Consider the following 72,089-nt stretch of genomic DNA (forward strand, 5'->3'; position numbering starts at 1 on the left):
TAATCGCTAACATCCCCCCTTCAGAAAGTGTGTGTCACAGTGTGTTTTGCGACACGACACTAACAGCTCTGATCATGCAAAATAGTTGTGGAAAGGGTAGAAGGAGAGGGATTCTGTATAGCACGTTTACCAGCAGAAGTAAAACAGGGATGACTTACGAAACATGGCCTATCTAAGCACATTCCAAACCGCAAAGCAGATAATAAAAAATGCACGGAGAGCTTCCCCTAGTTTCCAGTCGTGAGGATGACCACAGACCTTGTCACAGGTTAATCATCTAACCGCAATACGAACACAATACGTATCGCACCTGTACATACCCCAGTGGGAATCAGGCAGCCCAGAGACTTCAGTGTGCAGTGAGCTGTCAGCTTCCTTGAGTTATTTCCCCCACGTGCGCTATGGGTGAGCAGGGGTACACAAACACACACACACACACACACACACACACACACAAACACACACACAAGACACACACACAGTGAGTGTTCTGCCATCCTTCACCTCTAACCACCTGTGGCTTTGGGAGAGGCCCCCAAAGATGATGATTTGTAACAGAGAAGCCTGTCAGCCCCTGCGTGAACTGCTTGTATTTGAGAGGTGAACGACGCCACAGACAAACTGGATGACCCACCCAACAGACACAAGGCCAGGACACGGTGCTGCCCAGACAGGAACAGGATTCCAGAAATGGTTACAACTGGAAACAGCCACCGTATTTACCTTGTCCTTCTCTGGGTCCTTCTTGGGCACGGTGCCACCTTTGTCCCCTTGAGCGCCACAGGTTTCTGAATTGGACCGAGGCCCTAGAAGAGACAGAGGTGGATTCAGACGGGTGTTGGCCACGCAAGATTCAAGCCAAAGCTCTACACCTGCCCCAGCCTGTTCTACTCTCCCACTCTCAGGTCCCTTCCAGATGCAGAGCGTTTCTCACAGGTCTCCGCTGACCTCTGTGGACAAAGGAGAGACCAGTCCCTCACCCTTGGGGATATGACCACTCCGCACAGTAGAGATGATTTCAGAACTAATCAATAACGCTGGACAACTGGGGCCTCCACACATGCAAGTGATGTAAAGACTGTGCTCCATTAAGCCCAGAGCCCAAAACATCATGTCTGTGCAGGGCACCTGGGCAATGCTTTTATGTCTGTCTATTGCACAATGTCACACTTCTTCTCAATGGCAGACCCCTGCTGCCCAGTTCTGTATGGTGAAACGAGACAGTCCACGAAATGGATGTCCACAGAAAGTTGAGGAATGTTCCTGTGTCCTCACTCAGGTTGATCCTTGCATTGCAAAGCCTCGTGGTACCTCCTCTACATCTTCTCCACCGACACATGTAGTCACACGATGAATACGCGCTACAACTCACATCATGCAATCCAGATCATCTTACCACATGGTGGCGGAACGAGGGGCAGGGGAGGCCCGCATGTCGACCAAGGTGGAGGAGGCTGAGGTGGCCCACAGCCAATGAAGCCTGGTAAAGTTTGGTCCATAGGGCAGGGCATGCAGGTGGGCCGAGGAAACCCTCTCACATCTGGACCCACCTGCAGACAGACAGGAAAATAGTTTGGTGAGACAGACAGAAGTTGTAACACCAAGAGATGAAACCCAAAGAAAGAGCTCTCAGCATCTGCCTCCTTCTCCAATACCACGTTCCAGCAGAGCCGCATCCGTGCTAGAGAACTTGACCCCTCCCCACTGCTGCCAACTATAACAAGGGGGGAGAGGGGAATGGATATTACAGGAATAACCTACTGTCACCAAACATCACTAACCATGTCTGCCAATGGTCACTAGCAAGAAGTAGCATCTTCAAAGATGAAAAAGGAGCATGGCAAACTAGTGAAGGCAGGACACTCCAGACACGGAGGCATCGGGATCCTGGACAACACTTCATCTTTCCTCCTCAACCACACAGAATATTTTGGTTTGTTAACAAGAGAGAGAATGTGATGAAACTGCCCTTTCTTCTCAGGAATCCGAGCCACTCGAGGTGAATCCTTTGCCTGCAAGCCCCTGACTGTCCCCACGCTGCCTCACTTCCTGACACAAGGGTCTTCTGCTCTCTGCAGTTTCTGGCCATGGCCACAAACACACTTGAGGAATTAGGGGCCTGTGATCTGACAGGGGAATTGGAAAAGTGTTTTCCAAAAGGAACGTGATACCAATAACCCTTCTATAACTCAGCAGCTGTGCTTATCTTAAAACACAGTCACTCGGACATTTCAGCACACTGAGTTCCAGAGTAATTTTGTCCAATAGGAAATTAAGATGGGAAGCATAAGTTAGGGAATCCACAAAACTGTATATGCTTTCCGATGGAAAACTCGAGAACGTGTGATGAGAGAAGAAACCTGCTCTCACTGTGACTTCGGACCAAACGACCTGCTCCTAGAAGCCCAACCGAAGGGCTTGTGGGGCACCGGTCATGCAGATAATCGCTAACATCCCCCCTTCAGAAAGTTAGTGTCACAGTGTGTTTTGCGACACGACACTAACAGCTCTGATCATGCAAAATAGTTGTGGAAAGGGTAGAAGGAGAGGGATTCTGTATAGCACGTTTACCAGCAGAAGTAAAACAGGGATGACTTACGAAACATGGCCTATCTAAGCACATTCCAAACCGCAAAGCAGATAATAAAAAATGCACGGAGAGCTTCCCCTAGTTTCCAGTCGTGAGGATGACCACAGACCTTGTCACAGGTTAATCATCTAACCGCAATACGAACACAATACGTATCGCACCTGTACATACCCCAGTGGGAATCAGGCAGCCCAGAGACTTCAGTGTGCAGTGAGCTGTCAGCTTCCTTGAGTTATTTCCCCCACGTGCGCTATGGGTGAGCAGGGGTACACAAACACACACACACACACACACACACACACACACAAACACACACACAAGACACACACACAGTGAGTGTTCTGCCATCCTTCACCTCTAACCACCTGTGGCTTTGGGAGAGGCCCCCAAAGATGATGATTTGTAACAGAGAAGCCTGTCAGCCCCTGCGTGAACTGCTTGTATTTGAGAGGTGAACGACGCCACAGACAAACTGGATGACCCACCCAACAGACACAAGGCCAGGACACGGTGCTGCCCAGACAGGAACAGGATTCCAGAAATGGTTACAACTGGAAACAGCCACCGTATTTACCTTGTCCTTCTCTGGGTCCTTCTTGGGCACGGTGCCACCTTTGTCCCCTTGAGCGCCACAGGTTTCTGAATTGGACCGAGGCCCTAGAAGAGACAGAGGTGGATTCAGACGGGTGTTGGCCACGCAAGATTCAAGCCAAAGCTCTACACCTGCCCCAGCCTGTTCTACTCTCCCACTCTCAGGTCCCTTCCAGATGCAGAGCGTTTCTCACAGGTCTCCGCTGACCTCTGTGGACAAAGGAGAGACCAGTCCCTCACCCTTGGGGATATGACCACTCCGCACAGTAGAGATGATTTCAGAACTAATCAATAACGCTGGACAACTGGGGCCTCCACACATGCAAGTGATGTAAAGACTGTGCTCCATTAAGCCCAGAGCCCAAAACATCATGTCTGTGCAGGGCACCTGGGCAATGCTTTTATGTCTGTCTATTGCACAATGTCACACTTCTTCTCAATGGCAGACCCCTGCTGCCCAGTTCTGTATGGTGAAACGAGACAGTCCACGAAATGGATGTCCACAGAAAGTTGAGGAATGTTCCTGTGTCCTCACTCAGGTTGATCCTTGCATTGCAAAGCCTCGTGGTACCTCCTCTACATCTTCTCCACCGACACATGTAGTCACACGATGAATACGCGCTACAACTCACATCATGCAATCCAGATCATCTTACCACATGGTGGCGGAACGAGGGGCAGGGGAGGCCCGCATGTCGACCAAGGTGGAGGAGGCTGAGGTGGCCCACAGCCAATGAAGCCTGGTAAAGTTTGGTCCATAGGGCAGGGCATGCAGGTGGGCCGAGGAAACCCTCTCACATCCGGACCCACCTGCAGACAGACAGGAAAATAGTTTGGTGAGACAGACAGAAGTTGTAACACCAAGAGATGAAACCCAAAGAAAGAGCTCTCAGCATCTGCCTCCTTCTCCAATACCACGTTCCAGCAGAGCCGCATCCGTGCTAGAGAACTTGACCCCTCCCCACTGCTGCCAACTATAACAAGGGGGGAGAGGGGAATGGATATTACAGGAATAACCTACTGTCACCAAACATCACTAACCATGTCTGCCAATGGTCACTAGCAAGAAGTAGCATCTTCAAAGATGAAAAAGGAGCATGGCAAACTAGTGAAGGCAGGACACTCCAGACACGGAGGCATCGGGATCCTGGACAACACTTCATCTTTCCTCCTCAACCACACAGAATATTTTGGTTTGTTAACAAGAGAGAGAATGTGATGAAACTGCCCTTTCTTCTCAGGAATCCGAGCCACTCGAGGTGAATCCTTTGCCTGCAAGCCCCTGACTGTCCCCACGCTGCCTCACTTCCTGACACAAGGGTCTTCTGCTCTCTGCAGTTTCTGGCCATGGCCACAAACACACTTGAGGAATTAGGGGCCTGTGATCTGACAGGGGAATTGGAAAAGTGTTTTCCAAAAGGAACGTGATACCAATAACCCTTCTATAACTCAGCAGCTGTGCTTATCTTAAAACACAGTCACTCGGACATTTCAGCACACTGAGTTCCAGAGTAATTTTGTCCAATAGGAAATTAAGATGGGAAGCATAAGTTAGGGAATCCACAAAACTGTATATGCTTTCCGATGGAAAACTCGAGAACGTGTGATGAGAGAAGAAACCTGCTCTCACTGTGACTTCGGACCAAACGACCTGCTCCTAGAAGCCCAACCGAAGGGCTTGTGGGGCACCGGTCATGCAGATAATCGCTAACATCCCCCCTTCAGAAAGTGTGTGTCACAGTGTGTTTTGCGACACGACACTAACAGCTCTGATCATGCAAAATAGTTGTGGAAAGGGTAGAAGGAGAGGGATTCTGTATAGCACGTTTACCAGCAGAAGTAAAACAGGGATGACTTACGAAACATGGCCTATCTAAGCACATTCCAAACCGCAAAGCAGATAATAAAAAATGCACGGAGAGCTTCCCCTAGTTTCCAGTCGTGAGGATGACCACAGACCTTGTCACAGGTTAATCATCTAACCGCAATACGAACACAATACGTATCGCACCTGTACATACCCCAGTGGGAATCAGGCAGCCCAGAGACTTCAGTGTGCAGTGAGCTGTCAGCTTCCTTGAGATATTTCCCCCATGTGCGCTATGGGTGAGCAGGGGTACACACACACACACACACACACACACACACACACACACACAAACACACACAACACACACACACAGTGAGTGTTCTGCCATCCTTCACCTCTAACCACCTGTGGCTTTGGGAGAGGCCCCCAAAGATGATGATTTGTAACGGAGAAGCCTGTCAGCCCCTGCGTGAACTGCTTGTATTTGAGAGGTGAACGACGCCACAGACAAACTGGATGACCCACCCAACAGACACAAGGCCAGGACACGGTGCTGCCCAGACAGGAACAGGATTCCAGAAATGGTTACAACTGGAAACAGCCACCGTATTTACCTTGTCCTTCTCTGGGTCCTTCTTGGGCACGGTGCCACCTTTGTCCCCTTGAGCGCCACAGGTTTCTGAATTGGACCGAGGCCCTAGAAGAGACAGAGGTGGATTCAGACGGGTGTTGGCCACGCAAGATTCAAGCCAAAGCTCTACACCTGCCCCAGCCTGTTCTACTCTCCCACTCTCAGGTCCCTTCCAGATGCAGAGCGTTTCTCACAGGTCTCCGCTGACCTCTGTGGACAAAGGAGAGACCAGTCCCTCACCCTTGGGGATATGACCACTCCGCACAGTAGAGATGATTTCAGAACTAATCAATAACGCTGGACAACTGGGGCCTCCAGACATGCAAGTGATGTAAAGACTGTGCTCCATTAAGCCCAGAGCCCAAAACATCATGTCTGTGCAGGGCACCTGGGCAATGCTTTTATGTCTGTCTATTGCACAATGTCACACTTCTTCTCAATGGCAGACCCCTGCTGCCCAGTTCTGTATGGTGAAACGAGACAGTCCACGAAATGGATGTCCACAGAAAGTTGAGGAATGTTCCTGTGTCCTCACTCAGGTTGATCCTTGCATTGCAAAGCCTCGTGGTACCTCCTCTACATCTTCTCCACCGACACATGTAGTCACACGATGAATACGCGCTGCAACTCACATCATGCAATCCAGATCATCTTACCACATGGTGGCGGAACGAGGGGCAGGGGAGGCCCGCATGTCGACCAAGGTGGAGGAGGCTGAGGTGGCCCACAGCCAATGAAGCCTGGTAAAGTTTGGTCCATAGGGCAGGGCATGCAGGTGGGCCGAGGAAACCCTCTCACATCCGGACCCACCTGCAGACAGACAGGAAAATAGTTTGGTGAGACAGACAGAAGTTGTAACACCAAGAGATGAAACCCAAAGAAAGAGCTCTCAGCATCTGCCTCCTTCTCCAATACCACGTTCCAGCAGAGCCGCATCCGTGCTAGAGCACTTGACCCCTCCCCACTGCTGCCAACTATAACAAGGGGGGAGAGGGGAATGGATATTACAGGAATAACCTACTGTCACCAAACATCACTAACCATGTCTGCCAATGGTCACTAGCAAGAAGTAGCATCTTCAAAGATGAAAAAGGAGCATGGCAAACTAGTGAAGGCAGGACACTCCAGACACGGAGGCATCGGGATCCTGGACAACACTTCATCTTTCCTCCTCAACCACACAGAATATTTTGGTTTGTTAACAAGAGAGAGAATGTGATGAAACTGCCCTTTCTTCTCAGGAATCCGAGCCACTCGAGGTGAATCCTTTGCCTGCAAGCCCCTGACTGTCCCCACGCTGCCTCACTTCCTGACACAAGGGTCTTCTGCTCTCTGCAGTTTCTGGCCATGGCCACAAACACACTTGAGGAATTAGGGGCCTGTGATCTGACAGGGGAATTGGAAAAGTGTTTTCCAAAAGGAACGTGATACCAATAACCCTTCTATAACTCAGCAGCTGTGCTTATCTTAAAACACAGTCACTCGGACATTTCAGCACACTGAGTTCCAGAGTAATTTTGTCCAATAGGAAATTAAGATGGGAAGCATAAGTTAGGGAATCCACAAAACTGTATATGCTTTCCGATGGAAAACTCGAGAACGTGTGATGAGAGAAGAAACCTGCTCTCACTGTGACTTCGGTCCAAACGACCTGCTCCTAGAAGCCCAACCGAAGGGCTTGTGGGGCACCGGTCATGCAGATAATCGCAAACATCCCCCCTTCAGAAAGTGTGTGTCACAGTGTGTTTTGCGACACGACACTAACAGCTCTGATCATGCAAAATAGTTGTGGAAAGGGTAGAAGGAGAGGGATTCTGTATAGCACGTTTACCAGCAGAAGTAAAACAGGGATGACTTACGAAACATGGCCTATCTAAGCACATTCCAAACCGCAAAGCAGATAATAAAAAATGCACGGAGAGCTTCCCCTAGTTTCCAGTCGTGAGGATGACCACAGACCTTGTCACAGGTTAATCATCTAACCGCAATACGAACACAATACGTATCGCACCTGTACATACCCCAGTGGGAATCAGGCAGCCCAGAGACTTCAGTGTGCAGTGAGCTGTCAGCTTCCTTGAGTTATTTCCCCCACGTGCGCTATGGGTGAGCAGGGGTACACACACACACACACACACACACACACACACACACACAAACACACACAAGACACACACACAGTGAGTGTTCTGCCATCCTTCACCTCTAACCACCTGTGGCTTTGGGAGAGGCCCCCAAAGATGATGATTTGTAACGGAGAAGCCTGTCAGCCCCTGCGTGAACTGCTTGTATTTGAGAGGTGAACGACGCCACAGACAAACTGGATGACCCACCCAACAGACACAAGGCCAGGACACGGTGCTGCCCAGACAGGAACAGGATTCCAGAAATGGTTACAACTGGAAACAGCCACCGTATTTACCTTGTCCTTCTCTGGGTCCTTCTTGGGCACGGTGCCACCTTTGTCCCCTTGAGCGCCACAGGTTTCTGAATTGGACCGAGGCCCTAGAAGAGACAGAGGTGGATTCAGACGGGTGTTGGCCACGCAAGATTCAAGCCAAAGCTCTACACCTGCCCCAGCCTGTTCTACTCTCCCACTCTCAGGTCCCTTCCAGATGCAGAGCATTTCTCACAGGTCTCCGCTGACCTCTGTGGACAAAGGAGAGACCAGTCCCTCACCCTTGGGGATATGACCACTCCGCACAGTAGAGATGATTTCAGAACTAATCAATAACGCTGGACAACTGGGGCCTCCACACATGCAAGTGATGTAAAGACTGTGCTCCATTAAGCCCAGAGCCCAAAACATCATGTCTGTGCAGGGCACCTGGGCAATGCTTTTATGTCTGTCTATTGCACAATGTCACACTTCTTCTCAATGGCAGACCCCTGCTGCCCAGTTCTGTATGGTGAAACGAGACAGTCCACGAAATGGATGTCCACAGAAAGTTGAGGAATGTTCCTGTGTCCTCACTCAGGTTGATCCTTGCATTGCAAAGCCTCGTGGTACCTCCTCTACATCTTCTCCACCGACACATGTAGTCACACGATGAATACGCGCTACAACTCACATCATGCAATCCAGATCATCTTACCACATGGTGGCGGAACGAGGGGCAGGGGAGGCCCGCATGTCGACCAAGGTGGAGGAGGCTGAGGTGGCCCACAGCCAATGAAGCCTGGTAAAGTTTGGTCCATAGGGCAGGGCATGCAGGTGGGCCGAGGAAACCCTCTCACATCCGGACCCACCTGCAGACAGACAGGAAAATAGTTTGGTGAGACAGACAGAAGTTGTAACACCAAGAGATGAAACCCAAAGAAAGAGCTCTCAGCATCTGCCTCCTTCTCCAATACCACGTTCCAGCAGAGCCGCATCCGTGCTAGAGAACTTGACCCCTCCCCACTGCTGCCAACTATAACAAGGGGGGAGAGGGGAATGGATATTACAGGAATAACCTACTGTCACCAAACATCACTAACCATGTCTGCCAATGGTCACTAGCAAGAAGTAGCATCTTCAAAGATGAAAAAGGAGCATGGCAAACTAGTGAAGGCAGGACACTCCAGACACGGAGGCATCGGGATCCTGGACAACACTTCATCTTTCCTCCTCAACCACACAGAATATTTTGGTTTGTTAACAAGAGAGAGAATGTGATGAAACTGCCCTTTCTTCTCAGGAATCCGAGCCACTCGAGGTGAATCCTTTGCCTGCAAGCCCCTGACTGTCCCCACGCTGCCTCACTTCCTGACACAAGGGTCTTCTGCTCTCTGCAGTTTCTGGCCATGGCCACAAACACACTTGAGGAATTAGGGGCCTGTGATCTGACAGGGGAATTGGAAAAGTGTTTTCCAAAAGGAACGTGATACCAATAACCCTTCTATAACTCAGCAGCTGTGCTTATCTTAAAACACAGTCACTCGGACATTTCAGCACACTGAGTTCCAGAGTAATTTTGTCCAATAGGAAATTAAGATGGGAAGCATAAGTTAGGGAATCCACAAAACTGTATATGCTTTCCGATGGAAAACTCGAGAACGTGTGATGAGAGAAGAAACCTGCTCTCACTGTGACTTCGGACCAAACGACCTGCTCCTAGAAGCCCAACCGAAGGGCTTGTGGGGCACCGGTCATGCAGATAATCGCTAACATCCCCCCTTCAGAAAGTGTGTGTCACAGTGTGTTTTGCGACACGACACTAACAGCTCTGATCATGCAAAATAGTTGTGGAAAGGGTAGAAGGAGAGGGATTCTGTATAGCACGTTTACCAGCAGAAGTAAAACAGGGATGACTTACGAAACATGGCCTATCTAAGCACATTCCAAACCGCAAAGCAGATAATAAAAAATGCACGGAGAGCTTCCCCTAGTTTCCAGTCGTGAGGATGACCACAGACCTTGTCACAGGTTAATCATCTAACCGCAATACGAACACAATACGTATCGCACCTGTACATACCCCAGTGGGAATCAGGCAGCCCAGAGACTTCAGTGTGCAGTGAGCTGTCAGCTTCCTTGAGATATTTCCCCCATGTGCGCTATGGGTGAGCAGGGGTACACACACACACACACACACACACACACACACACACACAAACACACACAACACACACACACAGTGAGTGTTCTGCCATCCTTCACCTCTAACCACCTGTGGCTTTGGGAGAGGCCCCCAAAGATGATGATTTGTAACGGAGAAGCCTGTCAGCCCCTGCGTGAACTGCTTGTATTTGAGAGGTGAACGACGCCACAGACAAACTGGATGACCCACCCAACAGACACAAGGCCAGGACACGGTGCTGCCCAGACAGGAACAGGATTCCAGAAATGGTTACAACTGGAAACAGCCACCGTATTTACCTTGTCCTTCTCTGGGTCCTTCTTGGGCACGGTGCCACCTTTGTCCCCTTGAGCGCCACAGGTTTCTGAATTGGACCGAGGCCCTAGAAGAGACAGAGGTGGATTCAGACGGGTGTTGGCCACGCAAGATTCAAGCCAAAGCTCTACACCTGCCCCAGCCTGTTCTACTCTCCCACTCTCAGGTCCCTTCCAGATGCAGAGCATTTCTCACAGGTCTCCGCTGACCTCTGTGGACAAAGGAGAGACCAGTCCCTCACCCTTGGGGATATGACCACTCCGCACAGTAGAGATGATTTCAGAACTAATCAATAACGCTGGACAACTGGGGCCTCCACACATGCAAGTGATGTAAAGACTGTGCTCCATTAAGCCCAGAGCCCAAAACATCATGTCTGTGCAGGGCACCTGGGCAATGCTTTTATGTCTGTCTATTGCACAATGTCACACTTCTTCTCAATGGCAGACCCCTGCTGCCCAGTTCTGTATGGTGAAACGAGACAGTCCACGAAATGGATGTCCACAGAAAGTTGAGGAATGTTCCTGTGTCCTCACTCAGGTTGATCCTTGCATTGCAAAGCCTCGTGGTACCTCCTCTACATCTTCTCCACCGACACATGTAGTCACACGATGAATACGCGCTACAACTCACATCATGCAATCCAGATCATCTTACCACATGGTGGCGGAACGAGGGGCAGGGGAGGCCCGCATGTCGACCAAGGTGGAGGAGGCTGAGGTGGCCCACAGCCAATGAAGCCTGGTAAAGTTTGGTCCATAGGGCAGGGCATGCAGGTGGGCCGAGGAAACCCTCTCACATCCGGACCCACCTGCAGACAGACAGGAAAATAGTTTGGTGAGACAGACAGAAGTTGTAACACCAAGAGATGAAACCCAAAGAAAGAGCTCTCAGCATCTGCCTCCTTCTCCAATACCACGTTCCAGCAGAGCCGCATCCGTGCTAGAGCACTTGACCCCTCCCCACTGCTGCCAACTATAACAAGGGGGGAGAGGGGAATGGATATTACAGGAATAACCTACTGTCACCAAACATCACTAACCATGTCTGCCAATGGTCACTAGCAAGAAGTAGCATCTTCAAAGATGAAAAAGGAGCATGGCAAACTAGTGAAGGCAGGACACTCCAGACACGGAGGCATCGGGATCCTGGACAACACTTCATCTTTCCTCCTCAACCACACAGAATATTTTGGTTTGTTAACAAGAGAGAGAATGTGATGAAACTGCCCTTTCTTCTCAGGAATCCGAGCCACTCGAGGTGAATCCTTTGCCTGCAAGCCCCTGACTGTCCCCACGCTGCCTCACTTCCTGACACAAGGGTCTTCTGCTCTCTGCAGTTTCTGGCCATGGCCACAAACACACTTGAGGAATTAGGGGCCTGTGATCTGACAGGGGAATTGGAAAAGTGTTTTCCAAAAGGAACGTGATACCAATAACCCTTCTATAACTCAGCAGCTGTGCTTATCTTAAAACACAGTCACTCGGACATTTCAGCACACTGAGTTCCAGAGTAATTTAGTCCAATAGGAAATTAAGATGGGAAGCATAAGTTAGAGAATCCACAAAACTGTATATGCTTTCCGATGGAAAACTCGAGAACGTGTGATGAGAGAAGAAACCTGCTCTCACTGTGACTTCGGACCAAACGACCTGCTCCCAGAAGCCCAACCGAAGGGCTTGTGGGGCACCGGTCATGCAGATAATCGCTAACATCCCCCCTTCAGAAAGTGTGTGTCACAGTGTGTTTTGCGACACGACACTAACAGCTCTGATCATGCAAAATAGTTGTGGAAAGGGTACAAGGAGAGGGATTCTGTATAGCACGTTTACCAGCAGAAGTAAAACAGGGATGACTTACGAAACATGGCCTATCTAAGCACATTCCAAACCGCAAAGCAGATAATAAAAAATGCACGGAGAGCTTCCCCTAGTTTCCAGTCGTGAGGATGACCACAGACTTGTCACAGGTTAATCATCTAACTGCAATACGAACACAATACATATCGCACCTGTACATACCCCAGTGGGAATCAGGCAGCCCAGAGACTTCAGTGTGCAGTGAGCTGTCAGCTTCCTTGAGTTATTTCCCCCACGTGCGCTATGGGTGAGCAGGGGTACACAAACACACACACACACACACACACACACACACAAACACACACAAGACACACACACAGTGAGTGTTCTGCCATCCTTCACCGCTAACCACCTGTGGCTTTGGGAGAGGCCCCCAAAGATGATGATTTGTAACGGAGAAGCCTGTCAGCCCCTGCGTGAACTGCTTGTATTTGAGAGGTGAACGACGCCACAGACAAACTGGATGACCCACCCAACAGACACAAGGCCAGGACACGGTGCTGCCCAGACAGCAACAGGATTCCAGAAATGGTTACAACTGGAAACAGCCACCGTATTTACCTTGTCCTTCTCTGGGTCCTTCTTGGGCACGGTGCCACCTTTGTCCCCTTGAGCGCCACAGGTTTCTGAATTGGACCGAGGCCCTAGAAGAGACAGAGGTGGATTCAGACGGGTGTTGGCCATGCAAGATTCAAGCCAAAGCTCTACACCTGCCCCAGCCTGTTCTACTCTCCCACTCTCAGGTCCCTTCCAGATGCAGAGCATTTCTCACAGGTCTCCGCTGACCTCTGTGGACAAAGGAGAGACCAGTCCCTCACCCTTGGGGATATGACCACTCCGCACAGTAGAGATGATTTCAGAACTAATCAATAACGCTGGACAACTGGGGCCTCCACACATGCAAGTGATGTAAAGACTGTGCTCCATTAAGCCCAGAGCCCAAAACATCATGTCTGTGCAGGGCACCTGGGCAATGCTTTTATGTCTGTCTATTGCACAATGTCACACTTCTTCTCAATGGCAGACCCCTGCTGCCCAGTTCTGTATGGTGAAACGAGACAGTCCACGAAATGGATGTCCACAGAAAGTTGAGGAATGTTCCTGTGTCCTCACTCAGGTTGATCCTTGCATTGCAAAGCCTCGTGGTACCTCCTCTACATCTTCTCCACCGACACATGTAGTCACACGATGAATACGCGCTACAACTCACATCATGCAATCCAGATCATCTTACCACATGGTGGCGGAACGAGGGGCAGGGGAGGCCCGCATGTCGACCAAGGTGGAGGAGGCTGAGGTGGCCCACAGCCAATGAAGCCTGGTAAAGTTTGGTCCATAGGGCAGGGCATGCAGGTGGGCTGAGGAAACCCTCTCACATCCGGACCCACCTGCAGACAGACAGGAAAATAGTTTGGTGAGACAGACAGAAGTTGTAACACCAAGAGATGAAACCCAAAGAAAGAGCTCTCAGCATCTGCCTCCTTCTCCGATACCACGTTCCAGCAGAGCCGCATCCGTGCTAGAGAACTTGACGCCTCCCCACTGCTGCCAACTATAACAAGGGGGGAGAGGGGAATGGATATTACAGGAATAACCTACTGTCACCAAACATCACTAACCATGTCTGCCAATGGTCACTAGCAAGAAGTAGCATCTTCAAAGATGAAAAAGGAGCATGGCAAACTAGTGAAGGCAGGACACTCCAGACACGGAGGCATCGGGATCCTGGACAACACTTCATCTTTCCTCCTCAACCACACAGAATATTTTGGTTTGTTAACAAGAGAGAGAATGTGATGAAACTGCCCTTTCTTCTCAGGAATCCGAGCCACTCGAGGTGAATCCTTTGCCTGCAAGCCCCTGACTGTCCCCACGCTGCCTCACTTCCTGACACAAGGGTCTTCTGCTCTCTGCAGTTTCTGGCCATGGCCACAAACACACTTGAGGAATTAGGGGCCTGTGATCTGACAGGGGAATTGGAAAAGTGTTTTCCAAAAGGAACGTGATACCAATAACCCTTCTATAACTCAGCAGCTGTGCTTATCTTAAAACACAGTCACTCGGACATTTCAGCACACTGAGTTCCAGAGTAATTTTGTCCAATAGGAAATTAAGATGGGAAGCATAAGTTAGAGAATCCACAAAACTGTATATGCTTTCCGATGGAAAACTCGAGAACGTGTGATGAGAGAAGAAACCTGCTCTCACTGTGACTTCGGACCAAACGACCTGCTCCTAGAAGCCCAACCGAAGGGCTTGTGGGGCACCGGTCATGCAGATAATCGCAAACATCCCCCCTTCAAAAGTGTGTGTCACAGTGTGTTTGGCGACACGACACTAACAGCTCTGATCATGCAAAATAGTTGTGGAAAGGGTACAAGGAGAGGGATTCTGTATAGCACGTTTACCAGCAGAAGTAAAACAGGGATGACTTACGAAACATGGCCTATCTAAGCACATTCCAAACCGCAAAGCAGATAATAAAAAATGCACGGAGAGCTTCCCCTAGTTTCCAGTCGTGAGGATGACCACAGACCTTGTCACAGGTTAATCATCTAACCGCAATACGAACACAATACGTATCGCACCTGTACATACCCCAGTGGGAATCAGGCAGCCCAGAGACTTCAGTGTGCAGTGAGCTGTCAGCTTCCTTGAGTTATTTCCCCCACGTGCGCTATGGGTGAGCAGGGGTACACAAACACACACACACACACACACACACACACAAGACACACACACAGTGAGTGTTCTGCCATCCTTCACCGCTAACCACCTGTGGCTTTGGGAGAGGCCCCCAAAGATGATGATTTGTAACGGAGAAGCCTGTCAGCCCCTGCGTGAACTGCTTGTATTTGAGAGGTGAACGACGCCACAGACAAACTGGATGACCCACCCAACAGACACAAGGCCAGGACACGGTGCTGCCCAGACAGGAACAGGATTCCAGAAATGGTTACAACTGGAAACAGCCACCGTATTTACCTTGTCCTTCTCTGGGTCCTTCTTGGGCACGGTGCCACCTTTGTCCCCTTGAGCGCCACAGGTTTCTGAATTGGACCGAGGCCCTAGAAGAGACAGAGGTGGATTCAGACGGGTGTTGGCCACGCAAGATTCAAGCCAAAGCTCTACACCTGCCCCAGCCTGTTCTACTCTCCCACTCTCAGGTCCCTTCCAGATGCAGAGCATTTCTCACAGGTCTCCGCTGACCTCTGTGGACAAAGGAGAGACCAGTCCCTCACCCTTGGGGATATGACCACTCCGCACAGTGGAGATGATTTCAGAACTAATCAATAACGCTGGACAACTGGGGCCTCCACACATGCAGGTGATGTAAAGACTGTGCTCCATTAAGCCCAGAGCCCAAAACATCATGTCTGTGCAGGGCACCTGGGCAATGCTTTTATGTCTGTCTATTGCACAATGTCACACTTCTTCTCAATGGCAGACCCCTGCTGCCCAGTTCTGTATGGTGAAACGAGACAGTCCACGAAATGGATGTCCACAGAAAGTTGAGGAATGTTCCTGTGTCCTCACTCAGGTTGATCCTTGCATTGCAAAGCCTCGTGGTACCTCCTCTACATCTTCTCCACCGACACATGTAGTCACACGATGAATACGCGCTACAACTCACATCATGCAATCCAGATCATCTTACCACATGGTGGCGGAACGAGGGGCAGGGGAGGCCCGCATGTCGACCAAGGTGGAGGAGGCTGAGGTGGCCCACAGCCAATGAAGCCTGGTAAAGTTTGGTCCATAGGGCAGGGCATGCAGGTGGGCTGAGGAAACCCTCTCACATCCGGACCCACCTGCAGACAGACAGGAAAATAGTTTGGTGAGACAGACAGAAGTTGTAACACCAAGAGATGAAACCCAAAGAAAGAGCTCTCAGCATCTGCCTCCTTCTCCGATACCACGTTCCAGCAGAGCCGCATCCGTGCTAGAGAACTTGACGCCTCCCCACTGCTGCCAACTATAACAAGGGGGGAGAGGGGAATGGATATTACAGGAATAACCTACTGTCACCAAACATCACTAACCATGTCTGCCAATGGTCACTAGCAAGAAGTAGCATCTTCAAAGATGAAAAAGGAGCATGGCAAACTAGTGAAGGCAGGACACTCCAGACACGGAGGCATCGGGATCCTGGACAACACTTCATCTTTCCTCCTCAACCACACAGAATATTTTGGTTTGTTAACAAGAGAGAGAATGTGATGAAACTGCCCTTTCTTCTCAGGAATCCGAGCCACTCGAGGTGAATCCTTTGCCTGCAAGCCCCTGACTGTCCCCACGCTGCCTCACTTCCTGACACAAGGGTCTTCTGCTCTCTGCAGTTTCTGGCCATGGCCACAAACACACTTGAGGAATTAGGGGCCTGTGATCTGACAGGGGAATTGGAAAAGTGTTTTCCAAAAGGAACGTGATACCAATAACCCTTCTATAACTCAGCAGCTGTGCTTATCTTAAAACACAGTCACTCGGACATTTCAGCACACTGAGTTCCAGAGTAATTTTGTCCAATAGGAAATTAAGATGGGAAGCATAAGTTAGAGAATCCACAAAACTGTATATGCTTTCCGATGGAAAACTCGAGAACGTGTGATGAGAGAAGAAACCTGCTCTCACTGTGACTTCGGACCAAACGACCTGCTCCTAGAAGCCCAACCGAAGGGCTTGTGGGGCACCGGTCATGCAGATAATCGCAAACATCCCCCCTTCAAAAGTGTGTGTCACAGTGTGTTTGGCGACACGACACTAACAGCTCTGATCATGCAAAATAGTTGTGGAAAGGGTACAAGGAGAGGGATTCTGTATAGCACGTTTACCAGCAGAAGTAAAACAGGGATGACTTACGAAACATGGCCTATCTAAGCACATTCCAAACCGCAAAGCAGATAATAAAAAATGCACGGAGAGCTTCCCCTAGTTTCCAGTCGTGAGGATGACCACAGACCTTGTCACAGGTTAATCATCTAACCGCAATACGAACACAATACGTATCGCACCTGTACATACCCCAGTGGGAATCAGGCAGCCCAGAGACTTCAGTGTGCAGTGAGCTGTCAGCTTCCTTGAGTTATTTCCCCCACGTGCGCTATGGGTGAGCAGGGGTACACAAACACACACACACAGACACACACACACACACAAACACACACAAGACACACACACAGTGAGTGTTCTGCCATCCTTCACCGCTAACCACCTGTGGCTTTGGGAGAGGCCCCCAAAGATGATGATTTGTAACGGAGAAGCCTGTCAGCCCCTGCGTGAACTGCTTGTATTTGAGAGGTGAACGACGCCACAGACAAACTGGATGACCCACCCAACAGACACAAGGCCAGGACACGGTGCTGCCCAGACAGGAACAGGATTCCAGAAATGGTTACAACTGGAAACAGCCACCGTATTTACCTTGTCCTTCTCTGGGTCCTTCTTGGGCACGGTGCCACCTTTGTCCCCTTGAGCGCCACAGGTTTCTGAATTGGACCGAGGCCCTAGAAGAGACAGAGGTGGATTCAGACGGGTGTTGGCCACGCAAGATTCAAGCCAAAGCTCTACACCTGCCCCAGCCTGTTCTACTCTCCCACTCTCAGGTCCCTTCCAGATGCAGAGCATTTCTCACAGGTCTCCGCTGACCTCTGTGGACAAAGGAGAGACCAGTCCCTCACCCTTGGGGATATGACCACTCCGCACAGTGGAGATGATTTCAGAACTAATCAATAACGCTGGACAACTGGGGCCTCCACACATGCAAGTGATGTAAAGACTGTGCTCCATTAAGCCCAGAGCCCAAAACATCATGTCTGTGCAGGGCACCTGGGCAATGCTTTTATGTCTGTCTATTGCACAATGTCACACTTCTTCTCAATGGCAGACCCCTGCTGCCCAGTTCTGTATGGTGAAACGAGACAGTCCACGAAATGGATGTCCACAGAAAGTTGAGGAATGTTCCTGTGTCCTCACTCAGGTTGATCCTTGCATTGCAAAGCCTCGTGGTACCTCCTCTACATCTTCTCCACCGACACATGTAGTCACACGATGAATACGCGCTACAACTCACATCATGCAATCCAGATCATCTTACCACATGGTGGCGGAACGAGGGGCAGGGGAGGCCCGCATGTCGACCAAGGTGGAGGAGGCTGAGGTGGCCCACAGCCAATGAAGCCTGGTAAAGTTTGGTCCATAGGGCAGGGCATGCAGGTGGGCCGAGGAAACCCTCTCACATCCGGACCCACCTGCAGACAGACAGGAAAATAGTTTGGTGAGACAGACAGAAGTTGTAACACCAAGAGATGAAACCCAGAGAAAGAGCTCTCAGCATCTGCCTCCTTCTCCAATACCACGTTCCAGCAGAGCCGCATCCGTGCTAGAGAACTTGACCCCTCCCCACTGCTGCCAACTATAACAAGGGGGGAGAGGGGAATGGATATTACAGGAATAACCTACTGTCACCAAACATCACTAACCATGTCTGCCAATGGTCACTAGCAAGAAGTAGCATCTTCAAAGATGAAAAAGGAGCATGGCAAACTAGTGAAGGCAGGACACTCCAGACACGGAGGCATCGGGATCCTGGACAACACTTCATCTTTCCTCCTCAACCACACAGAATATTTTGGTTTGTTAACAAGAGAGAGAATGTGATGAAACTGCCCTTTCTTCTCAGGAATCCGAGCCACTCGAGGTGAATCCTTTGCCTGCAAGCCCCTGACTGTCCCCACGCTGCCTCACTTCCTGACACAAGGGTCTTCTGCTCTCTGCAGTTTCTGGCCATGGCCACAAACACACTTGAGGAATTAGGGGCCTGTGATCTGACAGGGGAATTGGAAAAGTGTTTTCCAAAAGGAACGTGATACCAATAACCCTTCTATAACTCAGCAGCTGTGCTTATCTTAAAACACAGTTACTCGGACATTTCAGCACACTGAGTTCCAGAGTAATTTTGTCCAATAGGAAATTAAGATGGGAAGCATAAGTTAGGGAATCCACAAAACTGTATATGCTTTCCGATGGAAAACTCGAGAACGTGTGATGAGAGAAGAAACCTGCTCTCACTGTGACTTCGGACCAAACGACCTGCTCCTAGAAGCCCAACCGAAGGGCTTGTGGGGCACCGGTCATGCAGATAATCGCTAACATCCCCTCTTCAGAAAGTGTGTGTCACAGTGTGTTTTGCGACACGACACTAACAGCTCTGATCATGCAAAATAGTTGTGGAAAGGGTACAAGGAGAGGGATTCTGTATAGCACGTTTACCAGCAGAAGTAAAACAGGGATGACTTACGAAACATGGCCTATCTAAGCACATTCCAAACCGCAAAGCAGATAATAAAAAATGCACGGAGAGCTTCCCCTAGTTTCCAGTCGTGAGGATGACCACAGACCTTGTCACAGGTTAATCATCTAACCGCAATACGAACACAATACGTATCGCACCTGTACATACCCCAGTGGGAATCAGGCAGCCCAGAGACTTCAGTGTGCAGTGAGCTGTCAGCTTCCTTGAGTTATTTCCCCCACGTGCGCTATGGGTGAGCACGGGTACACAAACACACACACAGACACACACACACACACACGCACAAACACACACAAGACACACACACAGTGAGTGTTCTGCCATCCTTCACCTCTAACCACCTGTGGCTTTGGGAGAGGCCCCCAAAGATGATGATTTGTAACGGAGAAGCCTGTCAGCCCCTGCGTGAACTGCTTGTATTTGAGAGGTGAACGACGCCACAGACAAACTGGATGACCCACCCAACAGACACAAGGCCAGGACACGGTGCTGCCCAGACAGGAACAGGATTCCAGAAATGGTTACAACTGGAAACAGCCACCGTATTTACCTTGTCCTTCTCTGGGTCCTTCTTGGGCACGGTGCCACCTTTGTCCCCTTGAGCGCCACAGGTTTCTGAATTGGACCGAGGCCCTAGAAGAGACAGAGGTGGATTCAGACGGGTGTTGGCCACGCAAGATTCAAGCCAAAGCTCTACACCTGCCCCAGCCTGTTCTACTCTCCCACTCTCAGGTCCCTTCCAGATGCAGAGCGTTTCTCACAGGTCTCCGCTGACCTCTGTGGACAAAGGAGAGACCAGTCCCTCACCCTTGGGGATATGACCACTCCGCACAGTGGAGATGATTTCAGAACTAATCAATAACGCTGGACAACTGGGGCCTCCACACATGCAAGTGATGTAAAGACTGTGCTCCATTAAGCCCAGAGCCCAAAACATCATGTCTGTGCAGGGCACCTGGGCAATGCTTTTATGTCTGTCTATTGCACAATGTCACACTTCTTCTCAATGGCAGACCCCTGCTGCCCAGTTCTGTATGGTGAAACGAGACAGTCCACGAAATGGATGTCCACAGAAAGTTGAGGAATGTTCCTGTGTCCTCACTCAGGTTGATCCTTGCATTGCAAAGCCTCGTGGTACCTCCTCTACATCTTCTCCACCGACACATGTAGTCACACGATGAATACGCGCTACAACTCACATCATGCAATCCAGATCATCTTACCACATGGTGGCGGAACGAGGGGCAGGGGAGGCCCGCATGTCGACCAAGGTGGAGGAGGCTGAGGTGGCCCACAGCCAATGAAGCCTGGTAAAGTTTGGTCCATAGGGCAGGGCATGCAGGTGGGCTGAGGAAACCCTCTCACATCCGGACCCACCTGCAGACAGACAGGAAAATAGTTTGGTGAGACAGACAGAAGTTGTAACACCAAGAGATGAAACCCAGAGAAAGAGCTCTCAGCATCTGCCTCCTTCTCCAATACCACGTTCCAGCAGAGCCGCATGCGTGCTAGAGAACTTGACCCCTCCCCACTGCTGCCAACTATAACAAGGGGGGAGAGGGGAATGGATATTACAGGAATAACCTACTGTCACCAAACATCACTACCCATGTCTGCCAATGGTCACTAGCAAGAAGTAGCATCTTCAAAGATGAAAAAGGAGCATGGCAAACTAGTGAAGGCAGGACACTCCAGACACGGAGGCATCGGGATCCTGGACAACACTTCATCTTTCCTCCTCAACCACACAGAATATTTTGGTTTGTTAACAAGAGAGAGAATGTGATGAAACTGCCCTTTCTTCTCAGGAATCCGAGCCACTCGAGGTGAATCCTTTGCCTGCAAGCCCCTGACTGTCCCCACGCTGCCTCACTTCCTGACACAAGGGTCTTCTGCTCTCTGCAGTTTCTGGCCATGGCCACAAACACACTTGAGGAATTAGGGGCCTGTGATCTGACAGGGGAATTGGAAAAGTGTTTTCCAAAAGGAACGTGATACCAATAACCCTTCTATAACTCAGCAGCTGTGCTTATCTTAAAACACAGTCACTCGGACATTTCAGCACACTGAGTTCCAGAGTAATTTTGTCCAATAGGAAATTAAGATGGGAAGCATAAGTTAGGGAATCCACAAAACTGTATATGCTTTCCGATGGAAAACTCGAGAACGTGTGATGAGAGAAGAAACCTGCTCTCACTGTGACTTCGGACCAAACGACCTGCTCCTAGAAGCCCAACCGAAGGGCTTGTGGGGCACCGGTCATGCAGATAATCGCTAACATCCCCCCTTCAGAAAGTGTGTGTCACAGTGTGTTTTGCGACACGACACTAACAGCTCTGATCATGCAAAATAGTTGTGGAAAGGGTACAAGGAGAGGGATTCTGTATAGCACGTTTACCAGCAGAAGTAAAACAGGGATGACTTACGAAACATGGCCTATCTAAGCACATTCCAAACCGCAAAGCAGATAATAAAAAATGCACGGAGAGCTTCCCCTAGTTTCCAGTCGTGAGGATGACCACAGACCTTGTCACAGGTTAATCATCTAACCGCAATACGAACACAATACGTATCGCACCTGTACATACCCCAGTGGGAATCAGGCAGCCCAGAGACTTCAGTGTGCAGTGAGCTGTCAGCTTCCTTGAGTTATTTCCCCCACGTGCGCTATGGGTGAGCACGGGTACACAAACACACACACAGACACACACACACACACACGCACAAACACACACAAGACACACACACAGTGAGTGTTCTGCCATCCTTCACCTCTAACCACCTGTGGCTTTGGGAGAGGCCCCCAAAGATGATGATTTGTAACGGAGAAGCCTGTCAGCCCCTGCGTGAACTGCTTGTATTTGAGAGGTGAACGACGCCACAGACAAACTGGATGACCCACCCAACAGACACAAGGCCAGGACACGGTGCTGCCCAGACAGGAACAGGATTCCAGAAATGGTTACAACTGGAAACAGCCACCGTATTTACCTTGTCCTTCTCTGGGTCCTTCTTGGGCACGGTGCCACCTTTGTCCCCTTGAGCGCCACAGGTTTCTGAATTGGACCGAGGCCCTAGAAGAGACAGAGGTGGATTCAGACGGGTGTTGGCCACGCAAGATTCAAGCCAAAGCTCTACACCTGCCCCAGCCTGTTCTACTCTCCCACTCTCAGGTCCCTTCCAGATGCAGAGCGTTTCTCACAGGTCTCCGCTGACCTCTGTGGACAAAGGAGAGACCAGTCCCTCACCCTTGGGGATATGACCACTCCGCACAGTGGAGATGATTTCAGAACTAATCAATAACGCTGGACAACTGGGGCCTCCACACATGCAAGTGATGTAAAGACTGTGCTCCATTAAGCCCAGAGCCCAAAACATCATGTCTGTGCAGGGCACCTGGGCAATGCTTTTATGTCTGTCTATTGCACAATGTCACACTTCTTCTCAATGGCAGACCCCTGCTGCCCAGTTCTGTATGGTGAAACGAGACAGTCCACGAAATGGATGTCCACAGAAAGTTGAGGAATGTTCCTGTGTCCTCACTCAGGTTGATCCTTGCATTGCAAAGCCTCGTGGTACCTCCTCTACATCTTCTCCACCGACACATGTAGTCACACGATGAATACGCGCTACAACTCACATCATACAATCCAGATCATCTTACCACATGGTGGCGGAACGAGGGGCAGGGGAGGCCCGCATGTCGACCAAGGTGGAGGAGGCTGAGGTGGCCCACAGCCAATGAAGCCTGGTAAAGTTTGGTCCATAGGGCAGGGCATGCAGGTGGGCTGAGGAAACCCTCTCACATCCGGACCCACCTGCAGACAGACAGGAAAATAGTTTGGTGAGACAGACAGAAGTTGTAACACCAAGAGATGAAACCCAGAGAAAGAGCTCTCAGCATCTGCCTCCTTCTCCAATACCACGTTCCAGCAGAGCCGCATCCGTGCTAGAGAACTTGACCCCTCCCCACTGCTGCCAACTATAACAAGGGGGGAGAGGGGAATGGATATTACAGGAATAACCTACTGTCACCAAACATCACTAACCATGTCTGCCAATGGTCACTAGCAAGAAGTAGCATCTTCAAAGATGAAAAAGGAGCATGGCAAACTAGTGAAGGCAGGACACTCCAGACACGGAGGCATCGGGATCCTGGACAACACTTCATCTTTCCTCCTCAACCACACAGAATATTTTGGCTTGTTAACAAGAGAGAGAATGCCACTCGAGGTGAATCCTTTGCCTGCAAGCCCCTGACTGTCCCCACGCTGCCTCACTTCCTGACACAAGGGTCTTCTGCTCTCTGCAGTTTCTGGCCATGGCCACAAACACACTTGAGGAATTAGGGGCCTGTGATCTGACAGGGGAATTGGAAAAGTGTTTTCCAAAAGGAACGTGATACCAATAACCCTTCTATAACTCAGCAGCTGTGCTTATCTTAAAACACAGTCACTCGGACATTTCAGCACACTGAGTTCCAGAGTAATTTTGTCCAATAGGAAATTCAGATGGGAAGCATAAGTTAGAGAATCCACAAAACTGTATATGCTTTCCGGTGGAAAACTCGAGAACGTGTGATGAGAGAAGAAACCTGCTCTCACTGTGACTTCGGACCAAACGACCTGCTCCTAGAAGCCCAACCGAAGGGCTTGTGGGGCACCGGTCATGCAGATAATCGCAAACATCCCCCCTTCAAAAGTGTGTGTCACAGTGTGTTTGGCGACACGACACTAACAGCTCTGATCATGCAAAATAGTTGTGGAAAGGGTACAAGGAGAGGGATTCTGTATAGCACGTTTACCAGCAGAAGTAAAACAGGGATGACTTACGAAACATGGCCTATCTAAGCACATTCCAAACCGCAAAGCAGATAATAAAAAATGCACGGAGAGCTTCCCCTAGTTTCCAGTCGTGAGGATGACCACAGACTTGTCACAGGTTAATCATCTAACCGCAATACGAACACAATAGGTATCGCACTTGTACATACCCCAGTGGGAATCAGGCAGCCCAGAGACTTCAGTGTGCAGTGAGCTGTCAGCTTCCTTGAGTTATTTCCCCCACGTGCGCTATGGGTGAGCAGGGGTACACAAACAAACACACACACACACACACACACACACACACACAAACACACACAAGACACACACACAGTGAGTGTTCTGCCATCCTTCACCTCTAACCACCTGTGGCTTTGGGAGAGGCCCCCAAAGATGATGATTTGTAACGGAGAAGCCTGTCAGCCCCTGCGTGAACTGCTTGTATTTGAGAGGTGAACGACGCCACAGACAAACTGGATGACCCACCCAACAGACACAAGGCCAGGACACGGTGCTGCCCAGACAGGAACAGGATTCCAGAAATGGTTACAACTGGAAACAGCCACCATATTTACCTTGCCCTTCTCTGGGTCCTTCTTGGGCACGGTGCCACCTTTGTCCCCTTGAGCGCCACAGGTTTCTGAATTGGACCGAGGCCCTAGAAGAGACAGAGGTGGATTCAGACGGGTGTTGGCCACGCAAGATTCAAGCCAAAGCTCTACACCTGCCCCAGCCTGTTCTACTCTCCCACTCTCAGGTCCCTTCCAGATGCAGAGCGTTTCTCACAGGTCTCCGCTGACCTCTGTGGACAAAGGAGAGACCAGTCCCTCACCCTTGGGGATATGACCACTCCGCACAGTGGAGATGATTTCAGAACTAATCAATAACGCTGGACAACTGGGGCCTCCACACATGCAGGTGATGTAAAGACTGTGCTCCATTAAACCCAGAGCCCAAAACATCATGTCTGTGCAGGGCACCTGGGCAATGCTTTTATGTCTGTCTATTGCACAATGTCACACTTCTTCTCAATGGCAGACCCCTGCTGCCCAGTTCTGTATGGTGAAACGAGACAGTCCACGAAATGGATGTCCACAGAAAGTTGAGGAATGTTCCTGTGTCCTCACTCAGGTTGATCCTTGCATTGCAAAGCCTCGTGGTACCTCCTCTACATCTTCTCCACCGACACATGTAGTCACACGATGAATACGCGCTACAACTCACATCATGCAATCCAGATCATCTTACCACATGGTGGCGGAACGAGGGGCAGGGGAGGCCCGCATGTCGACCAAGGTGGAGGAGGCTGAGGTGGCCCACAGCCAATGAAGCCTGGTAAAGTTTGGTCCATAGGGCAGGGCATGCAGGTGGGCCGAGGAAACCCTCTCACATCCGGACCCACCTGCAGACAGACAGGAAAATAGTTTGGTGAGACAGACAGAAGTTGTAACACCAAGAGATGAAACCCAGAGAAAGAGCTCTCAGCATCTGCCTCCTTCTCCAATACCACGTTCCAGCAGAGCCGCATCCGTGCTAGAGAACTTGACCCCTCCCCACTGCTGCCAACTATAACAAGGGGGGAGAGGGGAATGGATATTACAGGAATAACCTACTGTCACCAAACATCACTAACCATGTCTGCCAATGGTCACTAGCAAGAAGTAGCATCTTCAAAGATGAAAAAGGAGCATGGCAAACTAGTGAAGGCAGGACACTCCAGACACGGAGGCATCGGGATCCTGGACAACACTTCATCTTTCCTCCTCAACCACACAGAATATTTTGGTTTGTTAACAAGAGAGAGAATGTGATGAAACTGCCCTTTCTTCTCAGGAATCCGAGCCACTCGAGGTGAATCCTTTGCCTGCAAGCCCCTGACTGTCCCCACGCTGCCTCACTTCCTGACACAAGGGTCTTCTGCTCTCTGCAGTTTCTGGCCATGGCCACAAACACACTTGAGGAATTAGGGGCCTGTGATCTGACAGGGGAATTGGAAAAGTGTTTTCCAAAAGGAACGTGATACCAATAACCCTTCTATAACTCAGCAGCTGTGCTTATCTTAAAACACAGTCACTCGGACATTTCAGCACACTGAGTTCCAGAGTAATTTTGTCCAATAGGAAATTAAGATGGGAAGCATAAGTTAGGGAATCCACAAAACTGTATATGCTTTCCGATGGAAAACTCGAGAACGTGTGATGAGAGAAGAAACCTGCTCTCACTGTGACTTCGGACCAAACGACCTGCTCCTAGAAGCCCAACCGAAGGGCTTGTGGGGCACCGGTCATGCAGATAATCGCTAACATCCCCCCTTCAGAAAGTGTGTGTCACAGTGTGTTTTGCGACACGACACTAACAGCTCTGATCATGCAAAATAGTTGTGGAAAGGGTACAAGGAGAGGGATTCTGTATAGCACGTTTACCAGCAGAAGTAAAACAGGGATGACTTACGAAACATGGCCTATCTAAGCACATTCCAAACCGCAAAGCAGATAATAAAAAATGCACGGAGAGCTTCCCCTAGTTTCCAGTCGTGAGGATGACCACAGACCTTGTCACAGGTTAATCATCTAACCGCAATACGAACACAATACGTATCGCACCTGTACATACCCCAGTGGGAATCAGGCAGCCCAGAGACTTCAGTGTGCAGTGAGCTGTCAGCTTCCTTGAGTTATTTCCCCCACGTGCGCTATGGGTGAGCACGGGTACACAAACACACACACAGACACACACACACACACACGCACAAACACACACAAGACACACACACAGTGAGTGTTCTGCCATCCTTCACCTCTAACCACCTGTGGCTTTGGGAGAGGCCCCCAAAGATGATGATTTGTAACGGAGAAGCCTGTCAGCCCCTGCGTGAACTGCTTGTATTTGAGAGGTGAACGACGCCACAGACAAACTGGATGACCCACCCAACAGACACAAGGCCAGGACACGGTGCTGCCCAGACAGGAACAGGATTCCAGAAATGGTTACAACTGGAAACAGCCACCGTATTTACCTTGTCCTTCTCTGGGTCCTTCTTGGGCACGGTGCCACCTTTGTCCCCTTGAGCGCCACAGGTTTCTGAATTGGACCGAGGCCCTAGAAGAGACAGAGGTGGATTCAGACGGGTGTTGGCCACGCAAGATTCAAGCCAAAGCTCTACACCTGCCCCAGCCTGTTCTACTCTCCCACTCTCAGGTCCCTTCCAGATGCAGAGCGTTTCTCACAGGTCTCCGCTGACCTCTGTGGACAAAGGAGAGACCAGTCCCTCACCCTTGGGGATATGACCACTCCGCACAGTGGAGATGATTTCAGAACTAATCAATAACGCTGGACAACTGGGGCCTCCACACATGCAAGTGATGTAAAGACTGTGCTCCATTAAGCCCAGAGCCCAAAACATCATGTCTGTGCAGGGCACCTGGGCAATGCTTTTATGTCTGTCTATTGCACAATGTCACACTTCTTCTCAATGGCAGACCCCTGCTGCCCAGTTCTGTATGGTGAAACGAGACAGTCCACGAAATGGATGTCCACAGAAAGTTGAGGAATGTTCCTGTGTCCTCACTCAGGTTGATCCTTGCATTGCAAAGCCTCGTGGTACCTCCTCTACATCTTCTCCACCGACACATGTAGTCACACGATGAATACGCGCTACAACTCACATCATGCAATCCAGATCATCTTACCACATGGTGGCGGAACGAGGGGCAGGGGAGGCCCGCATGTCGACCAAGGTGGAGGAGGCTGAGGTGGCCCACAGCCAGTGAAGCCTGGTAAAGTTTGGTCCATAGGGCAGGGCATGCAGGTGGGCCGAGGAAACCCTCTCACATCCGGACCCACCTGCAGACAGACAGGAAAATAGTTTGGTGAGACAGACAGAAGTTGTAACACCAAGAGATGAAACCCAAAGAAAGAGCTCTCAGCATCTGCCTCCTTCTCCAATACCACGTTCCAGCAGAGCCGCATGCGTGCTAGAGAACTTGACCCCTCCCCACTGCTGCCAACTATAACAAGGGGGGAGAGGGGAATGGATATTACAGGAATAACCTACTGTCACCAAACATCACTAACCATGTCTGCCAATGGTCACTAGCAAGAAGTAGCATCTTCAAAGATGAAAAAGGAGCATGGCAAACTAGTGAAGGCAGGACACTCCAGACACGGAGGCATCGGGATCCTGGACAACACTTCATCTTTCCTCCTCAACCACACAGAATATTTTGGTTTGTTAACAAGAGAGAGAATGTGATGAAACTGCCCTTTCTTCTCAGGAATCCGAGCCACTCGAGGTGAATCCTTTGCCTGCAAGCCCCTGACTGTCCCCACGCTGCCTCACTTCCTGACACAAGGGTCTTCTGCTCTCTGCAGTTTCTGGCCATGGCCACAAACACACTTGAGGAATTAGGGGCCTGTGATCTGACAGGGGAATTGGAAAAGTGTTTTCCAAAAGGAACGTGATACCAATAACCCTTCTATAACTCAGCAGCTGTGCTTATCTTAAAACACAGTCACTCGGACATTTCAGCACACTGAGTTCCAGAGTAATTTTGTCCAATAGGAAATTCAGATGGGAAGCATAAGTTAGAGAATCCACAAAACTGTATATGCTTTCCGGTGGAAAACTCGAGAACGTGTGATGAGAGAAGAAACCTGCTCTCACTGTGACTTCGGACCAAACGACCTGCTCCTAGAAGCCCAACCGAAGGGCTTGTGGGGCACCGGTCATGCAGATAATCGCAAACATCCCCCCTTCAAAAGTGTGTGTCACAGTGTGTTTGGCGACACGACACTAACAGCTCTGATCATGCAAAATAGTTGTGGAAAGGGTACAAGGAGAGGGATTCTGTATAGCACGTTTACCAGCAGAAGTAAAACAGGGATGACTTACGAAACATGGCCTATCTAAGCACATTCCAAACCGCAAAGCAGATAATAAAAAATGCACGGAGAGCTTCCCCTAGTTTCCAGTCGTGAGGATGACCACAGACTTGTCACAGGTTAATCATCTAACCGCAATACGAACACAATAGGTATCGCACCTGTACATACCCCAGTGGGAATCAGGCAGCCCAGAGACTTCAGTGTGCAGTGAGCTGTCAGCTTCCTTGAGTTATTTCCCCCACGTGCGCTATGGGTGAGCAGGGGTACACAAACAAACACACACACACACACACACACACACACAAACACACACAAGACACACACACAGTGAGTGTTCTGCCATCCTTCACCTCTAACCACCTGTGGCTTTGGGAGAGGCCCCCAAAGATGATGATTTGTAACGGAGAAGCCTGTCAGCCCCTGCGTGAACTGCTTGTATTTGAGAGGTGAACGACGCCACAGACAAACTGGATGACCCACCCAACAGACACAAGGCCAGGACACGGTGCTGCCCAGACAGGAACAGGATTCCAGAAATGGTTACAACTGGAAACAGCCACCATATTTACCTTGTCCTTCTCTGGGTCCTTCTTGGGCACGGTGCCACCTTTGTCCCCTTGAGCGCCACAGGTTTCTGAATTGGACCGAGGCCCTAGAAGAGACAGAGGTGGATTCAGACGGGTGTTGGCCACGCAAGATTCAAGCCAAAGCTCTACACCTGCCCCAGCCTGTTCTACTCTCCCACTCTCAGGTCCCTTCCAGATGCAGAGCGTTTCTCACAGGTCTCCGCTGACCTCTGTGGACAAAGGAGAGACCAGTCCCTCACCCTTGGGGATATGACCACTCCGCACAGTGGAGATGATTTCAGAACTAATCAATAACGCTGGACAACTGGGGCCTCCACACATGCAGGTGATGTAAAGACTGTGCTCCATTAAACCCAGAGCCCAAAACATCATGTCTGTGCAGGGCACCTGGGCAATGCTTTTATGTCTGTCTATTGCACAATGTCACACTTCTTCTCAATGGCAGACCCCTGCTGCCCAGTTCTGTATGGTGAAACGAGACAGTCCACGAAATGGATGTCCACAGAAAGTTGAGGAATGTTCCTGTGTCCTCACTCAGGTTGATCCTTGCATTGCAAAGCCTCGTGGTACCTCCTCTACATCTTCTCCACCGACACATGTAGTCACACGATGAATACGCGCTACAACTCACATCATGCAATCCAGATCATCTTACCACATGGTGGCGGAACGAGGGGCAGGGGAGGCCCGCATGTCGACCAAGGTGGAGGAGGCTGAGGTGGCCCACAGCCAATGAAGCCTGGTAAAGTTTGGTCCATAGGGCAGGGCATGCAGGTGGGCCGAGGAAACCCTCTCACATCCGGACCCACCTGCAGACAGACAGGAAAATAGTTTGGTGAGACAGACAGAAGTTGTAACACCAAGAGATGAAACCCAGAGAAAGAGCTCTCAGCATCTGCCTCCTTCTCCAATACCACGTTCCAGCAGAGCCGCATCCGTGCTAGAGAACTTGACCCCTCCCCACTCCTGCCAACTATAACAACGGGGGAGAGGGGAATGGATATTACAGGAATAACCTACTGTCACCAAACATCACTAACCATGTCTGCCAATGGTCACTAGCAAGAAGTAGCATCTTCAAAGATGAAAAAGGAGCATGGCAAACTAGTGAAGGCAGGACACTCCAGACACGGAGGAATCGGGATCCTGGACAACACTTCATCTTTCCTCCTCAACCACACAGAATATTTTGGTTTGTTAGCAAGAGAGAGAATGTGATGAAACTGCCCTTTCTTCTCAGGAATCCGAGCCACTCGAGGTGAATCCTTTGCCTGCAAGCCCCTGACTGTCCCCACGCTGCCTCACTTCCTGACACAAGGGTCTTCTGCTCTCTGCAGTTTCTGGCCATGGCCACAAACACACTTGAGGAATTAGGGGCCTGTGATCTGACAGGGGAATTGGAAAAGTGTTTTCCAAAAGGAACGTAATACCAATAACCCTTCTATAACTCAGCAGCTGTGCTTATCTTAAAACACAGTCACTCGGACATTTCAGCACACTGAGTTCCAGAGTAATTTTGTCCAATAGGAAATTCAGATGGGAAGCATAAGTTAGAGAATCCACAAAACTGTATATGCTTTCCGATGGAAAACTCGAGAACGTGTGATGAGAGAAGAAACCTGCTCTCACTGTGACTTCGGACCAAACGACCTGCTCCTAGAAGCCCAACCGAAGGGCTTGTGGGGCACCGGTCATGCAGATAATCGCAAACATCCCCCCTTCAAAAGTGTGTGTCACAGTGTGTTTGGCGACACGACACTAACAGCTCTGATCATGCAAAATAGTTGTGGAAAGGGTACAAGGAGAGGGATTCTGTATAGCACGTTTACCAGCAGAAGTAAAACAGGGATGACTTACGAAACATGGCCTATCTAAGCACATTCCAAACCGCAAAGCAGATAATAAAAAATGCACGGAGAGCTTCCCCTAGTTTCCAGTCGTGAGGATGACCACAGACCTTGTCACAGGTTAATCATCTAACCGCAATACGAACACAATAGGTATCGCACCTGTACATACCCCAGTGGGAATCAGGCAGCCCAGAGACTTCAGTGTGCAGTGAGCTGTCAGCTTCCTTGAGTTATTTCCCCACGTGCGCTATGGGTGAGCAGGGGTACACAAACACACACACACACACACACACACACACAAACACACACAAGACACACACACAGTGAGTGTTCTGCCATCCTTCACCTCTAACCACCTGTGGCTTTGGGAGAGGCCCCCAAAGATGATGATTTGTAACGGAGAAGCCTGTCAGCCCCTGCGTGAACTGCTTGTATTTGAGAGGTGAACGACGCCACAGACAAACTGGATGACCCACCCAACAGACACAAGGCCAGGACACGGTGCTGCCCAGACAGGAACAGGATTCCAGAAATGGTTACAACTGGAAACAGCCACCGTATTTACCTTGTCCTTCTCTGGGTCCTTCTTGGGCACGGTGCCACCTTTGTCCCCTTGAGCGCCACAGGTTTCTGAATTGGACCGAGGCCCTAGAAGAGACAGAGGTGGATTCAGACGGGTGTTGGCCACGCAAGATTCAAGCCAAAGCTCTACACCTGCCCCAGCCTGTTCTACTCTCCCACTCTCAGGTCCCTTCCAGATGCAGAGCGTTTCTCACAGGTCTCCGCTGACCTCTGTGGACAAAGGAGAGACCAGTCCCTCACCCTTGGGGATATGACCACTCCGCACAGTGGAGATGATTTCAGAACTAATCAATAACGCTGGACAACTGGGGCCTCCACACATGCAGGTGATGTAAAGACTGTGCTCCATTAAACCCAGAGCCCAAAACATCATGTCTGTGCAGGGCACCTGGGCAATGCTTTTATGTCTGTCTATTGCACAATGTCACACTTCTTCTCAATGGCAGACCCCTGCTGCCCAGTTCTGTATGGTGAAACGAGACAGTCCACGAAATGGATGTCCACAGAAAGTTGAGGAATGTTCCTGTGTCCTCACTCAGGTTGATCCTTGCATTGCAAAGCCTCGTGGTACCTCCTCTACATCTTCTCCACCGACACATGTAGTCACACGATGAATACGCGCTACAACTCACATCATGCAATCCAGATCATCTTACCACATGGTGGCGGAACGAGGGGCAGGGGAGGCCCGCATGTCGACCAAGGTGGAGGAGGCTGAGGTGGCCCACAGCCAATGAAGCCTGGTAAAGTTTGGTCCATAGGGCAGGGCATGCAGGTGGGCCGAGGAAACCCTCTCACATCCGGACCCACCTGCAGACAGACAGGAAAATAGTTTGGTGAGACAGACAGAAGTTGTAACACCAAGAGATGAAACCCAGAGAAAGAGCTCTCAGCATCTGCCTCCTTCTCCAATACCACGTTCCAGCAGAGCCGCATCCGTGCTAGAGAACTTGACCCCTCCCCACTGCTGCCAACTATAACAAGGGGGGAGAGGGGAATGGATATTACAGGAATAACCTACTGTCACCAAACATCACTAACCATGTCTGCCAATGGTCACTAGCAAGAAGTAGCATCTTCAAAGATGAAAAAGGAGCATGGCAAACTAGTGAAGGCAGGACACTCCAGACACGGAGGCATCGGGATCCTGGACAACACTTCATCTTTCCTCCTCAACCACACAGAATATTTTGGTTTGTTAGCAAGAGAGAGAATGTGATGAAACTGCCCTTTCTTCTCAGGAATCCGAGCCACTCGAGGTGAATCCTTTGCCTTCAAGCCCCTGACTGTCCCCACGCTGCCTCACTTCCTGACACAAGGGTCTTCTGCTCTCTGCAGTTTCTGGCCATGGCCACAAACACACTTGAGGAATTAGGGGCCTGTGATCTGACAGGGGAATTGGAAAAGTGTTTTCCAAAAGGAACGTAATACCAATAACCCTTCTATAACTCAGCAGCTGTGCTTATCTTAAAACACAGTCACTCGGACATTTCAGCACACTGAGTTCCAGAGTAATTTTGTCCAATAGGAAATTCAGATGGGAAGCATAAGTTAGAGAATCCACAAAACTGTATATGCTTTCCGATGGAAAACTCGAGAACGTGTGATGAGAGAAGAAACCTGCTCTCACTGTGACTTCGGACCAAACGACCTGCTCCTAGAAGCCCAACCGAAGGGCTTGTGGGGCACCGGTCATGCAGATAATCGCAAACATCCCCCCTTCAAAAGTGTGTGTCACAGTGTGTTTGGCGACACGACACTAACAGCTCTGATCATGCAAAATAGTTGTGGAAAGGGTAGAAGGAGAGGGATTCTGTATAGCACGTTTACCAGCAGAAGTAAAACAGGGATGACTTACGAAACATGGCCTATCTAAGCACATTCCAAACCGCAAAGCAGATAATAAAAAATGCACGGAGAGCTTCCCCTAGTTTCCAGTCGTGAGGATGACCACAGACCTTGTCACAGGTTAATCATCTAACCGCAATACGAACACAATAGGTATCGCACCTGTACATACCCCAGTGGGAATCAGGCAGCCCAGAGACTTCAGTGTGCAGTGAGCTGTCAGCTTCCTTGAGTTATTTCCCCCACGTGCGCTATGGGTGAGCAGGGGTACACAAACACACACACACACACACACACACACACAAACACACACAAGACACACACACAGTGAGTGTTCTGCCATCCTTCACCGCTAACCACCTGTGGCTTTGGGAGAGGCCCCCAAAGATGATGATTTGTAACGGAGAAGCCTGTCAGCCCCTGCGTGAACTGCTTGTATTTGAGAGGTGAACGACGCCACAGACAAACTGGATGACCCACCCAACAGACACAAGGCCAGGACACGGTGCTGCCCAGACAGGAACAGGATTCCAGAAATGGTTACAACTGGAAACAGCCACCGTATTTACCTTGTCCTTCTCTGGGTCCTTCTTGGGCACGGTGCCACCTTTGTCCCCTTGAGCGCCACAGGTTTCTGAATTGGACCGAGGCCCTAGAAGAGACAGAGGTGGATTCAGACGGGTGTTGGCCACGCAAGATTCAAGCCAAAGCTCTACACCTGCCCCAGCCTGTTCTACTCTCCCACTCTCAGGTCCCTTCCAGATGCAGAGCATTTCTCACAGGTCTCCGCTGACCTCTGTGGACAAAGGAGAGACCAGTCCCTCACCCTTGGGGATATGACCACTCCGCACAGTAGAGATGATTTCAGAACTAATCAATAACGCTGGACAACTGGGGCCTCCACACATGCAAGTGATGTAAAGACTGTGCTCCATTAAGCCCAGAGCCCAAAACATCATGTCTGTGCAGGGCACCTGGGCAATGCTTTTATGTCTGTCTATTGCACAATGTCACACTTCTTCTCAATGGCAGACCCCTGCTGCCCAGTTCTGTATGGTGAAACGAGACAGTCCACGAAATGGATGTCCACAGAAAGTTGAGGAATGTTCCTGTGTCCTCACTCAGGTTGATCCTTGCATTGCAAAGCCTCGTGGTACCTCCTCTACATCTTCTCCACCGACACATGTAGTCACACGATGAATACGCGCTACAACTCACATCATGCAATCCAGATCATCTTACCACATGGTGGCGGAACGAGGGGCAGGGGAGGCCCGCATGTCGACCAAGGTGGAGGAGGCTGAGGTGGCCCACAGCCAATGAAGCCTGGTAAAGTTTGGTCCATAGGGCAGGGCATGCAGGTGGGCCGAGGAAACCCTCTCACATCCGGACCCACCTGCAGACAGACAGGAAAATAGTTTGGTGAGACAGACAGAAGTTGTAACACCAAGAGATGAAACCCAGAGAAAGAGCTCTCAGCATCTGCCTCCTTCTCCAATACCACGTTCCAGCAGAGCCGCATCCGTGCTAGAGAACTTGACCCCTCCCCACTGCTGCCAACTATAACAAGGGGGGAGAGGGGAATGGATATTACAGGAATAACCTACTGTCACCAAACATCACTAACCATGTCTGCCAATGGTCACTAGCAAGAAGTAGCATCTTCAAAGATGAAAAAGGAGCATGGCAAACTAGTGAAGGCAGGACACTCCAGACACGGAGGCATCGGGATCCTGGACAACACTTCATCTTTCCTCCTCAACCACACAGAATATTTTGGTTTGTTAACAAGAGAGAGAATGTGATGAAACTGCCCTTTCTTCTCAGGAATCCGAGCCACTCGAGGTGAATCCTTTGCCTGCAAGCCCCTGACTGTCCCCACGCTGCCTCACTTCCTGACACAAGGGTCTTCTGCTCTCTGCAGTTTCTGGCCATGGCCACAAACACACTTGAGGAATTAGGGGCCTGTGATCTGACAGGGGAATTGGAAAAGTGTTTTCCAAAAGGAACGTGATACCAATAACCCTTCTATAACTCAGCAGCTGTGCTTATCTTAAAACACAGTCACTCGGACATTTCAGCACACTGAGTTCCAGAGTAATTTTGTCCAATAGGAAATTAAGATGGGAAGCATAAGTTAGGGAATCCACAAAACTGTATATGCTTTCCGATGGAAAACTCGAGAACGTGTGATGAGAGAAGAAACCTGCTCTCACTGTGACTTCGGACCAAACGACCTGCTCCTAGAAGCCCAACCGAAGGGCTTGTGGGGCACCGGTCATGCAGATAATCGCTAACATCCCCCCTTCAGAAAGTGTGTGTCACAGTGTGTTTTGCGACACGACACTAACAGCTCTGATCATGCAAAATAGTTGTGGAAAGGGTACAAGGAGAGGGATTCTGTATAGCACGTTTACCAGCAGAAGTAAAACAGGGATGACTTACGAAACATGGCCTATCTAAGCACATTCCAAACCGCAAAGCAGATAATAAAAAATGCACGGAGAGCTTCCCCTAGTTTCCAGTCGTGAGGATGACCACAGACCTTGTCACAGGTTAATCATCTAACCGCAATACGAACACAATAGGTATCGCACCTGTACATACCCCAGTGGGAATCAGGCAGCCCAGAGACTTCAGTGTGCAGTGAGCTGTCAGCTTCCTTGAGTTATTTCCCCCACGTGCGCTATGGGTGAGCACGGGTACACAAACACACACACAGACACACACACACACACACGCACAAACACACACAAGACACACACACAGTGAGTGTTCTGCCATCCTTCACCTCTAACCACCTGTGGCTTTGGGAGAGGCCCCCAAAGATGATGATTTGTAACGGAGAAGCCTGTCAGCCCCTGCGTGAACTGCTTGTATTTGAGAGGTGAACGACGCCACAGACAAACTGGATGACCCACCCAACAGACACAAGGCCAGGACACGGTGCTGCCCAGACAGGAACAGGATTCCAGAAATGGTTACAACTGGAAACAGCCACCGTATTTACCTTGTCCTTCTCTGGGTCCTTCTTGGGCACGGTGCCACCTTTGTCCCCTTGAGCGCCACAGGTTTCTGAATTGGACCGAGGCCCTAGAAGAGACAGAGGTGGATTCAGACGGGTGTTGGCCACGCAAGATTCAAGCCAAAGCTCTACACCTGCCCCAGCCTGTTCTACTCTCCCACTCTCAGGTCCCTTCCAGATGCAGAGCGTTTCTCACAGGTCTCCGCTGACCTCTGTGGACAAAGGAGAGACCAGTCCCTCACCCTTGGGGATATGACCACTCCGCACAGTGGAGATGATTTCAGAACTAATCAATAACGCTGGACAACTGGGGCCTCCCCACATGCAGGTGATGTAAAGACTGTGCTCCATTAAGCCCAGAGCCCAAAACATCATGTCTGTGCAGGGCGCCTGGGCAATGCTTTTATGTCTGTCTATTGCACAATGTCACACTTCTTCTCAATGGCAGACCCCTGCTGCCCAGTTCTGTATGGTGAAACGAGACAGTCCACGAAATGGATGTCCACAGAAAGTTGAGGAATGTTCCTGTGTCCTCACTCAGGTTGATCCTTGCATTGCAAAGCCCCGTGGTACCTCCTCTACATCTTCTCCGCCGACACATGTAGTCACACGATGAATACGCGCTACAACTCACATCATGCAATCCAGATCATCTTACCACATGGTGGCGGAACGAGGGGCAGGGGAGGCCCGCATGTCGACCAAGGTGGAGGAGGCTGAGGTGGCCCACAGCCAATAAAGCCTGGTAAAGTTTGGTCCATAGGGCAGGGCATGCAGGTGGGCCGAGGAAACCCTCTCACATCCGGACCCACCTGCAGACAGACAGGAAAATAGTTTGGTGAGACAGACAGAAGTTGTAACACCAAGAGATGAAACCCAGAGAAAGAGCTCTCAGCATCTGCCTCCTTCTCCAATACCACGTTCCAGCAGAGCCGCATCCGTGCTAGAGAACTTGACCCCTCCCCACTCCTGCCAACTATAACAACGGGGGAGAGGGGAATGGATATTACAGGAATAACCTACTGTCACCAAACATCACTAACCATGTCTGCCAATGGTCACTAGCAAGAAGTAGCATCTTCAAAGATGAAAAAGGAGCATGGCAAACTAGTGAAGGCAGGACACTCCAGACACGGAGGCATCGGGATCCTGGACAACACTTCATCTTTCCTCCTCAACCACACAGAATATTTTGGTTTGTTAACAAGAGAGGGAATGTGATGAAACTGCCCTTTCTTCTCAGGAATCCGAGCCACTCGGGGTGAATCCTTTGCCTGCAAGCCCCTGACTGTCCCCACGCTGCCTCACTTCCTGACACAAGGGTCTTCTGCTCTCTGCAGTTTCTGGCCATGGCCACAAACACACTTGAGGAATTAGGGGCCTGTGATCTGACAGGGGAATTGGAAAAGTGTTTTCCAAAAGGAACGTGATACCAATAACCCTTCTATAACTCAGCAGCTGTGCTTATCTTAAAACACAGTCACTCGGACATTTCAGCACACTGAGTTCCAGAGTAATTTTGTCCAATAGGAAATTCAGATGGGAAGCATAAGTTAGAGAATCCACAAAACTGTATATGCTTTCCGATGGAAAACTCGAGAACGTGTGATGAGAGAAGAAACCTGCTCTCACTGTGACTTCGGACCAAACGACCTGCTCCTAGAAGCCCAACCGAAGGGCTTGTGGGGCACCGGTCATGCAGATAATCGCAAACATCCCCCCTTCAAAAGTGTGTGTCACAGTGTGTTTGGCGACACGACACTAACAGCTCTGATCATGCAAAATAGTTGTGGAAAGGGTACAAGGAGAGGGATTCTGTATAGCACGTTTACCAGCAGAAGTAAAACAGGGATGACTTACGAAACATGGCCTATCTAAGCACATTCCAAACCGCAAAGCAGATAATAAAAAATGCACGGAGAGCTTCCCCTAGTTTCCAGTCGTGAGGATGACCACAGACCTTGTCACAGGTTAATCATCTAACCGCAATACGAACACAATAGGTATCGCACCTGTACATACCCCAGTGGGAATCAGGCAGCCCAGAGACTTCAGTGTGCAGTGAGCTGTCAGCTTCCTTGAGTTATTTCCCCCACGTGCGCTATGGGTGAGCAGGGGTACACAAACACACACACACACACACACACACACACACACACACAAGACACACACACAGTGAGTGTTCTGCCATCCTTCACCTCTAACCACCTGTGGCTTTGGGAGAGGCCCCCAAAGATGATGATTTGTAACGGAGAAGCCTGTCAGCCCCTGCGTGAACTGCTTGTATTTGAGAGGTGAACGACGCCACAGACAAACTGGATGACCCACCCAACAGACACAAGGCCAGGACACGGTGCTGCCCAGACAGGAACAGGATTCCAGAAATGGTTACAACTGGAAACAGCCACCGTATTTACCTTGTCCTTCTCTGGGTCCTTCTTGGGCACGGTGCCACCTTTGTCCCCTTGAGCGCCACAGGTTTCTGAATTGGACCGAGGCCCTAGAAGAGACAGAGGTGGATTCAGATGGGTGTTGGCCACGCAAGATTCAAGCCAAAGCTCTACACCTGCCCCAGCCTGTTCTACTCTCCCACTCTCAGGTCCCTTCCAGATGCAGAGCGTTTCTCACAGGTCTCCGCTGACCTCTGTGGACAAAGGAGAGACCAGTCCCTCACCCTTGGGGATATGACCACTCCACACAGTAGAGATGATTTCAGAACTAATCAATAACGCTGGACAACTGGGGCCTCCACACATGCAAGTGATGTAAAGACTGTGCTCCATTAAGCCCAGAGCCCAAAACATCATGTCTGTGCAGGGCACCTGGGCAATGCTTTTATGTCTGTCTATTGCACAATGTCACACTTCTTCTCAATGGCAGACCCCTGCTGCCCAGTTCTGTATGGTGAAACGAGACAGTCCACGAAATGGATGTCCACAGAAAGTTGAGGAATGTTCCTGTGTCCTCACTCAGGTTGATCCTTGCATTGCAAAGCCTCGTGGTACCTCCTCTACATCTTCTCCACCGACACATGTAGTCACACGATGAATACGCGCTACAACTCACATCATGCAATCCAGATCATCTTACCACATGGTGGCGGAACGAGGGGCAGGGGAGGCCCGCATGTCGACCAAGGTGGAGGAGGCTGAGGTGGCCCACAGCCAATGAAGCCTGGTAAAGTTTGGTCCATAGGGCAGGGCATGCAGGTGGGCCGAGGAAACCCTCTCACATCCGGACCCACCTGCAGACAGACAGGAAAATAGTTTGGTGAGACAGACAGAAGTTGTAACACCAAGAGATGAAACCCAGAGAAAGAGCTCTCAGCATCTGCCTCCTTCTCCAATACCACGTTCCAGCAGAGCCGCATCCGTGCTAGAGAACTTGACCCCTCCCCACTGCTGCCAACTATAACAAGGGGGGAGAGGGGAATGGATATTACAGGAATAACCTACTGTCACCAAACATCACTAACCATGTCTGCCAATGGTCACTAGCAAGAAGTAGCATCTTCAAAGATGAAAAAGGAGCATGGCAAACTAGTGAAGGCAGGACACTCCAGACACGGAGGCATCGGGATCCTGGACAACACTTCATCTTTCCTCCTCAACCACACAGAATATTTTGGCTTGTTAACAAGAGAGAGAATGTGATGAAACTGCCCTTTCTTCTCAGGAATCCGAGCCACTCGAGGTGAATCCTTTGCCTGCAAGCCCCTGACTGTCCCCACGCTGCCTCACTTCCTGACACAAGGGTCTTCTGCTCTCTGCAGTTTCTGGCCATGGCCACAAACACACTTGAGGAATTAGGGGCCTGTGATCTGACAGGGGAATTGGAAAAGTGTTTTCCAAAAGGAACGTGATACCAATAACCCTTCTATAACTCAGCAGCTGTGCTTATCTTAAAACACAGTCACTCGGACATTTCAGCACACTGAGTTCCAGAGTAATTTAGTCCAATAGGAAATTAAGATGGGAAGCATAAGTTAGAGAATCCACAAAACTGTATATGCTTTCCGGTGGAAAACTCGAGAACGTGTGATGAGAGAAGAAACCTGCTCTCACTGTGACTTCGGACCAAACGACCTGCTCCTAGAAGCCCAACCGAAGGGCTTGTGGGGCACCGGTCATGCAGATAATCGCAAACATCCCCCCTTCAAAAGTGTGTGTCACAGTGTGTTTGGCGACACGACACTAACAGCTCTGATCATGCAAAATAGTTGTGGAAAGGGTACAAGGAGAGGGATTCTGTATAGCACGTTTACCAGCAGAAGTAAAACAGGGATGACTTACGAAACATGGCCTATCTAAGCACATTCCAAACCGCAAAGCAGATAATAAAAAATGCACGGAGAGCTTCCCCTAGTTTCCAGTCGTGAGGATGACCACAGACCTTGTCACAGGTTAATCATCTAACCGCAATACGAACACAATAGGTATCGCACCTGTACATACCCCAGTGGGAATCAGGCAGCCCAGAGACTTCAGTGTGCAGTAAGCTGTCAGCTTCCTTGAGTTATTTCCCCCACGTGCGCTATGGGTGAGCAGGGGTACACAAACACACACACACACACACACACACAAACACACACAAGACACACACACAGTGAGTGTTCTGCCATCCTTCACCGCTAACCACCTGTGGCTTTGGGAGAGGCCCCCAAAGATGATGATTTGTAACGGAGAAGCCTGTCAGCCCCTGCGTGAACTGCTTGTATTTGAGAGGTGAACGACGCCACAGACAAACTGGATGACCCACCCAACAGACACAAGGCCAGGACACGGTGCTGCCCAGACAGGAACAGGATTCCAGAAATGGTTACAACTGGAAACAGCCACCGTATTTACCTTGTCCTTCTCTGGGTCCTTCTTGGGCACGGTGCCACCTTTGTCCCCTTGAGCGCCACAGGTTTCTGAATTGGACCGAGGCCCTAGAAGAGACAGAGGTGGATTCAGACGGGTGTTGGCCACGCAAGATTCAAGCCAAAGCTCTACACCTGCCCCAGCCTGTTCTACTCTCCCACTCTCAGGTCCCTTCCAGATGCAGAGCGTTTCTCACAGGTCTCCGCTGACCTCTGTGGACAAAGGAGAGACCAGTCCCTCACCCTTGGGGATATGACCACTCCGCACAGTGGAGATGATTTCAGAACTAATCAATAACGCTGGACAACTGGGGCCTCCACACATGCAGGTGATGTAAAGACTGTGCTCCATTAAACCCAGAGCCCAAAACATCATGTCTGTGCAGGGCACCTGGGCAATGCTTTTATGTCTGTCTATTGCACAATGTCACACTTCTTCTCAATGGCAGACCCCTGCTGCCCAGTTCTGTATGGTGAAACGAGACAGTCCACGAAATGGATGTCCACAGAAAGTTGAGGAATGCTCCTGTGTCCTCACTCAGGTTGATCCTTGCATTGCAAAGCCTCGTGGTACCTCCTCTACATCTTCTCCACCGACACATGTAGTCACACGATGAATACGCGCTACAACTCACATCATGCAATCCAGATCATCTTACCACATGGTGGCGGAACGAGGGGCAGGGGAGGCCCGCTTGTCGACCAAGGTGGAGGAGGCTGAGGTGGCCCACAGCCAATGAAGCCTGGTAAAGTTTGGTCCATAGGGCAGGGCATGCAGGTGGGCCGAGGAAACCCTCTCACATCCGGACCCACCTGCAGACAGACAGGAAAATAGTTTGGTGAGACAGACAGAAGTTGTAACACCAAGAGATGAAACCCAGAGAAAGAGCTCTCAGCATCTGCCTCCTTCTCCAATACCACGTTCCAGCAGAGCCGCATCCGTGCTAGAGAACTTGACCCCTCCCCACTGCTGCCAACTATAACAAGGGGGGAGAGGGGAATGGATATTACAGGAATAACCTACTGTCACCAAACATCACTAACCATGTCTGCCAATGGTCACTAGCAAGAAGTAGCATCTTCAAAGATGAAAAAGGAGCATGGCAAACTAGTGAAGGCAGGACACTCCAGACACGGAGGCATCGGGATCCTGGACAACACTTCATCTTTCCTCCTCAACCACACAGAATATTTTGGTTTGTTAACAAGAGAGAGAATGTGATGAAACTGCCCTTTCTTCTCAGGAATCCGAGCCACTCGAGGTGAATCCTTTGCCTGCAAGCCCCTGACTGTCCCCACGCTGCCTCACTTCCTGACACAAGGGTCTTCTGCTCTCTGCAGTTTCTGGCCATGGCCACAAACAAACTTGAGGAATTAGGGGCCTGTGATCTGACAGGGGAATTGGAAAAGTGTTTTCCAAAAGGAACGTAATACCAATAACCCTTCTATAACTCAGCAGCTGTGCTTATCTTAAAACACAGTCACTCGGACATTTCAGCACACTGAGTTCCAGAGTAATTTTGTCCAATAGGAAATTCAGATGGGAAGCATAAGTTAGAGAATCCACAAAACTGTATATGCTTTCCGATGGAAAACTCAAGAACGTGTGATGAGAGAAGAAACCTGCTCTCACTGTGACTTCGGAGCAAACGACCTGCTCCTAGAAGCCCAACCGAAGGGCTTGTGGGGCACCGGTCATGCAGATCATCGCAAACATCCCCCCTTCAAAAGTGTGTGTCACAGTGTGTTTGGCGACACGACACTAACAGCTCTGATCATGCAAAATAGTTGTGGAAAGGGTACAAGGAGAGGGATTCTGTATAGCACGTTTACCAGCAGAAGTAAAACAGGGATGACTTACGAAACATGGCCTATCTAAGCACATTCCAAACCGCAAAGCAGATAATAAAAAATGCACGGAGAGCTTCCCCTAGTTTCCAGTCGTGAGGATGACCACAGACCTTGTCACAGGTTAATCATCTAACCGCAATACGAACACAATAGGTATCGCACCTGTACATACCCCAGTGGGAATCAGGCAGCCCAGAGACTTCAGTGTGCAGTGAGCTGTCAGCTTCCTTGAGTTATTTCCCCCACGTGCGCTATGGGTGAGCAGGGGTACACAAACACACACACACACACACACACACAAACACACACAAGACACACACACAGTGAGTGTTCTGCCATCCTTCACCGCTAACCACCTGTGGCTTTGGGAGAGGCCCCCAAAGATGATGATTTGTAACGGAGAAGCCTGTCAGCCCCTGCGTGAACTGCTTGTATTTGAGAGGTGAACGACGCCACAGACAAACTGGATGACCCACCCAACAGACACAAGGCCAGGACACGGTGCTGCCCAGACAGGAACAGGATTCCAGAAATGGTTACAACTGGAAACAGCCACCGTATTTACCTTGTCCTTCTCTGGGTCCTTCTTGGGCACGGTGCCACCTTTGTCCCCTTGAGCGCCACAGGTTTCTGAATTGGACCGAGGCCCTAGAAGAGACAGAGGTGGATTCAGACGGGTGTTGGCCACGCAAGATTCAAGCCAAAGCTCTACACCTGCCCCAGCCTGTTCTACTCTCCCACTCTCAGGTCCCTTCCAGATGCAGAGCGTTTCTCACAGGTCTCCGCTGACCTCTGTGGACAAAGGAGAGACCAGTCCCTCACCCTTGGGGATATGACCACTCCGCACAGTGGAGATGATTTCAGAACTAATCAATAACGCTGGACAACTGGGGCCTCCACACATGCAGGTGATGTAAAGACTGTGCTCCATTAAGCCCAGAGCCCAAAACATCATGTCTGTGCAGGGCGCCTGGGCAATGCTTTTATGTCTGTCTATTGCACAATGTCACACTTCTTCTCAATGGCAGACCCCTGCTGCCCAGTTCTGTATGGTGAAACGAGACAGTCCACGAAATGGATGTCCACAGAAAGTTGAGGAATGTTCCTGTGTCCTCACTCAGGTTGATCCTTGCATTGCAAAGCCTCGTGGTACCTCCTCTACATCTTCTCCACCGACACATGTAGTCACACGATGAATACGCGCTACAACTCACATCATGCAATCCAGATCATCTTACCACATGGTGGCGGAACGAGGGGCAGGGGAGGCCCGCATGTCGACCAAGGTGGAGGAGGCTGAGGTGGCCCACAGCCAATGAAGCCTGGTAAAGTTTGGTCCATAGGGCAGGGCATGCAGGTGGGCCGAGGAAACCCTCTCACATCCGGACCCACCTGCAGACAGACAGGAAAATAGTTTGGTGAGACAGACAGAAGTTGTAACACCAAGAGATGAAACCCAGAGAAAGAGCTCTCAGCATCTGCCTCCTTCTCCAATACCACGTTCCAGCAGAGCCGCATCCGTGCTAGAGAACTTGACCCCTCCCCACTGCTGCCAACTATAACAAGGGGGGAGAGGGGAATGGATATTACAGGAATAACCTACTGTCACCAAACATCACTAACCATGTCTGCCAATGGTCACTAGCAAGAAGTAGCATCTTCAAAGATGAAAAAGGAGCATGGCAAACTAGTGAAGGCAGGACACTCCAGACACGGAGGCATCGGGATCCTAGACAACACTTCATCTTTCCTCCTCAACCACACAGAATATTTTGGTTTGTTAACAAGAGAGAGAATGTGATGAAACTGCCCTTTCTTCTCAGGAATCCGAGCCACTCGAGGTGAATCCTTTGCCTGCAAGCCCCTGACTGTCCCCACGCTGCCTCACTTCCTGACACAAGGGTCTTCTGCTCTCTGCAGTTTCTGGCCATGGCCACAAACACACTTGAGGAATTAGGGGCCTGTGATCTGACAGGGGAATTGGAAAAGTGTTTTCCAAAAGGAACGTGATACCAATAACCCTTCTATAACTCAGCAGCTGTGCTTATCTTAAAACACAGTCACTCGGACATTTCAGCACACTGAGTTCCAGAGTAATTTTGTCCAATAGGAAATTAAGATGGGAAGCATAAGTTAGAGAATCCACAAAACTGTATATGCTTTCCGATGGAAAACTCGAGAACGTGTGATGAGAGAAGAAACCTGCTCTCACTGTGACTTCGGACCAAACGACCTGCTCCTAGAAGCCCAACCGAAGGGCTTGTGGGGCACCGGTCATGCAGATAATCGCAAACATCCCCCCTTCAAAAGTGTGTGTCACAGTGTGTTTGGCGACACGACACTAACAGCTCTGATCATGCAAAATAGTTGTGGAAAGGGTACAAGGAGAGGGATTCTGTATAGCACGTTTACCAGCAGAAGTAAAACAGGGATGACTTACGAAACATGGCCTATCTAAGCACATTCCAAACCGCAAAGCAGATAATAAAAAATGCATGGAGAGCTTCCCCTAGTTTCCAGTCGTGAGGATGACCACAGACCTTGTCACAGGTTAATCATCTAACCGCAATACGAACACAATAGGTATCGCACCTGTACATACCCCAGTGGGAATCAGGCAGCCCAGAGACTTCAGTGTGCAGTGAGCTGTCAGCTTCCTTGAGTTATTTCCCCCACGTGCGCTATGGGTGAGCAGGGGTACACAAACACACACACACACACACACACACAAACACACACAAGACACACACACAGTGAGTGTTCTGCCATCCTTCACCGCTAGCCACCTGTGGCTTTGGGAGAGGCCCCCAAAGATGATGATTTGTAACGGAGAAGCCTGTCAGCCCCTGCGTGAACTGCTTGTATTTGAGAGGTGAACGACGCCACAGACAAACTGGATGACCCACCCAACAGACACAAGGCCAGGACACGGTGCTGCCCAGACAGGAACAGGATTCCAGAAATGGTTACAACTGGAAACAGCCACCGTATTTACCTTGTCCTTCTCTGGGTCCTTCTTGGGCACGGTGCCACCTTTGTCCCCTTGAGCGCCACAGGTTTCTGAATTGGACCGAGGCCCTAGAAGAGACAGAGGTGGATTCAGACGGGTGTTGGCCACGCAAGATTCAAGCCAAAGCTCTACACCTGCCCCAGCCTGTTCTACTCTCCCACTCTCAGGTCCCTTCCAGATGCAGAGCGTTTCTCACAGGTCTCCGCTGACCTCTGTGGACAAAGGAGAGACCAGTCCCTCACCCTTGGGGATATGACCACTCCGCACAGTGGAGATGATTTCAGAACTAATCAATAACGCTGGACAACTGGGGCCTCCACACATGCAGGTGATGTAAAGACTGTGCTCCATTAAGCCCAGAGCCCAAAACATCATGTCTGTGCAGGGCGCCTGGGCAATGCTTTTATGTCTGTCTATTGCACAATGTCACACTTCTTCTCAATGGCAGACCCCTGCTGCCCAGTTCTGTATGGTGAAACGAGACAGTCCACGAAATGGATGTCCACAGAAAGTTGAGGAATGTTCCTGTGTCCTCACTCAGGTTGATCCTTGCATTGCAAAGCCTCGTGGTACCTCCTCTACATCTTCTCCACCGACACATGTAGTCACACGATGAATACGCGCTACAACTCACATCATGCAATCCAGATCATCTTACCACATGGTGGCGGAACGAGGGGCAGGGGAGGCCCGCATGTCGACCAAGGTGGAGGAGGCTGAGGTGGCCCACAGCCAATGAAGCCTGGTAAAGTTTGGTCCATAGGGCAGGGCATGCAGGTGGGCCGAGGAAACCCTCTCACATCCGGACCCACCTGCAGACAGACAGGAAAATAGTTTGGTGAGACAGACAGAAGTTGTAACACCAAGAGATGAAACCCAGAGAAAGAGCTCTCAGCATCTGCCTCCTTCTCCAATACCACGTTCCAGCAGAGCCGCATCCGTGCTAGAGAACTTGACCCCTCCCCACTGCTGCCAACTATAACAAGGGGGGAGAGGGGAATGGATATTACAGGAATAACCTACTGTCACCAAACATCACTAACCATGTCTGCCAATGGTCACTAGCAAGAAGTAGCATCTTCAAAGATGAAAAAGGAGCATGGCAAACTAGTGAAGGCAGGACACTCCAGACACGGAGGCATCGGGATCCTGGACAACACTTCATCTTTCCTCCTCAACCACACAGAATATTTTGGCTTGTTAACAAGAGAGAGAATGTGATGAAACTGCCCTTTCTTCTCAGGAATCCGAGCCACTCGAGGTGAATCCTTTGCCTGCAAGCCCCTGACTGTCCCCACGCTGCCTCACTTCCTGACACAAGGGTCTTCTGCTCTCTGCAGTTTCTGGCCATGGCCACAAACACACTTGAGGAATTAGGGGCCTGTGATCTGACAGGGGAATTGGAAAAGTGTTTTCCAAAAGGAACGTGATACCAATAACCCTTCTATAACTCAGCAGCTGTGCTTATCTTAAAACACAGTCACTCGGACATTTCAGCACACTGAGTTCCAGAGTAATTTTGTCCAATAGGAAATTCAGATGGGAAGCATAAGTTAGAGAATCCACAAAACTGTATATGCTTTCCGGTGGAAAACTCGAGAACGTGTGATGAGAGAAGAAACCTGCTCTCACTGTGACTTCGGACCAAACGACCTGCTCCTAGAAGCCCAACCGAAGGGCTTGTGGGGCACCGGTCATGCAGATAATCGCAAACATCCCCCCTTCAAAAGTGTGTGTCACAGTGTGTTTGGCGACACGACACTAACAGCTCTGATCATGCAAAATAGTTGTGGAAAGGGTACAAGGAGAGGGATTCTGTATAGCACGTTTACCAGCAGAAGTAAAACAGGGATGACTTACGAAACATGGCCTATCTAAGCACATTCCAAACCGCAAAGCAGATAATAAAAAATGCACGGAGAGCTTCCCCTAGTCTCCAGTCGTGAGGATGACCACAGACCTTGTCACAGGTTAATCATCTAACCGCAATACGAACACAATAGGTATCGCACCTGTACATACCCCAGTGGGAATCAGGCAGCCCAGAGACTTCAGTGTGCAGTAAGCTGTCAGCTTCCTTGAGTTATTTCCCCCACGTGCGCTATGGGTGAGCAGGGGTACACAAACACACACACACACACACACACACAAACACACACAAGACACACACACAGTGAGTGTTCTGCCATCCTTCACCGCTAACCACCTGTGGCTTTGGGAGAGGCCCCCAAAGATGATGATTTGTAACGGAGAAGCCTGTCAGCCCCTGCGTGAACTGCTTGTATTTGAGAGGTGAACGACGCCACAGACAAACTGGATGACCCACCCAACAGACACAAGGCCAGGACACGGTGCTGCCCAGACAGGAACAGGATTCCAGAAATGGTTACAACTGGAAACAGCCACCGTATTTACCTTGTCCTTCTCTGGGTCCTTCTTGGGCACGGTGCCACCTTTGTCCCCTTGAGCGCCACAGGTTTCTGAATTGGACCGAGGCCCTAGAAGAGACAGAGGTGGATTCAGACGGGTGTTGGCCACGCAAGATTCAAGCCAAAGCTCTACACCTGCCCCAGCCTGTTCTACTCTCCCACTCTCAGGTCCCTTCCAGATGCAGAGCGTTTCTCACAGGTCTCCGCTGACCTCTGTGGACAAAGGAGAGACCAGTCCCTCACCCTTGGGGATATGACCACTCCGCACAGTGGAGATGATTTCAGAACTAATCAATAACGCTGGACAACTGGGGCCTCCACACATGCAGGTGATGTAAAGACTGTGCTCCATTAAACCCAGAGCCCAAAACATCATGTCTGTGCAGGGCACCTGGGCAATGCTTTTATGTCTGTCTATTGCACAATGTCACACTTCTTCTCAATGGCAGACCCCTGCTGCCCAGTTCTGTATGGTGAAACGAGACAGTCCACGAAATGGATGTCCACAGAAAGTTGAGGAATGCTCCTGTGTCCTCACTCAGGTTGATCCTTGCATTGCAAAGCCTCGTGGTACCTCCTCTACATCTTCTCCACCGACACATGTAGTCACACGATGAATACGCGCTACAACTCACATCATGCAATCCAGATCATCTTACCACATGGTGGCGGAACGAGGGGCAGGGGAGGCCCGCTTGTCGACCAAGGTGGAGGAGGCTGAGGTGGCCCACAGCCAATGAAGCCTGGTAAAGTTTGGTCCATAGGGCAGGGCATGCAGGTGGGCCGAGGAAACCCTCTCACATCCGGACCCACCTGCAGACAGACAGGAAAATAGTTTGGTGAGACAGACAGAAGTTGTAACACCAAGAGATGAAACCCAGAGAAAGAGCTCTCAGCATCTGCCTCCTTCTCCAATACCACGTTCCAGCAGAGCCGCATCCGTGCTAGAGAACTTGACCCCTCCCCACTGCTGCCAACTATAACAAGGGGGGAGAGGGGAATGGATATTACAGGAATAACCTACTGTCACCAAACATCACTAACCATGTCTGCCAATGGTCACTAGCAAGAAGTAGCATCTTCAAAGATGAAAAAGGAGCATGGCAAACTAGTGAAGGCAGGACACTCCAGACACGGAGGCATCGGGATCCTGGACAACACTTCATCTTTCCTCCTCAACCACACAGAATATTTTGGTTTGTTAACAAGAGAGAGAATGTGATGAAACTGCCCTTTCTTCTCAGGAATCCGAGCCACTCGAGGTGAATCCTTTGCCTGCAAGCCCCTGACTGTCCCCACGCTGCCTCACTTCCTGACACAAGGGTCTTCTGCTCTCTGCAGTTTCTGGCCATGGCCACAAACACACTTGAGGAATTAGGGGCCTGTGATCTGACAGGGGAATTGGAAAAGTGTTTTCCAAAAGGAACGTGATACCAATAACCCTTCTATAACTCAGCAGCTGTGCTTATCTTAAAACACAGTCACTCGGACATTTCAGCACACTGAGTTCCAGAGTAATTTTGTCCAATAGGAAATTCAGATGGGAAGCATAAGTTAGAGAATCCACAAAACTGTATATGCTTTCCGATGGAAAACTCGAGAACGTGTGATGAGAGAAGAAACCTGCTCTCACTGTGACTTCGGAGCAAACGACCTGCTCCTAGAAGCCCAACCGAAGGGCTTGTGGGGCACCGGTCATGCAGATCATCGCAAACATCCCCCCTTCAAAAGTGTGTGTCACAGTGTGTTTGGCGACACGACACTAACAGCTCTGATCATGCAAAATAGTTGTGGAAAGGGTACAAGGAGAGGGATTCTGTATAGCACGTTTACCAGCAGAAGTAAAACAGGGATGACTTACGAAACATGGCCTATCTAAGCACATTCCAAACCGCAAAGCAGATAATAAAAAATGCACGGAGAGCTTCCCCTAGTTTCCAGTCGTGAGGATGACCACAGACCTTGTCACAGGTTAATCATCTAACCGCAATACGAACACAATAGGTATCGCACCTGTACATACCCCAGTGGGAATCAGGCAGCCCAGAGACTTCAGTGTGCAGTGAGCTGTCAGCTTCCTTGAGTTATTTCCCCCACGTGCGCTATGGGTGAGCAGGGGTACACAAACACACACACACACACACACACACAAACACACACAAGACACACACACAGTGAGTGTTCTGCCATCCTTCACCGCTAACCACCTGTGGCTTTGGGAGAGGCCCCCAAAGATGATGATTTGTAACGGAGAAGCCTGTCAGCCCCTGCGTGAACTGCTTGTATTTGAGAGGTGAACGACGCCACAGACAAACTGGATGACCCACCCAACAGACACAAGGCCAGGACACGGTGCTGCCCAGACAGGAACAGGATTCCAGAAATGGTTACAACTGGAAACAGCCACCGTATTTACCTTGTCCTTCTCTGGGTCCTTCTTGGGCACGGTGCCACCTTTGTCCCCTTGAGCGCCACAGGTTTCTGAATTGGACCGAGGCCCTAGAAGAGACAGAGGTGGATTCAGACGGGTGTTGGCCACGCAAGATTCAAGCCAAAGCTCTACACCTGCCCCAGCCTGTTCTACTCTCCCACTCTCAGGTCCCTTCCAGATGCAGAGCGTTTCTCACAGGTCTCCGCTGACCTCTGTGGACAAAGGAGAGACCAGTCCCTCACCCTTGGGGATATGACCACTCCGCACAGTGGAGATGATTTCAGAACTAATCAATAACGCTGGACAACTGGGGCCTCCACACATGCAGGTGATGTAAAGACTGTGCTCCATTAAGCCCAGAGCCCAAAACATCATGTCTGTGCAGGGCGCCTGGGCAATGCTTTTATGTCTGTCTATTGCACAATGTCACACTTCTTCTCAATGGCAGACCCCTGCTGCCCAGTTCTGTATGGTGAAACGAGACAGTCCACGAAATGGATGTCCACAGAAAGTTGAGGAATGTTCCTGTGTCCTCACTCAGGTTGATCCTTGCATTGCAAAGCCTCGTGGTACCTCCTCTACATCTTCTCCACCGACACATGTAGTCACACGATGAATACGCGCTACAACTCACATCATGCAATCCAGATCATCTTACCACATGGTGGCGGAACGAGGGGCAGGGGAGGCCCGCATGTCGACCAAGGTGGAGGAGGCTGAGGTGGCCCACAGCCAATGAAGCCTGGTAAAGTTTGGTCCATAGGGCAGGGCATGCAGGTGGGCCGAGGAAACCCTCTCACATCCGGACCCACCTGCAGACAGACAGGAAAATAGTTTGGTGAGACAGACAGAAGTTGTAACACCAAGAGATGAAACCCAGAGAAAGAGCTCTCAGCATCTGCCTCCTTCTCCAATACCACGTTCCAGCAGAGCCGCATCCGTGCTAGAGAACTTGACCCCTCCCCACTGCTGCCAACTATAACAAGGGGGGAGAGGGGAATGGATATTACAGGAATAACCTACTGTCACCAAACATCACTAACCATGTCTGCCAATGGTCACTAGCAAGAAGTAGCATCTTCAAAGATGAAAAAGGAGCATGGCAAACTAGTGAAGGCAGGACACTCCAGACACGGAGGCATCGGGATCCTGGACAACACTTCATCTTTCCTCCTCAACCACACAGAATATTTTGGTTTGTTAACAAGAGAGAGAATGTGATGAAACTGCCCTTTCTTCTCAGGAATCCGAGCCACTCGAGGTGAATCCTTTGCCTGCAAGCCCCTGACTGTCCCCACGCTGCCTCACTTCCTGACACAAGGGTCTTCTGCTCTCTGCAGTTTCTGGCCATGGCCACAAACACACTTGAGGAATTAGGGGCCTGTGATCTGACAGGGGAATTGGAAAAGTGTTTTCCAAAAGGAACGTGATACCAATAACCCTTCTATAACTCAGCAGCTGTGCTTATCTTAAAACACAGTCACTCGGACATTTCAGCACACTGAGTTCCAGAGTAATTTTGTCCAATAGGAAATTCAGATGGGAAGCATAAGTTAGAGAATCCACAAAACTGTATATGCTTTCCGATGGAAAACTCGAGAACGTGTGATGAGAGAAGAAACCTGCTCTCACTGTGACTTCGGAGCAAACGACCTGCTCCTAGAAGCCCAACCGAAGGGCTTGTGGGGCACCGGTCATGCAGATCATCGCAAACATCCCCCCTTCAAAAGTGTGTGTCACAGTGTGTTTGGCGACACGACACTAACAGCTCTGATCATGCAAAATAGTTGTGGAAAGGGTACAAGGAGAGGGATTCTGTATAGCACGTTTACCAGCAGAAGTAAAACAGGGATGACTTACGAAACATGGCCTATCTAAGCACATTCCAAACCGCAAAGCAGATAATAAAAAATGCACGGAGAGCTTCCCCTAGTTTCCAGTCGTGAGGATGACCACAGACCTTGTCACAGGTTAATCATCTAACCGCAATACGAACACAATAGGTATCGCACCTGTACATACCCCAGTGGGAATCAGGCAGCCCAGAGACTTCAGTGTGCAGTGAGCTGTCAGCTTCCTTGAGTTATTTCCCCCACGTGCGCTATGGGTGAGCAGGGGTACACAAACACACACACACACACACACACACAAACACACACAAGACACACACACAGTGAGTGTTCTGCCATCCTTCACCGCTAACCACCTGTGGCTTTGGGAGAGGCCCCCAAAGATGATGATTTGTAACGGAGAAGCCTGTCAGCCCCTGCGTGAACTGCTTGTATTTGAGAGGTGAACGACGCCACAGACAAACTGGATGACCCACCCAACAGACACAAGGCCAGGACACGGTGCTGCCCAGACAGGAACAGGATTCCAGAAATGGTTACAACTGGAAACAGCCACCGTATTTACCTTGTCCTTCTCTGGGTCCTTCTTGGGCACGGTGCCACCTTTGTCCCCTTGAGCGCCACAGGTTTCTGAATTGGACCGAGGCCCTAGAAGAGACAGAGGTGGATTCAGACGGGTGTTGGCCACGCAAGATTCAAGCCAAAGCTCTACACCTGCCCCAGCCTGTTCTACTCTCCCACTCTCAGGTCCCTTCCAGATGCAGAGCGTTTCTCACAGGTCTCCGCTGACCTCTGTGGACAAAGGAGAGACCAGTCCCTCACCCTTGGGGATATGACCACTCCGCACAGTGGAGATGATTTCAGAACTAATCAATAACGCTGGACAACTGGGGCCTCCACACATGCAGGTGATGTAAAGACTGTGCTCCATTAAGCCCAGAGCCCAAAACATCATGTCTGTGCAGGGCGCCTGGGCAATGCTTTTATGTCTGTCTATTGCACAATGTCACACTTCTTCTCAATGGCAGACCCCTGCTGCCCAGTTCTGTATGGTGAAACGAGACAGTCCACGAAATGGATGTCCACAGAAAGTTGAGGAATGTTCCTGTGTCCTCACTCAGGTTGATCCTTGCATTGCAAAGCCTCGTGGTACCTCCTCTACATCTTCTCCACCGACACATGTAGTCACACGATGAATACGCGCTACAACTCACATCATGCAATCCAGATCATCTTACCACATGGTGGCGGAACGAGGGGCAGGGGAGGCCCGCATGTCGACCAAGGTGGAGGAGGCTGAGGTGGCCCACAGCCAATGAAGCCTGGTAAAGTTTGGTCCATAGGGCAGGGCATGCAGGTGGGCCGAGGAAACCCTCTCACATCCGGACCCACCTGCAGACAGACAGGAAAATAGTTTGGTGAGACAGACAGAAGTTGTAACACCAAGAGATGAAACCCAGAGAAAGAGCTCTCAGCATCTGCCTCCTTCTCCAATACCACGTTCCAGCAGAGCCGCATCCGTGCTAGAGAACTTGACCCCTCCCCACTGCTGCCAACTATAACAAGGGGGGAGAGGGGAATGGATATTACAGGAATAACCTACTGTCACCAAACATCACTAACCATGTCTGCCAATGGTCACTAGCAAGAAGTAGCATCTTCAAAGATGAAAAAGGAGCATGGCAAACTAGTGAAGGCAGGACACTCCAGACACGGAGGCATCGGGATCCTGGACAACACTTCATCTTTCCTCCTCAACCACACAGAATATTTTGGTTTGTTAACAAGAGAGAGAATGTGATGAAACTGCCCTTTCTTCTCAGGAATCCGAGCCACTCGAGGTGAATCCTTTGCCTGCAAGCCCCTGACTGTCCCCACGCTGCCTCACTTCCTGACACAAGGGTCTTCTGCTCTCTGCAGTTTCTGGCCATGGCCACAAACAAACTTGAGGAATTAGGGGCCTGTGATCTGACAGGGGAATTGGAAAAGTGTTTTCCAAAAGGAACGTAATACCAATAACCCTTCTATAACTCAGCAGCTGTGCTTATCTTAAAACACAGTCACTCGGACATTTCAGCACACTGAGTTCCAGAGTAATTTTGTCCAATAGGAAATTCAGATGGGAAGCATAAGTTAGAGAATCCACAAAACTGTATATGCTTTCCGATGGAAAACTCAAGAACGTGTGATGAGAGAAGAAACCTGCTCTCACTGTGACTTCGGAGCAAACGACCTGCTCCTAGAAGCCCAACCGAAGGGCTTGTGGGGCACCGGTCATGCAGATCATCGCAAACATCCCCCCTTCAAAAGTGTGTGTCACAGTGTGTTTGGCGACACGACACTAACAGCTCTGATCATGCAAAATAGTTGTGGAAAGGGTACAAGGAGAGGGATTCTGTATAGCACGTTTACCAGCAGAAGTAAAACAGGGATGACTTACGAAACATGGCCTATCTAAGCACATTCCAAACCGCAAAGCAGATAATAAAAAATGCACGGAGAGCTTCCCCTAGTTTCCAGTCGTGAGGATGACCACAGACCTTGTCACAGGTTAATCATCTAACCGCAATACGAACACAATAGGTATCGCACCTGTACATACCCCAGTGGGAATCAGGCAGCCCAGAGACTTCAGTGTGCAGTGAGCTGTCAGCTTCCTTGAGTTATTTCCCCCACGTGCGCTATGGGTGAGCAGGGGTACACAAACACACACACACACACACACACACAAACACACACAAGACACACACACAGTGAGTGTTCTGCCATCCTTCACCGCTAACCACCTGTGGCTTTGGGAGAGGCCCCCAAAGATGATGATTTGTAACGGAGAAGCCTGTCAGCCCCTGCGTGAACTGCTTGTATTTGAGAGGTGAACGACGCCACAGACAAACTGGATGACCCACCCAACAGACACAAGGCCAGGACACGGTGCTGCCCAGACAGGAACAGGATTCCAGAAATGGTTACAACTGGAAACAGCCACCGTATTTACCTTGTCCTTCTCTGGGTCCTTCTTGGGCACGGTGCCACCTTTGTCCCCTTGAGCGCCACAGGTTTCTGAATTGGACCGAGGCCCTAGAAGAGACAGAGGTGGATTCAGACGGGTGTTGGCCACGCAAGATTCAAGCCAAAGCTCTACACCTGCCCCAGCCTGTTCTACTCTCCCACTCTCAGGTCCCTTCCAGATGCAGAGCGTTTCTCACAGGTCTCCGCTGACCTCTGTGGACAAAGGAGAGACCAGTCCCTCACCCTTGGGGATATGACCACTCCGCACAGTGGAGATGATTTCAGAACTAATCAATAACGCTGGACAACTGGGGCCTCCACACATGCAGGTGATGTAAAGACTGTGCTCCATTAAGCCCAGAGCCCAAAACATCATGTCTGTGCAGGGCGCCTGGGCAATGCTTTTATGTCTGTCTATTGCACAATGTCACACTTCTTCTCAATGGCAGACCCCTGCTGCCCAGTTCTGTATGGTGAAACGAGACAGTCCACGAAATGGATGTCCACAGAAAGTTGAGGAATGTTCCTGTGTCCTCACTCAGGTTGATCCTTGCATTGCAAAGCCTCGTGGTACCTCCTCTACATCTTCTCCACCGACACATGTAGTCACACGATGAATACGCGCTACAACTCACATCATGCAATCCAGATCATCTTACCACATGGTGGCGGAACGAGGGGCAGGGGAGGCCCGCATGTCGACCAAGGTGGAGGAGGCTGAGGTGGCCCACAGCCAATGAAGCCTGGTAAAGTTTGGTCCATAGGGCAGGGCATGCAGGTGGGCCGAGGAAACCCTCTCACATCCGGACCCACCTGCAGACAGACAGGAAAATAGTTTGGTGAGACAGACAGAAGTTGTAACACCAAGAGATGAAACCCAGAGAAAGAGCTCTCAGCATCTGCCTCCTTCTCCAATACCACGTTCCAGCAGAGCCGCATCCGTGCTAGAGAACTTGACCCCTCCCCACTGCTGCCAACTATAACAAGGGGGGAGAGGGGAATGGATATTACAGGAATAACCTACTGTCACCAAACATCACTAACCATGTCTGCCAATGGTCACTAGCAAGAAGTAGCATCTTCAAAGATGAAAAAGGAGCATGGCAAACTAGTGAAGGCAGGACACTCCAGACACGGAGGCATCGGGATCCTGGACAACACTTCATCTTTCCTCCTCAACCACACAGAATATTTTGGTTTGTTAACAAGAGAGAGAATGTGATGAAACTGCCCTTTCTTCTCAGGAATCCGAGCCACTCGAGGTGAATCCTTTGCCTGCAAGCCCCTGACTGTCCCCACGCTGCCTCACTTCCTGACACAAGGGTCTTCTGCTCTCTGCAGTTTCTGGCCATGGCCACAAACACACTTGAGGAATTAGGGGCCTGTGATCTGACAGGGGAATTGGAAAAGTGTTTTCCAAAAGGAACGTGATACCAATAACCCTTCTATAACTCAGCAGCTGTGCTTATCTTAAAACACAGTCACTCGGACATTTCAGCACACTGAGTTCCAGAGTAATTTTGTCCAATAGGAAATTAAGATGGGAAGCATAAGTTAGAGAATCCACAAAACTGTATATGCTTTCCGATGGAAAACTCGAGAACGTGTGATGAGAGAAGAAACCTGCTCTCACTGTGACTTCGGACCAAACGACCTGCTCCTAGAAGCCCAACCGAAGGGCTTGTGGGGCACCGGTCATGCAGATAATCGCAAACATCCCCCCTTCAAAAGTGTGTGTCACAGTGTGTTTGGCGACACGACACTAACAGCTCTGATCATGCAAAATAGTTGTGGAAAGGGTACAAGGAGAGGGATTCTGTATAGCACGTTTACCAGCAGAAGTAAAACAGGGATGACTTACGAAACATGGCCTATCTAAGCACATTCCAAACCGCAAAGCAGATAATAAAAAATGCATGGAGAGCTTCCCCTAGTTTCCAGTCGTGAGGATGACCACAGACCTTGTCACAGGTTAATCATCTAACCGCAATACGAACACAATAGGTATCGCACCTGTACATACCCCAGTGGGAATCAGGCAGCCCAGAGACTTCAGTGTGCAGTGAGCTGTCAGCTTCCTTGAGTTATTTCCCCCACGTGCGCTATGGGTGAGCAGGGGTACACAAACACACACACACACACACACACACAAACACACACAAGACACACACACAGTGAGTGTTCTGCCATCCTTCACCGCTAACCACCTGTGGCTTTGGGAGAGGCCCCCAAAGATGATGATTTGTAACGGAGAAGCCTGTCAGCCCCTGCGTGAACTGCTTGTATTTGAGAGGTGAACGACGCCACAGACAAACTGGATGACCCACCCAACAGACACAAGGCCAGGACACGGTGCTGCCCAGACAGGAACAGGATTCCAGAAATGGTTACAACTGGAAACAGCCACCGTATTTACCTTGTCCTTCTCTGGGTCCTTCTTGGGCACGGTGCCACCTTTGTCCCCTTGAGCGCCACAGGTTTCTGAATTGGACCGAGGCCCTAGAAGAGACAGAGGTGGATTCAGACGGGTGTTGGCCACGCAAGATTCAAGCCAAAGCTCTACACCTGCCCCAGCCTGTTCTACTCTCCCACTCTCAGGTCCCTTCCAGATGCAGAGCGTTTCTCACAGGTCTCCGCTGACCTCTGTGGACAAAGGAGAGACCAGTCCCTCACCCTTGGGGATATGACCACTCCGCACAGTGGAGATGATTTCAGAACTAATCAATAACGCTGGACAACTGGGGCCTCCACACATGCAGGTGATGTAAAGACTGTGCTCCATTAAGCCCAGAGCCCAAAACATCATGTCTGTGCAGGGCGCCTGGGCAATGCTTTTATGTCTGTCTATTGCACAATGTCACACTTCTTCTCAATGGCAGACCCCTGCTGCCCAGTTCTGTATGGTGAAACGAGACAGTCCACGAAATGGATGTCCACAGAAAGTTGAGGAATGTTCCTGTGTCCTCACTCAGGTTGATCCTTGCATTGCAAAGCCTCGTGGTACCTCCTCTACATCTTCTCCACCGACACATGTAGTCACACGATGAATACGCGCTACAACTCACATCATGCAATCCAGATCATCTTACCACATGGTGGCGGAACGAGGGGCAGGGGAGGCCCGCATGTCGACCAAGGTGGAGGAGGCTGAGGTGGCCCACAGCCAATGAAGCCTGGTAAAGTTTGGTCCATAGGGCAGGGCATGCAGGTGGGCCGAGGAAACCCTCTCACATCCGGACCCACCTGCAGACAGACAGGAAAATAGTTTGGTGAGACAGACAGAAGTTGTAACACCAAGAGATGAAACCCAGAGAAAGAGCTCTCAGCATCTGCCTCCTTCTCCAATACCACGTTCCAGCAGAGCCGCATCCGTGCTAGAGAACTTGACCCCTCCCCACTGCTGCCAACTATAACAAGGGGGGAGAGGGGAATGGATATTACAGGAATAACCTACTGTCACCAAACATCACTAACCATGTCTGCCAATGGTCACTAGCAAGAAGTAGCATCTTCAAAGATGAAAAAGGAGCATGGCAAACTAGTGAAGGCAGGACACTCCAGACACGGAGGCATCGGGATCCTGGACAACACTTCATCTTTCCTCCTCAACCACACAGAATATTTTGGCTTGTTAACAAGAGAGAGAATGTGATGAAACTGCCCTTTCTTCTCAGGAATCCGAGCCACTCGAGGTGAATCCTTTGCCTGCAAGCCCCTGACTGTCCCCACGCTGCCTCACTTCCTGACACAAGGGTCTTCTGCTCTCTGCAGTTTCTGGCCATGGCCACAAACACACTTGAGGAATTAGGGGCCTGTGATCTGACAGGGGAATTGGAAAAGTGTTTTCCAAAAGGAACGTGATACCAATAACCCTTCTATAACTCAGCAGCTGTGCTTATCTTAAAACACAGTCACTCGGACATTTCAGCACACTGAGTTCCAGAGTAATTTTGTCCAATAGGAAATTCAGATGGGAAGCATAAGTTAGAGAATCCACAAAACTGTATATGCTTTCCGGTGGAAAACTCGAGAACGTGTGATGAGAGAAGAAACCTGCTCTCACTGTGACTTCGGACCAAACGACCTGCTCCTAGAAGCCCAACCGAAGGGCTTGTGGGGCACCGGTCATGCAGATAATCGCAAACATCCCCCCTTCAAAAGTGTGTGTCACAGTGTGTTTGGCGACACGACACTAACAGCTCTGATCATGCAAAATAGTTGTGGAAAGGGTACAAGGAGAGGGATTCTGTATAGCACGTTTACCAGCAGAAGTAAAACAGGGATGACTTACGAAACATGGCCTATCAAAGCACATTCCAAACCGCAAAGCAGATAATAAAAAATGCACGGAGAGCTTCCCCTAGTTTCCAGTCATGAGGATGACCACAGACCTTGTCACAGGTTAATCATCTAACCGCAATACGAACACAATAGGTATCGCACCTGTACATACCCCAGTGGGAATCAGGCAGCCCAGAGACTTCAGTGTGCAGTGAGCTGTCAGCTTCCTTGAGTTATTTCCCCCACGTGCGCTATGGGTGAGCACGGGTACACAAACACACACACACACACACACACACACACAAACACACACAAGACACACACACAGTGAGTGTTCTGCCATCCTTCACCGCTAACCACCTGTGGCTTTGGGAGAGGCCCCCAAAGATGATGATTTGTAACGGAGAAGCCTGTCAGCCCCTGCGTGAACTGCTTGTATTTGAGAGGTGAACGACGCCACAGACAAACTGGATGACCCACCCAACAGACACAAGGCCAGGACACGGTGCTGCCCAGACAGCAACAGGATTCCAGAAATGGTTACAACTGGAAACAGCCACCGTATTTACCTTGTCCTTCTCTGGGTCCTTCTTGGGCACGGTGCCACCTTTGTCCCCTTGAGCGCCACAGGTTTCTGAATTGGACCGAGGCCCTAGAAGAGACAGAGGTGGATTCAGACGGGTGTTGGCCACGCAAGATTCAAGCCAAAGCTCTACACCTGCCCCAGCCTGTTCTACTCTCCCACTCTCAGGTCCCTTCCAGATGCAGAGCGTTTCTCACAGGTCTCCGCTGACCTCTGTGGACAAAGGAGAGACCAGTCCCTCACCCTTGGGGATATGACCACTCCGCACAGTGGAGATGATTTCAGAACTAATCAATAACGCTGGACAACTGGGGCCTCCACACATGCAGGTGATGTAAAGACTGTGCTCCATTAAACCCAGAGCCCAAAACATCATGTCTGTGCAGGGCACCTGGGCAATGCTTTTATGTCTGTCTATTGCACAATGTCACACTTCTTCTCAATGGCAGACCCCTGCTGCCCAGTTCTGTATGGTGAAACGAGACAGTCCACGAAATGGATGTCCACAGAAAGTTGAGGAATGTTCCTGTGTCCTCACTCAGGTTGATCCTTGCATTGCAAAGCCTCGTGGTACCTCCTCTACATCTTCTCCACCGACACATGTAGTCACACGATGAATACGCGCTACAACTCACATCATGCAATCCAGATCATCTTACCACATGGTGGCGGAACGAGGGGCAGGGGAGGCCCGCATGTCGACCAAGGTGGAGGAGGCTGAGGTGGCCCACAGCCAATGAAGCCTGGTAAAGTTTGGTCCATAGGGCAGGGCATGCAGGTGGGCCGAGGAAACCCTCTCACATCCGGACCCACCTGCAGACAGACAGGAAAATAGTTTGGTGAGACAGACAGAAGTTGTAACACCAAGAGATGAAACCCAGAGAAAGAGCTCTCAGCATCTGCCTCCTTCTCCAATACCACGTTCCAGCAGAGCCGCATCCGTGCTAGAGAACTTGACCCCTCCCCACTGCTGCCAACTATAACAAGGGGGGAGAGGGGAATGGATATTACAGGAATAACCTACTGTCACCAAACATCACTAACCATGTCTGCCAATGGTCACTAGCAAGAAGTAGCATCTTCAAAGATGAAAAAGGAGCATGGCAAACTAGTGAAGGCAGGACACTCCAGACACGGAGGAATCGGGATCCTGGACAACACTTCATCTTTCCTCCTCAACCACACAGAATATTTTGGCTTGTTAACAAGAGAGAGAATGTGATGAAACTGCCCTTTCTTCTCAGGAATCCGAGCCACTCGAGGTGAATCCTTTGCCTGCAAGCCCCTGACTGTCCCCACGCTGCCTCACTTCCTGACACAAGGGTCTTCTGCTCTCTGCAGTTTCTGGCCATGGCCACAAACACACTTGAGGAATTAGGGGCCTGTGATCTGACAGGGGAATTGGAAAAGTGTTTTCCAAAAGGAACGTGATACCAATAACCCTTCTATAACTCAGCAGCTGTGCTTATCTTAAAACACAGTCACTCGGACATTTCAGCACACTGAGTTCCAGAGTAATTTTGTCCAATAGGAAATTCAGATGGGAAGCATAAGTTAGAGAATCCACAAAACTGTATATGCTTTCCGGTGGAAAACTCGAGAACGTGTGATGAGAGAAGAAACCTGCTCTCACTGTGACTTCGGACCAAACGACCTGCTCCTAGAAGCCCAACCGAAGGGCTTGTGGGGCACCGGTCATGCAGATAATCGCAAACATCCCCCCTTCAAAAGTGTGTGTCACAGTGTGTTTGGCGACACGACACTAACAGCTCTGATCATGCAAAATAGTTGTGGAAAGGGTACAAGGAGAGGAATTCTGTATAGCACGTTTACCAGCAGAAGTAAAACAGGGATGACTTACGAAACATGGCCTATCTAAGCACATTCCAAACCGCAAAGCAGATAATAAAAAATGCACGGAGAGCTTCCCCTAGTTTCCAGTCGTGAGGATGACCACAGACCTTGTCACAGGTTAATCATCTAACCGCAATACGAACACAATAGGTATCGCACCTGTACATACCCCAGTGGGAATCAGGCAGCCCAGAGACTTCAGTGTGCAGTGAGCTGTCAGCTTCCTTGAGTTATTTCCCCCACGTGCGCTATGGGTGAGCAGGGGTACACAAACACACACACACACACACAAACACACACAAGACACACACACAGTGAGTGTTCTGCCATCCTTCACCGCTAACCACCTGTGGCTTTGGGAGAGGCCCCCAAAGATGATGATTTGTAACGGAGAAGCCTGTCAGCCCCTGCGTGAACTGCTTGTATTTGAGAGGTGAACGACGCCACAGACAAACTGGATGACCCACCCAACAGACACAAGGCCAGGACACGGTGCTGCCCAGACAGCAACAGGATTCCAGAAATGGTTACAACTGGAAACAGCCACCGTATTTACCTTGTCCTTCTCTGGGTCCTTCTTGGGCACGGTGCCACCTTTGTCCCCTTGAGCGCCACAGGTTTCTGAATTGGACCGAGGCCCTAGAAGAGACAGAGGTGGATTCAGACGGGTGTTGGCCACGCAAGATTCAAGCCAAAGCTCTACACCTGCCCCAGCCTGTTCTACTCTCCCACTCTCAGGTCCCTTCCAGATGCAGAGCGTTTCTCACAGGTCTCCGCTGACCTCTGTGGACAAAGGAGAGACCAGTCCCTCACCCTTGGGGATATGACCACTCCGCACAGTGGAGATGATTTCAGAACTAATCAATAACGCTGGACAACTGGGGCCTCCACACATGCAGGTGATGTAAAGACTGTGCTCCATTAAGCCCAGAGCCCAAAACATCATGTCTGTGCAGGGCGCCTGGGCAATGCTTTTATGTCTGTCTATTGCACAATGTCACACTTCTTCTCAATGGCAGACCCCTGCTGCCCAGTTCTGTATGGTGAAACGAGACAGTCCACGAAATGGATGTCCACAGAAAGTTGAGGAATGTTCCTGTGTCCTCACTCAGGTTGATCCTTGCATTGCAAAGCCTCGTGGTACCTCCTCTACATCTTCTCCACCGACACATGTAGTCACACGATGAATACGCGCTACAACTCACATCATGCAATCCAGATCATCTTACCACATGGTGGCGGAACGAGGGGCAGGGGAGGCCCGCATGTCGACCAAGGTGGAGGAGGCTGAGGTGGCCCACAGCCAATGAAGCCTGGTAAAGTTTGGTCCATAGGGCAGGGCATGCAGGTGGGCCGAGGAAACCCTCTCACATCCGGACCCACCTGCAGACAGACAGGAAAATAGTTTGGTGAGACAGACAGAAGTTGTAACACCAAGAGATGAAACCCAAAGAAAGAGCTCTCAGCATCTGCCTCCTTCTCCAATACCACGTTCCAGCAGAGCCGCATCCGTGGTAGAGAACTTGACCCCTCCCCACTGCTGCCAACTATAACAAGGGGGGAGAGGGGAATGGATATTACAGGAATAACCTACTGTCACCAAACATCACTAACCATGTCTGCCAATGGTCACTAGCAAGAAGTAGCATCTTCAAAGATGAAAAAGGAGCATGGCAAACTAGTGAAGGCAGGACACTCCAGACACGGAGGCATCGGGATCCTGGACAACACTTCATCTTTCCTCCTCAACCACACAGAATATTTTGGCTTGTTAACAAGAGAGAGAATGTGATGAAACTGCCCTTTCTTCTCAGGAATCCGAGCCACTCGAGGTGAATCCTTTGCCTGCAAGCCCCTGACTGTCCCCACGCTGCCTCACTTCCTGACACAAGGGTCTTCTGCTCTCTGCAGTTTCTGGCCATGGCCACAAACACACTTGAGGAATTAGGGGCCTGTGATCTGACAGGGGAATTGGAAAAGTGTTTTCCAAAAGGAACGTGATACCAATAACCCTTCTATAACTCAGCAGCTGTGCTTATCTTAAAACACAGTCACTCGGACATTTCAGCACACTGAGTTCCAGAGTAATTTTGTCCAATAGGAAATTCAGATGGGAAGCATAAGTTAGAGAATCCACAAAACTGTATATGCTTTCCGGTGGAAAACTCGAGAACGTGTGATGAGAGAAGAAACCTGCTCTCACTGTGACTTCGGACCAAACGACCTGCTCCTAGAAGCCCAACCGAAGGGCTTGTGGGGCACCGGTCATGCAGATCATCGCAAACATCCCCCCTTCAAAAGTGTGTGTCACAGTGTGTTTGGCGACACGACACTAACAGCTCTGATCATGCAAAATAGTTGTGGAAAGGGTACAAGGAGAGGGATTCTGTATAGCACGTTTACCAGCAGAAGTAAAACAGGGATGACTTACGAAACATGGCCTATCTAAGCACATTCCAAACCGCAAAGCAGATAATAAAAAATGCACGGAGAGCTTCCCCTAGTTTCCAGTCGTGAGGATGACCACAGACCTTGTCACAGGTTAATCATCTAACCGCAATACGAACACAATAGGTATCGCACCTGTACATACCCCAGTGGGAATCAGGCAGCCCAGAGACTTCAGTGTGCAGTGAGCTGTCAGCTTCCTTGAGTTATTTCCCCCACGTGCGCTATGGGTGAGCACGGGTACACAAACACACACACACACACACACACACACACACACAAACACACACAAGACACACACACAGTGAGTGTTCTGCCATCCTTCACCGCTAACCACCTGTGGCTTTGGGAGAGGCCCCCAAAGATGATGATTTGTAACGGAGAAGCCTGTCAGCCCCTGCGTGAACTGCTTGTATTTGAGAGGTGAACGACGCCACAGACAAACTGGATGACCCACCCAACAGACACAAGGCCAGGACACGGTGCTGCCCAGACAGGAACAGGATTCCAGAAATGGTTACAACTGGAAACAGCCACCGTATTTACCTTGTCCTTCTCTGGGTCCTTCTTGGGCACGGTGCCACCTTTGTCCCCTTGAGCGCCACAGGTTTCTGAATTGGACCGAGGCCCTAGAAGAGACAGAGGTGGATTCAGACGGGTGTTGGCCACGCAAGATTCAAGCCAAAGCTCTACACCTGCCCCAGCCTGTTCTACTCTCCCACTCTCAGGTCCCTTCCAGATGCAGAGCGTTTCTCACAGGTCTCCGCTGACCTCTGTGGACAAAGGAGAGACCAGTCCCTCACCCTTGGGGATATGACCACTCCGCACAGTGGAGATGATTTCAGAACTAATCAATAACGCTGGACAACTGGGGCCTCCACACATGCAGGTGATGTAAAGACTGTGCTCCATTAAACCCAGAGCCCAAAACATCATGTCTGTGCAGGGCACCTGGGCAATGCTTTTATGTCTGTCTATTGCACAATGTCACACTTCTTCTCAATGGCAGACCCCTGCTGCCCAGTTCTGTATGGTGAAACGAGACAGTCCACGAAATGGATGTCCACAGAAAGTTGAGGAATGTTCCTGTGTCCTCACTCAGGTTGATCCTTGCATTGCAAAGCCTCATGGTACCTCCTCTACATCTTCTCCACCGACACATGTAGTCACACGATGAATACGCGCTACAACTCACATCATGCAATCCAGATCATCTTACCACATGGTGGCGGAACGAGGGGCAGGGGAGGCCCGCATGTCGACCAAGGTGGAGGAGGCTGAGGTGGCCCACAGCCAATGAAGCCTGGTAAAGTTTGGTCCATAGGGCAGGGCATGCAGGTGGGCCGAGGAAACCCTCTCACATCCGGACCCACCTGCAGACAGACAGGAAAATAGTTTGGTGAGACAGACAGAAGTTGTAACACCAAGAGATGAAACCCAGAGAAAGAGCTCTCAGCATCTGCCTCCTTCTCCAATACCACGTTCCAGCAGAGCCGCATCCGTGCTAGAGAACTTGACCCCTCCCCACTGCTGCCAACTATAACAAGGGGGGAGAGGGGAATGGATATTACAGGAATAACCTACTGTCACCAAACATCACTAACCATGTCTGCCAATGGTCACTAGCAAGAAGTAGCATCTTCAAAGATGAAAAAGGAGCATGGCAAACTAGTGAAGGCAGGACACTCCAGACACGGAGGCATCGGGATCCTGGACAACACTTCATCTTTCCTCCTCAACCACACAGAATATTTTGGCTTGTTAACAAGAGAGAGAATGTGATGAAACTGCCCTTTCTTCTCAGGAATCCGAGCCACTCGAGGTGAATCCTTTGCCTGCAAGCCCCTGACTGTCCCCACGCTGCCTCACTTCCTGACACAAGGGTCTTCTGCTCTCTGCAGTTTCTGGCCATGGCCACAAACACACTTGAGGAATTAGGGGCCTGTGATCTGACAGGGGAATTGGAAAAGTGTTTTCCAAAAGGAACGTGATACCAATAACCCTTCTATAACTCAGCAGCTGTGCTTATCTTAAAACACAGTCACTCGGACATTTCAGCACACTGAGTTCCAGAGTAATTTTGTCCAATAGGAAATTCAGATGGGAAGCATAAGTTAGAGAATCCACAAAACTGTATATGCTTTCCGGTGGAAAACTCGAGAACGTGTGATGAGAGAAGAAACCTGCTCTCACTGTGACTTCGGACCAAACGACCTGCTCCTAGAAGCCCAACCGAAGGGCTTGTGGGGCACCGGTCATGCAGATAATCGCAAACATCCCCCCTTCAAAAGTGTGTGTCACAGTGTGTTTGGCGACACGACACTAACAGCTCTGATCATGCAAAATAGTTGTGGAAAGGGTACAAGGAGAGGGATTCTGTATAGCACGTTTACCAGCAGAAGTAAAACAGGGATGACTTACGAAACATGGCCTATCTAAGCACATTCCAAACCGCAAAGCAGATAATAAAAAATGCACGGAGAGCTTCCCCTAGTTTCCAGTCGTGAGGATGACCACAGACCTTGTCACAGGTTAATCATCTAACCGCAATACGAACACAATAGGTATCGCACCTGTACATACCCCAGTGGGAATCAGGCAGCCCAGAGACTTCAGTGTGCAGTGAGCTGTCAGCTTCCTTGAGTTATTTCCCCCACGTGCGCTATGGGTGAGCAGGGGTACACAAACACACACACACACACACACACACACACAAACACACACAAGACACACACACAGTGAGTGTTCTGCCATCCTTCACCGCTAACCACCTGTGGCTTTGGGAGAGGCCCCCAAAGATGATGATTTGTAACGGAGAAGCCTGTCAGCCCCTGCGTGAACTGCTTGTATTTGAGAGGTGAACGACGCCACAGACAAACTGGATGACCCACCCAACAGACACAAGGCCAGGACACGGTGCTGCCCAGACAGGAACAGGATTCCAGAAATGGTTACAACTGGAAACAGCCACCGTATTTACCTTGTCCTTCTCTGGGTCCTTCTTGGGCACGGTGCCACCTTTGTCCCCTTGAGCGCCACAGGTTTCTGAATTGGACCGAGGCCCTAGAAGAGACAGAGGTGGATTCAGACGGGTGTTGGCCACGCAAGATTCAAGCCAAAGCTCTACACCTGCCCCAGCCTGTTCTACTCTCCCACTCTCAGGTCCCTTCCAGATGCAGAGCGTTTCTCACAGGTCTCCGCTGACCTCTGTGGACAAAGGAGAGACCAGTCCCTCACCCTTGGGGATATGACCACTCCGCACAGTGGAGATGATTTCAGAACTAATCAATAACGCTGGACAACTGGGGCCTCCACACATGCAGGTGATGTAAAGACTGTGCTCCATTAAACCCAGAGCCCAAAACATCATGTCTGTGCAGGGCACCTGGGCAATGCTTTTATGTCTGTCTATTGCACAATGTCACACTTCTTCTCAATGGCAGACCCCTGCTGCCCAGTTCTGTATGGTGAAACGAGACAGTCCACGAAATGGATGTCCACAGAAAGTTGAGGAATGTTCCTGTGTCCTCACTCAGGTTGATCCTTGCATTGCAAAGCCTCGTGGTACCTCCTCTACATCTTCTCCACCGACACATGTAGTCACACGATGAATACGCGCTACAACTCACATCATGCAATCCAGATCATCTTACCACATGGTGGCGGAACGAGGGGCAGGGGAGGCCCGCATGTCGACCAAGGTGGAGGAGGCTGAGGTGGCCCACAGCCAATGAAGCCTGGTAAAGTTTGGTCCATAGGGCAGGGCATGCAGGTGGGCCGAGGAAACCCTCTCACATCCGGACCCACCTGCAGACAGACAGGAAAATAGTTTGGTGAGACAGACAGAAGTTGTAACACCAAGAGATGAAACCCAGAGAAAGAGCACTCAGCATCTGCCTCCTTCTCCAATACCACGTTCCAGCAGAGCCGCATCCGTGCTAGAGAACTTGACCCCTCCCCACTGCTGCCAACTATAACAAGGGGGGAGAGGGGAATGGATATTACAGGAATAACCTACTGTCACCAAACATCACTAACCATGTCTGCCAATGGTCATTAGCAAGAAGTAGCATCTTCAAAGATGAAAAAGGAGCATGGCAAACTAGTGAAGGCAGGACACTCCAGACACGGAGGCATCGGGATCCTGGACAACACTTCATCTTTCCTCCTCAACCACACAGAATATTTTGGTTTGTTAACAAGAGAGAGAATGTGATGAAACTGCCCTTTCTTCTCAGGAATCCGAGCCACTCGAGGTGAATCCTTTGCCTGCAAGCCCCTGACTGTCCCCACGCTGCCTCACTTCCTGACACAAGGGTCTTCTGCTCTCTGCAGTTTCTGGCCATGGCCACAAACACACTTGAGGAATTAGGGGCCTGTGATCTGACAGGGGAATTGGAAAAGTGTTTTCCAAAAGGAACGTAATACCAATAACCCTTCTATAACTCAGCAGCTGTGCTTATCTTAAAACACAGTCACTCGGACATTTCAGCACACTGAGTTCCAGAGTAATTTTGTCCAATAGGAAATTAAGATGGGAAGCATAAGTTAGAGAATCCACAAAACTGTATATGCTTTCCGATGGAAAACTCGAGAACGTGTGATGAGAGAAGAAACCTGCTCTCACTGTGACTTCGGACTAAACGACCTGCTCCTAGAAGCCCAACCGAAGGGCTTGTGGGGCACCGGTCATGCAGATAATCGCAAACATCCCCCCTTCAAAAGTGTGTGTCACAGTGTGTTTGGCGACACGACACTAACAGCTCTGATCATGCAAAATAGTTGTGGAAAGGGTACAAGGAGAGGGATTCTGTATAGCACGTTTACCAGCAGAAGTAAAACAGGGATGACTTACGAAACATGGCCTATCTAAGCACATTCCAAACCGCAAAGCAGATAATAAAAAATGCACGGAGAGCTTCCCCTAGTTTCCAGTTGTGAGGATGACCACAGACCTTGTCACAGGTTAATCATCTAACCGCAATACGAACACAATAGGTATCGCACCTGTACATACCCCAGTGGGAATCAGGCAGCCCAGAGACTTCAGTGTGCAGTGAGCTGTCAGCTTCCTTGAGTTATTTCCCCCACGTGCGCTATGGGTGAGCAGGGGTACACAAACACACACACACACACACACACACACACACAAACACACACAAGACACACACACAGTGAGTGTTCTGCCATCCTTCACCGCTAACCACCTGTGGCTTTGGGAGAGGCCCCCAAAGATGATGATTTGTAACGGAGAAGCCTGTCAGCCCCTGCGTGAACTGCTTGTATTTGAGAGGTGAACGACGCCACAGACAAACTGGATGACCCACCCAACAGACACAAGGCCAGGACACGGTGCTGCCCAGACAGGAACAGGATTCCAGAAATGGTTACAACTGGAAACAGCCACCGTATTTACCTTGTCCTTCTCTGGGTCCTTCTTGGGCACGGTGCCACCTTTGTCCCCTTGAGCGCCACAGGTTTCTGAATTGGACCGAGGCCCTAGAAGAGACAGAGGTGGATTCAGACGGGTGTTGGCCACGCAAGATTCAAGCCAAAGCTCTACACCTGCCCCAGCCTGTTCTACTCTCCCACTCTCAGGTCCCTTCCAGATGCAGAGCGTTTCTCACAGGTCTCCGCTGACCTCTGTGGACAAAGGAGAGACCAGTCCCTCACCCTTGGGGATATGACCACTCCGCACAGTGGAGATGATTTCAGAACTAATCAATAACGCTGGACAACTGGGGCCTCCACACATGCAGGTGATGTAAAGACTGTGCTCCATTAAACCCAGAGCCCAAAACATCATGTCTGTGCAGGGCACCTGGGCAATGCTTTTATGTCTGTCTATTGCACAATGTCACACTTCTTCTCAATGGCAGACCCCTGCTGCCCAGTTCTGTATGGTGAAACGAGACAGTCCACGAAATGGATGTCCACAGAAAGTTGAGGAATGTTCCTGTGTCCTCACTCAGGTTGATCCTTGCATTGCAAAGCCTCGTGGTACCTCCTCTACATCTTCTCCACCGACACATGTAGTCACACGATGAATACGCGCTACAACTCACATCATGCAATCCAGATCATCTTACCACATGGTGGCGGAACGAGGGGCAGGGGAGGCCCGCATGTCGACCAAGGTGGAGGAGGCTGAGGTGGCCCACAGCCAATGAAGCCTGGTAAAGTTTGGTCCATAGGGCAGGGCATGCAGGTGGG

The sequence above is a fragment of the Ursus arctos genome, unplaced genomic scaffold, assembly GCF_023065955.2.
Source record: "Ursus arctos isolate Adak ecotype North America unplaced genomic scaffold, UrsArc2.0 scaffold_2, whole genome shotgun sequence".
NCBI lineage: Eukaryota > Metazoa > Chordata > Mammalia > Carnivora > Ursidae > Ursus > Ursus arctos.